This window comes from Schistocerca piceifrons, unplaced genomic scaffold (assembly GCF_021461385.2).
Source record: "Schistocerca piceifrons isolate TAMUIC-IGC-003096 unplaced genomic scaffold, iqSchPice1.1 HiC_scaffold_808, whole genome shotgun sequence".
Taxonomy (NCBI): domain Eukaryota; kingdom Metazoa; phylum Arthropoda; class Insecta; order Orthoptera; family Acrididae; genus Schistocerca; species Schistocerca piceifrons.
The window spans coordinates 121573-186627 of NW_025729067.1; the positions used below are offsets into that span (position 1 = coordinate 121573).

Genomic DNA, 65055 nt, shown 5'->3' on the forward strand with positions numbered 1-65055 from the left:
CCACCTGACTTAATTCCAAAGGATTTTCATCTTTTGGGACATTTAAAATGTTTAGTACATTCAACTGCTGTACCTACTGTCAGTATTCTGAGGAAGTGTTTCGAAAATAGATTTGACCAAATATGACACACTCCAGGAATTTTCAACAGAGCAGTGCAAAAACTGGGACACAGGCTCCAGGCATGCACTGAAACAGGAGGAGGTGACTTTGACCAATTTTTGTAGATGTATGTTGCTACTACATTAGCTAAAAACCCATGCCATAATGAAGGATTTTTGGACCCAAGTACATGTGGACTTTTTGTGGTATTTTGATGTCAGCAGCACATTCCTATATTTCAGGAGATCCATTTATAAACCCTCTATATGTAAATGCAATCAACACTGAAATACTTTATCTATGTGCAAAAAATTAATCATATTTCCAGACTGGACGTCAAATTGAAGGATGAAATTAGCACGATCTAGCACAATATGGAAATCTGCTACGGACCACAAGTGATTTACAGCCTCAGAACAAGTACAATTCAAACATGTTAGTGGTTAATTAATGCTACGACAAGAAAAGAAAATGATTTGCTTTGCAGGCAAACTTAAGTGCATACAATAGCCTAAGTTATTTGTTTGAAGTCAGACAACAGACCATTGAAGGAAGAGAATGGAAAACTATGATGTAGAGACAATCCATGTATAATGTGCCTCATCTACAAAGTAAGGGTGTGTTACTTGTGAGCACTGTGAGATTACAGAAATGTAGCAAAGCAATTCGTAGATGAGGTGCAGATTTGTTCTTATTCAAGACACAAAATTCCAAGTCACTTCAGTGAATCAGGAAGTGTTATTGCACATTTTGCTTTTGTTAAAACACAAAATCATTCTCTTTGCGATTAATAGCTACAGTTCTTAAACGGAATCTTTGTAGCACAGCAGACCCTAAAATTAAGAGTGAACCAATGAGTTTAATTTGAAGTTATCTGCTTACTATTCAGAAAAACATTCCACCAACTGTAAGGCATGGGCAATAAGATATGGATAAGATTTCAAACAGGTGCAAAGAGGGGCAACTTGCTTTAAATTTTTATAAATATAAAAAAGGTGCACTTCACAAATAGCAAAACATAGTGTCCAGTAACTGGATTACAAATGTGTCAGAGTTGGAATCTGTTAACTCTAAGAAATACCTGGATGTAACAGTTTGTTGGAGACATGAAATGGAATGACCCTGCAGAATCAGTACTAGGGCTTGATCCAGCACACAGTTTTGCTTTGCCAAGAAGTTTCATACCAGTGCATATTCTAGTGCAGAGTGAAAATTTCTTTCTGGAAACATCTCCCAGGCTGTGGCTAAGCCATGTCTCCACAATATACTTTTCTCCCAGGAGAGCTAGTCTTGCAAGCTTCACAGAAGACCTTCTGCTAAATTTGGAAGGTAGAAGATGAGGTACTGGTAGAAGTAAAACTGTGAGAATGGATCGCCAACCACATTTGGGTAGTCAGTCGGTAGAACACTTGCCCGTGGAAGGCATAAAAAGCTAGTGATGAAACCACAGAAGTTGTGAAATATGTCTGGATGAAAAAAGAAAGAACAGAACTGAGTTCCCAAAAATACAACTTTTTGGCACCTTTATAAGATGTTTGTGATTTTCTTCTGTCCTTGCCTTAGCAGAATTCTGTCAAAGCCATTGATGTAATCAACCAATACATAGTAGTTGCTGTAGATTCATTCTCCATGACTTGCTTCATTGAAAAAACATTACCAGTAAATAGAGATAAAAAAACAGTGATCCACCCAAATAGTGTTGCGTGTTAGTCACTTCTGGGACAGGGAGGTGCACCAGCCCCCAATCAAATTCATACAGCAGATTAATGACAAGGTCGGTGTGCTAGACAGTATGGATGTGGTTTTTAGGCGGTTTCTCACATCCGATAAGATGAGCACCAGGCTAGTATTCAAGTTCTGCCTGTTACACGAGTAACAGAAAACTTGTGCACACTTTCACACAAATAACACTACATGCAGACAGTTGGGGTACAAGCATTCCATCCCGCTGGGTGACAGGAAGGGCATTTGGCCACACCTTAAATTAATCATGCCAAGTCCATTAATAAACATTCAGGCCCTGCACAGATCTGGGCAAAGCCATAAGAAAAAGAAGAAGAGATACAAAACTGGTGGGAAAAAGTAGTAGTCTCTCCCATATTCAAGTAAGCAAACTCAATAGCAACAGAGGAATCAGATTTCTAAACTCTGAATTTAAGCCATACACATGATACTTCCTAAATGCCTTTGGACCATCACTGAGAATATTTGGTTACACATAGCCTGTCCTTAAAACAGTTCACATCATGCTACACTCTACAGTAACAATAAAAAGGTGACATAGATATTAATGCTGATAACTTCAACTAGATACTCCAGCAGCCTGTTTTATGAGATAGTTTTAAGAGGGATGTGATTTAGGAAGAAAAGTTGACATACTATTTAACTCTTAAGACTTGTTTATATTTGTTTAGTGCTTAATCTTTTTCTTGTATCTAGTGTCCATCCTGTCTAATGTGGGTATCACTTTTTCAGAATTTGACAAATTTTATGTTATTATTTAACTTCGTAGCCAGATGCCCTTCACAACACCACAGTTGTTACGGTAACCTAAGGGAGGGATGCCATTTGTTCCAAATGTCTTTTTGAATTGTCTAAACTTTCTTCTGTGTGTAATTGTATTGTAACTGTTTTCTGAGACAAAATTTGGGGAACAGCTCAGCATTTGCCTAAACGAGTGTGGGAAACCTCCTAAAAGGCATACCAGGCTGGCCAATGTACAAGCCCATGATCATTTATCCATCGCGCAGATTAGATATGGCTCTGGCATGTTAGCGTGCTGCATGTTACGCTAAACGGGCGAGTCATTTATTTAATTCTTAATACTGTACCATTATTCAAGAAGCATAGCAACATGTAATATACCATTACTCTCTTGGTGAAATACTTCGTTTGAACATTATGAAATACCTCACAGACAATGATCTATCAACACACAGCCAGTAGGGGTTCAAAAAAATATTGATCTTGTGACACACAACTGACTCTTTATTCTCGCAAAGTAATGAGTGATGTTGACAGTGGCTCTCAAGTTAATTCCATATTTCCACATTTGTAGAAAGCTTTCGGTATTATTCCTCACATGTATCTTCTAATCAGATTGCGTTCCTATCGAGTATCATCACAGCTATGTGAGTGGATTTGTGTTTTTCTGTCAGAAAGGTCACAGTTCATAGAAACAGAAGTGATATCTAGGGACCCACAGGTCCTCTGCTATTTGTAATCCACACAAATGATTTATGAGACAATCTGAGCAGCCCTCCTACACTGTTTGCAGGTAATGCTGTCATTTACCTTCTAGTTAACTCATCAGAACATCAAAATTAATTACAAAATGATTTAGACAAATAGCTGTATACTGAAAAAAGTGGAAATTGACCCTAAACAATAAAAAGGGCATGTCCTCCTCAATGGAAGAACTGTTATATTTAGATTACTCAGTAAATCACACAAATTTAAAGGCTGTTGATCCAACTAAATATTAGCTCTGTTCAAAAAATTCTGGAACTTTGTCCACAAATTTTTTGTATGCTCAGCTTTTACTTATTGTGCATGGCCTTCTTCGAAATTCTCTCCTCCACAACTGATACACTACTCCTTAAGAGGATGAGGCAGTACAGTGATTTCATTTTTTGTGCAACAGTCACACACAAACCGGGATGAATATGCAGGTGCGTTATCACGACACAAGAGCCATGAATTGTCTTGCCACATTTCAGGCTGTTTCCTTTCCACATTTTCTTGCAAGCATCGCAACGTATTCTGAGAGTACCCCAATTAACAGTTTGTCCCTGTGGCACAAATTCATGATGAACTAATTCTTCAAAGGCAAAGAAAACTATCAGCATGGCTTTGACATTTGACCTGACTTGACAAGCTTTTTCTGGCCTTGGAGAACCTTTCGTGAAGATTTATGAAGATTGAACCTTGGTCTCAACATCTGAACTGCAGACCCACGTCTCAGTACTTGTTATAATTCTCTTAAGGGACATGTCATTCTCATTTGCACCATCCAAAAACTCTTCACATATTGCAAAGCGAAGGACTTTCTTGTGTTGACGCATGAGCCATGGGACAAACTTGGCGGCAACATGATACACTCCAAGACACTGAGCCAAGATTTCATTACATGATCCAACTGAAATGTTACATTCTTCTGCAGTCTATCAGACAGTCAGTCTCCAATTGGCGCACACTGTTTTGTTAACATTCCTGACGTGAGCGTTGTCGGTAGACATTGCAGGGTGTCCTGAACAAGGGTCATCTTTCATTTCTGTCTGGCCATTTTTAAACTGTGTGAACCATTTGTAACACTGAGTACAGTTTATGCACTCATCACCGTAGGCTTCCTGGATTATTTGGTATGTCTCTGTAAAGGTTTTCTTGAGTTTCATGCAAAATTTAATGCAGACATATTGCTCATCTAACTTTGCCATCATGAAATTCGCAAACTCTGTGACACAATGTCCTACTCAATACAGCACTGAACAATAACTAACAGACATACAATAATGAAACTTCCATCAGTTACACATTAAACACAGGTGTGTGACGGGATGCCAACCACATTTTGCTCCAACACACCATTTGCGTGAAGTTACGAATGTTCTGGAACTTTTTGAACAGACCTTGCACATAGGAATTACTGTTATGAACAACTTAAATTGGCACCATCACACAGATAATGTTGTGGGGAAAGTGAACTGAAGACTGCACTTTGTTGGCAGGATATTTAGAAAATGCAACACATCTACTAAATAGACTACCTGCACTTCACTTGACCTTAGCAAACAGGAGTGGCGGTGGATATTGAGGTTTAGAAAAGGGCAGCTTGTTTCAAACTACCCCAAAGTATGGGAGAGAGTGTCAAAGGTAAGTCGAGGTGGCAATTGTTAAAAAAAGTATTTTTCATTGTGGTGAGATCTTTTCATGAAATTTCAAGCACGAACCTTCTCCTTCGAATGTAAAAATATCTTGTTGACTCCCACTTACACAGAGAGAAATGACTATCACCATAAAATAAGCGAGCTCACATGGAAATATTTAGATTTATATTTTTCCCATGTGCCATTCAACAGTGGAACGGTCAAGAAATAGTGTTTCTGACAACTACTTAAATGTGAGTTATAGATTAGTCATGTACATAGGTGTAGACAACCAATATTTCTTTCTTGACCACCTAGTTGTCTTCAGCTGTCTACAATACAAAAACTCAAGTGGTTTCTATGCCTTCACTGCTATTTTCTTCTTAACACCTTCTTTCCAGTATGTTCAGTGTACAGTATTTTAGTTCTCTTGCTCTAGTAAGTGCTTTCATTTGCTCTTTAAGTTTCTCTGACAAATACTACATGTCTTGAGCAAAATAAAGCAGGCTTAGATACATTCCATGATCACACATCAATTTCCTAGTGTAAGGACATGAAAACTTCCAATAAACCTAAGGAGGACCTTTTTTTTCATATTTCAAAAATTTATTACATTTGTATCAACATTTTATAATTGCAAAGGTTTTTTTCAGATTGACAACATTGGAGAACTGAATTTCAAACACCTCAACCTTCATGGTTATCAATTACAAGAATTAACAACAAAATTTGAAGTTGATGGGATGGTGCCTGATATGTAGAAGGGGCATACTAGAAGAGAGAGAGAGATGTTTGACCCGCAGTGAATGTTTTTATGCTGTGATACAGGTGTACACAAAGTCCCCAAAACAGCCTGTTAGGTAATGCTCTCATGAGACTGGGATCATCAAAATCAGTGTTCACAGGAATTTGCAGATGCAGAAATGGAAGCCTTACGCTCTGACATTTCTCCACACTTGGAATGAGGATGATCCCAGTAGAATTGAAATTTGTGAATAGCTCATGAACATGTATAAAGAATGAACATTTCTAAGATCTGATTCACCTGATTCTTTTCTTGAATGAAGTGGCTTTTATACTTAACACAATAACTAATGGCCATAACAGCATGTGCTGAATTATATGTAACTGATTAAAGATGTGTATCAGTCTGGTGTGGTCTGTTGCCTAGAGCAGTGGTTGTCAACCTGCAGTCTGTGGACTGCATGCAGCTTGAATCAAGAATTCATGTGGTCTGGTGTTCTCAATCCTATTTTATAATAAAAACCGAGATGATGTAACTTACCAAACGAAAGTGTTGGTATGCTGATAGACACACAAACAAACACAAACACACACACAAAAATCAAGCTTTCGCAACCCATGGGTGCTTCATCAGGAAAGAGGGAAGGAGGGGGAAATACAAAAGGATGTGGGTTTTAAGGGAGAGGATAAGGAGTCATTCCAATCCCGGGAGCGGAAAGACTTACCTTGGGGGGGAAAAAAAGGACAGAAAGCTTGAATTTTGTATGTGCGTGTTTGTGTTTGTTTGTTGTCTGTCAGCATACCAACACTTTCGTTTGGTAAGTTACATCATCTCTGTTTTTAGATATATTTTTCCCACGTGGAATGTTTCCCTCTATTATATTCTTATCACTATTTTATAATAAAATGTATCTAGCAACTAACAGCCGAGCCCAAAAAAAAGTCAACTTACATTAAGAGCTTCTTAAACTAAACAGTGTAGCTTTCTTGTGCAGTGAAAAACAAAAATAATAACAGAGACAGTAATATTTTATGATTGCTTAATTTTAATTGATTTTGGTGAACTCAGCTGTGAATTAAATAAAGTTGGCCTCCTACCCCAGAGGCAGAGGGATGAGTAGCAAGGGCATTGCAGGGGTTAGAGGATGTGAGAGGGGGAATGTTTTATTGTTAGTCTTCCAATATTGTTAATTCACAGGCTTGTGCAACATGTACCGATCAGCTACTATGGCATAAATTTTGATTCAGAAGTGATGTCTATTGGTGAATGCACATTACAGAGGTGATCATCTTCAAAAGTGGCACTTATTGTGGCAAAAAACATTAATTTGATTAAGGCTATTGTAATACAATGCAGTGAGCAAAAGAAAAACGACATTCAAAATATTTAGCAAATAGTTCTGATTGTGTCTAACTATTTGCGTCTCATATTGCATACAATCAATCAGGGTAACTTTTTACCCGTCAGACTTGTGATTATTTTTTAATTGTGTTGGCTGTGAAGAGAGCTTCTGATGATAGTGATTTAAATATTTATTTATTTAGTGTATGGCATTACAGTGACTGAAACAGAACACTGACTACACAAGTACAGCCATAACGGGATTACTGCGAAGTTCTCACACTGAGATTTCATTTTCACAAGCGAAGCATTTAAACCAAAGCAGGCACAGAAACTATGGTGCATGGGAAGAATAATTGTTTGAATGCCTCAGTGCATGCAGTACTTATTCTAATTGTATCCTCACAATCCCTATGTGAGCGATATGTAGGAGGTTGTAGTATATTCCTAGAATCATCCATAAAAGCCAGTGCATGAAACTTTGTTAATAGACTTTCTCAGGACAGTTTACATCTATCTTCAAGAGTCTTTCAGTTCAGTTCCTTCAGTATCTCTGCAACACTGTCCTATGGATCAAAGACACCTGTGACCACTCACTCTACCTTTCTCTGCATACATTCAATATTCCTCATTAGGCCTATTTGGTATCGATCCCACACACTTGAGCATGAGTGATTTGTAAGCAGTCTCCTTTATAGACTGATTGCACTTTCCCAGTATTCTACCAATAAACTGAAGTCACCAATGGCTGAGCCTAAGTGGTCATCCCATTTCATATCCTTATCAAGTGTTACACCCAGGTATTTGTGTAACTTGGCCAATTCCAACAGTGACTCTTTGATATTATAGTAATAAGATACTATGACTTTTCGTTTTGTGAAGCCCACACTTTTACATTTCTGAACATTTAAAGCAACTTGCAAGTCTCTGCACCACTTTGAAATCTTATCGAGATCTGACTCAACACTTATGAATCTTCTTTCAGACAGTACTTCATCACAGATAAGTGCATCATCTGCAAGAAGTCTGAGGTTATTATTAATATTGTCTGCAAGGTCATTAATATAGATGGCGGCCATTGAGAAGTTTAGTGTATTTGTGCCTCCAGTTATTTCGAATTTTCAAATGTTATCCGGCATCAATAGCAAGAAGATGATCAACAAAAGTGCTTCGCAAAGTTTCAAGTCTAGTGCTACGCAAAAAACCTGCAGTGAAAAATCATCCAAATCAAAATGTAAGTGTGTAACATGTGAAGTCCATCCTGACAAAGCAAAACTAGTTGAAACTATTAATTCGTTGCAAGAAATTGTGCGCAGATCCTTGGCAGAAAACAGAGTGTTAGCTGATAGACTCAAATGTCTTGAAAATGATCATGGAAAACTAAAAACCGCCGGGCAGGGCGTAAGTGAATTCAACAGAAATAAAGTGTACACAGTAACCAATGATTCCGTCGCCATTTCAAGTTTTCCAACACATTCTGGGTGTACCGGTAACGCTAACCATAGCGCAATCATTTCGTCATCTTTAGTAATAAATTCTCCTGCCGTGCTCCAAAAAACGGTAGGCCTATCAACAAAAGATCAAATCGTGCACCATCTGAAAGAAAAGCCTGTTATTAAGAAAAATGTGGAACCTACACAACAGAATCCGTGTAAAATAAAGTGTGCAGATATCGTAAATAGTGTTTCTTCTTCAGTAATAGCTCAAAAAAACAAATTCGATATCCTACTACAAAACGATGGTCATTGTGAAAAACAAACTTCTGCTGCATACAATAAACTTGCTCCCAAGACCGCAAAGTTAACACAGGTTCATAGTTATCAAAAAAGGTTACCGAATGTGCAAAAACAGAATATATCTACACAGCAAAAACACGTTTCAAAACCTTCTAGCCCCAAAACTGTGATGAACAAAAAAATTTGTGTGCTTGGTGACAGTCATGGATGTGGAATTTCAGCACTATTGAAAGATAAATGTAATTTAATGGTAACAGGTTTTGTGAAGCCAGGAGCGCAGTTTTGTGAGGTAAATAAACTAACAAACTCTACTGATGTATCTCACTTAAGTAATTGTGATTTTGTCGTGCTTCTAGGTGGTTCAAACGATATATATAGGAATGAAACAAAAGGGTTTGCAAAAGAAATGAAGGAATGCTTAAACAACCTATTACATACAAATGTACTCGTCGTTAACATTCCTCATCGTTATGATTTGCCTTCCTGGTCCTGTGTCAACCAAGAAATTTGCATTGCAAACAAACTGATATCAGAAATATGTTCTACATTTCATAACGTAGAGATGATTGATACATACAATTTAGGAAGAAGATTTCATACCGCTCATGGACTACATTTAAATATGTTAGGAATAGACCAAATAGTAGAAAAACTCCGAAATCATATCCTGAAGAAATCAGCCCCAAGTATCAAGATCGCCAAACAACCACAAATTACAAAATGGTTTAGGCCAAAAACAGAAGCTTTGATGGAAGCAGAACTGTGTCAACCATTCAAAACCATCTCTGCTACTGAAAATTGCGTGCAAGAAGCCACACACAAAAATAAAATCTCGGCCAATTTTTTAGGGTAAGTGCTGTGTCAGAAATACCTTTAGAAAAGAAATTAATTAAACCCTTAACTGAAAAGTCACAAAGTTCATCATTTCTTGTATTACACCATAATGTCCAGTCATTCAGAAATAAGATTCAAATGCTGGAAGTGTTACTTCAGTCTCAAATAAATCCAGATGTAATATGTATTACCGAACACTGGCTGTCTAAAGAAGAAATTCAGTCAACCTCTATTCCAAGGTACTCATTAACAAGCTTCTATTGTAGGAATTTCTCCACACATGGCGGTACTGCTATATTTGTAAAGGACCAGATAAAATTCAGTGAGGTAGGCCTAAATGAACAGATTGCATTATCTGAAGATAAGGAATTTGAGGTTTCTATGGTTAAGCTGCCTGAACTAAACTAGAGAACCAAGTAGTAATATTCCAAATTTTATGACCAAATTAGAAGTTCTGCTGAATAGTGTCAGCTCATTAAATATGAGAATAATACTTTGTGGCGATTTTAACATTGATTTATCAAAAAACAGTAATGCTAAACTTGATTTGTTAAACATGACCAAATCCTTTAATATGATCCCCACAACACACTCTCCAACAATATCAACAGAGCATACTGATTCAATAATTGATCAAATCTTCATAACTGATACTGGTTACAAATTCACTGGCGAAGTACTGAGCATGGGATACAGTGACCATGATGCTCAGCTACTGAGAGTTGACATGGAAAATAGTAAAATCAGCCCCAAAAAAGTATTTCAAAGAAGAAACTTTTCAGATGGCAATATTAGGATTTTTAACTTCCTATTAGCTAAGGAAAATTGGGACAGTGTTTACATGCAAACAACTGTTGATAGTATGTTCTTAAGCTTCCATAACACCTTCCTTTATTACTTTAATACAGCATTTCCTTTTGAAACAAAAACTTCAAGCAATCAAAATAGAAAGTCGTGTGTAACAAAAGGAATCAAAATTTCTAGTGAGAGAAACAGATTTCTCCAATATTGCTCCAAAAAATACATAGTCACTGAAGAATTTTCTGACTATTGTAAAGCCTACAAAAAAACTTATCTTAGAGTGATTAGACAGGCAAAACTTTTATGGAATGACAATTTCATAAGAAACTCTTCAAACAAAATGAAAGCTATGTGGAAAGTTATTAAAAAAGAAACTTGTAGTTCAACACCTAAAAAGGAAAACATTTCCCTAACACTTAATGACTCTACGGTCACAGATCCATACACAGTTGTAAACAAGTTCAATGAATATTTCACCTCACTAGCAGAAGATCTCATTCAGGCAAACTGCAAGGTATCGTTCTTCAATTCCACCAATACCTCAAACAGCACTAATGCTACAATGTTTGTTTATGAAACAAACCCTGATGAAATTATGAACATAATAAAATTGTTATGCAATAAAATCTCTAGTGGCTATGATGAAGTACCTGACCTCATATTAAAGGTGTGTGCTCCCCATATAGTAAAGCCATTATCAACCATCTACAACCAATCATTAAAAACTGGCATTTTTCCAGATGCTCTCAAAATAGCTAAAGTCTCACCATTACTAAAGAAAGGTTCCCCTGATTTAGTATCCAATTATAGACCATTATCCATATTAAGCATCTTTTCAAAAATCCTGGAAAAACTTTTTTATGAAAGGCTTATAAATTTCATAAAAAACCACGCACCAATCAGCATTCAACAACATGGTTTTAGTAAATCTTTATCCACCCAGACAGCAATTTTTGAACTGTTGGACCACATACTGAAATCAATTGACCAACATAATATAACTGCAGGTATCTTCTTAGATCTCTCTAAGGCCTTTGACGTACTAGATCATAAAATACTGCTTGCTAAATTGGAAAGAAGAGGAATAAGAGGTGGGGCTCACAACTGGCTATGCTCTTACCTACAAAACCGCAGACAGAAGGTATCACTTCAATACGATATTAATGTACAGAATAAAATAAATAACACAGTTTTCCTCTCGGAGGAAAGAACAATAAGATATGGTGTTCCCCAGGGTTCTGTTCTAGGGCCATTACTTTTCCTCATTTACATAGATGATCTTGTTGAACGTATGAGCCCACAAAAAACTATCCTGTTTGCTGATGATACAAGCATAGTGTTGACTGGATCTAGCCCTGAATCCCTTCAGACAATATCTGATAACTCTATGGAAAAACTTTCTGAGTGGTTTAACAAAAATGGCCTAATTGTTAATAGTGGGAAAACTGTATGTATCAACTTCCATCTAATTCCCACATCCAGTCAAAAAACTATCCAAGTAAAGTTAAATAACGATAAAATTGAAAATGTAAATGCAACAAAATTTTTGGGTCTATGGGTCCAACAAAATTTAAAATGGGACACACACATAAACAACTTATCAAAGAAACTCTCATCATTGTGCTATGGACTAAGAATACTAAAATCTACTACAAGTAAACCCACACTAACGCAAGCATACCATGCGCAGTTCCACTCATTGCTCCGCTATGGAATCATCTTTTGGGGAAATTCAACTCACAGCACAAATACACTCCTGGAAATTGAAATAAGAACACCGTGAATTCATTGTCCCAGGAAGCGGAAACTTTATTGACACATTCCTGGGGTCAGATACATCACATGATCACACTGACAGAACCACAGGCACATAGACACAGGCAACAGAGCATGCACAATGTCGGCACTAGTACAGTGTATATCCACCTTTTGCAGCAATGCAGGCTGCTATTCTCCCATGGAGACGATCGTAGAGATGCTGGATGTAGTCCTGTGGAACGGCTTGCCATGCCATTTCCACCTGGCGCCTCAGTTGGACCAGCGTTCGTGCTGGACGTGCAGACCTCGTGAGACGACGCTTCATCCAGTCCCAAACATGCTCAATGGGGGACAGATCCGGAGATCTTGCTGGCCAGGGTAGTTGACTTGCACCTTCTAGAGCACGTTGGGTGGCACGGGATACATGCGGACGTGCATTGTCCTGTTGGAACAGCAAGTTCCCTTGCCGGTCTAGGAATGGTAGAACGATGGGTTCGATGACGGTTTGGATGTACCGTGCACTATTCAGTGTCCCCTCGACGATCACCAGTGGTGTACGGCCAGTGTAGGAGATCGCTCCCCACACCATGATGCCGGGTGTTGGCCCTGTGTGCCTCGGTCGTATGCAGTCCTGATTGTGGCGCTCACCTGCACGAGGCCAAACACGCATACGACCATCATTGGCACCAAGGCAGAAGCGACTCTCATCGCTGAAGACGACACGTCTCCATTCGTCCCTCCATTCACGCCTGTCGCGACACCACTGGATGCGGGCTGCACGATGTTGGGGCGTGAGCGGAAGACGGCCTAACGGTGTGCGGGACCGTAGCCCAGCTTCATGGAGACGGTTGCGAATGGTCCTCGCCGATACCCCAGGAGCAACAGTGTCCCTAATTTGCTGGGAAGTGGCGGTGTGGTCCCCTACGGCACTGCGTAGGATCCTACGGTCTTGGCGTGCATCCGTGCGTCGCTGCAGTCCGGTCCCAGGTCGACGGGCACGTGCACCTTCCGCCGACCACTGGCGACAACATTGATGTACTGTGGAGACCTCACGCCCCACGTGTTGAGCAATTCGGCGGTACGTCCACCCGGCCTCCCGCATGCCCACTATACGCCCTCGCTCAAAGTCCGTCAACTGCACATACGGTTCACGTCCACGCTGTCGCGGCATGCTACCAGTGTTAAAGACTGCGATGGAGCTCCGTATGCCACGGCAAACTGGCTGACACTGACGGCGGCGGTGCACAAATGCTGCGCAGCTAGCGCCATTCGACGGCCAACACCGCGGTTCCTGGTGTGTCCGCTGTGCCGTGCGTGTGATCATTGCTTGTACAGCCCTCTCGCAGTGTCCGGAGCAAGTATGGTGGGTCTGACACACCGGTGTCAATGTGTTCTTTTTTCCATTTCCAGGAGTGTATATTTAAACTACAAAAAAGAGCACTGAGGATAATCTGTGGCCTCAAAAAGCTGGAATCCTGTAAATGTCAATTTATAAAACTTAATGTTCTAAGCATCCCATCCCTATTCATTCAAGAAACAATCCTATTCACCAGGGAATACCTCTCAAGAACAGGCAAATTAATCCGAAACAATGATATACATGCTCATTATACCAGAGGGCAATCTAATATCCATCAAATTTTTTCAAGGACATCATCATACCAAAAATATATAACTCATTTGGGTGTCGTATTACACAATAAAATTCCAGAACAAATAAAAACTGCTCAAGATCCAATATTTAAAAATAAACTAAAGGCATTTCTGACAAAGCACTGTTTCTATTCAGTACAAGAATTCCTGGAAATGAAAAATTATAAAGTTCCTTTGTAAAATACTGTGATTAGAGTAAAACATTCTGTAGGCAAAATAATAACCTAATTTCTACTATACACAACTATGTTTCAGTTTCACTTCCCAAAATTTTTCAACTCGCTTTTGAATGTACAAGTACACATTCTATTAGTATTAAAACTTAATTGTCTGTGAAATCTCAATGTTAATTTCATGTTTAGTGTAGTTTTTAAATGACATTGTCCTTCTGTTGTGTTTCCAGTTGACATTTTCACTATTCTGTAATCTCAGTGATTATTTGTGTAAATTTAAAGTAGCACTACATTGCCTACATGTTTCTTAGTTCCCCATGTAAATTGTTTGTATTCTCTGTATGTGAAGTTACTATATTCATCAACGAACAATTTTGTGTACATTTTTTTAAATGGCAGTCCATTGCCTATTTTTTTTCTCCAAACTACATATTTGTTAAGAAAAATGACTTGTCCTATATCACGTGTACTTTGTACAATATGTGATCCACAGGATAAGTAAATAAACAAATAAATAAATAAAATAAAATATACAGTATGGACAAGAAGGGTTCCAACACACTTCCCTAGGACATACCTGAAGTTACTTCTACATCTGACGATGACTTTCTATCCTAGATAACATGCAGCATTTCCCAACCAAAAAATCCTAGTTCAGTCACAAATTTCAGTTGATACCCCATATGAACAAACTTTTCAAAATAAGTGTAGGTGTATTACTAAGTTAAATGCTTTTCAGAAATCAAGAAATACTGCATCTACCTGACTGACTTGACCCAGAGCTTTCGGTACGTCACATGAGAAAAGTGAGAGTTGGGCGTCATGTGATCCATAGTTTCACGAGTGCAATGAGAACACCAGATATCAGGCATTACCTCTCACCATGGACAACGCAATGGCCAATGGCCTTCACATAACGACTGAGAGCAGTGGCGTTTGTGTGGAGTTGTCAGTGACAAAGACAAGCAACACTGTGTGTAATAACTGAAGAAATCAAAGTGGGATATTAAAAAATGTAACCGTTAGGACAGTGTGGCAAAATTTGGCATTTAAGGGCTACGGCAGCAGACAACCCGACACGAGTGCCTTTGCTATCAGCATGTCACCTGCAGTAACTCTCCTGGGCCCGTGACCTTATTGGATGGACCCTAGACAAATGGAAAACTGTGGCCTGGTCAGATAGGTCCCAATTTCAGTTTGTAAGAGCTGATGGTAGTGTTTGAGTGTGGGCAGAGCCCACAAAGCCATGAACTCAAGTTGTCAACAAGGCACTGTGCAAGCTGCTGGCGGCTCCATAATGGTGTGGGCTGTGTTGACATGGAATGGGCTGGGTCCTCTGGATGTTCAGTTACTTGAAGACAATTTGCAGCCATTCATGAACTTCACGTACCAAAACAACAATGGAATTTTTATGGATAATAGTGTACAACGTCACTGGGCCACAATTGTTTGCGACTGGTTTGAAGGACATTCTGGATAATTTGAGTGGATGATTTGCCACCCACATCACACAACATGAATTCCATTGAACATTTGTGGGACATAATCGACAGGTCAGTTCGTGCACAAAATCCTGCACTCACAACATTTTCGCAATCATGGACGATTATAGAGGCAGCATGGCTCTATATTTCAGCAGGGGGACTTCCAAAGACTAAGTGAGTCCACGACACGTCGAGTTGCTGCAATACGCCAGGCAAAAGGACATGTGACACAATATTAGGTGGAATCCCGTAGCTTGTCATCTTAATGTATAAACCAATGCATGCACGGAAACTTTGATTCCCATTTTTGGGAGATGACTCATTGAAATGTACATTTCCAACTGTGTAGCTGGGTTTGTAATTCCATTTTTCTGAATAACTGCATGTTGCAAGTGGATTTCTTGATTACATTCGGTCTGTAACGTATACTGTAATGAATTTTACACTTGTGATTGAAATCTGGTGGGCTAGCTAGCTCTAAATGTAGCTACCAGCCAGTGTACATGTAGCTGTAGTTACACGAGTTCATTCATTTATTGTTTTCTGTAGATGTCACCGAGAAGGACAAAATTCAAAATGTGGAACAAATGGTATTATACTCTGCAGAGCCGAAACATTACGGTCACTGCCCACCGTAAGTTCAAATGCCACGTGGTGGCTTGTGGACACATCAGACAGTAAGTAATGTACCAGAGGACCCCTGCTAAACCTTCGCACTTCTACAGTTTTAAATAATGACAATATTTGGAATAAGTGTAGTCGTTGGTGGGAATGAAGAGAAAACATCTTTAAAAATGAACACACGTGAAATAATAATCAAGAATTTATGATACATCCTTGTATATACATTTTCATGCACATAATTTTGAACAAAATTCTTTACAGAGCATCGCAATACCTCAGTGCAAACAATATTTGATGTAAGTGTCTACTCCTTGTCTACTTACATACACAAATTATCCAGTTATTAAGTACTTTAAAACGTATACTGAGCATTTGTAATAAGATAATATGAAAAGGGAGAGTTTTATTTGTCATTAATAAGTTAGCTTAGTAAAATATAGATATGAAGCTGGCAATGACGACGCTGTTTTGTTTATGATAGTCTAAAGTATTTTTTATGGTAAAAAGTTTCCATGAATATTAAGTTCTAGCACAAACTCAATAAAGCAATGTAAAAAGCCAGTTAAAATCTTCCTATCCTAACAATATCTCATTTATTTTTGTATTATTAGTACATGTTGAGAAAAAGAGCTGTTATCTGCTGTGGTTCAAGCGATGTAAACCGTGCCTACTTAATATGAGACTAGACTGTACTTCATCTAGACGTACGCAGTGGGAGTCTTATTTTACACCAGAAGAAATTTTGTGTTGTTTATAAAAGGATCAGAAAAGCATTAAAACAATGTTTTAAGAAGTCTAAATTTCAAACACACACACTCAGGTAGGTTGAAGTGCCAGAATCCCATTTTTTACAAATCATGCAAAAGGAACGATGATTGAGTTGAACATCCTATCAACACAGATCATTAAGAGATGGAGCACAAGCTCGGATCGTGTACAAGATGGGGAAGGAAATCAGCCGTGCCCTTTCATGGGAAACAGTCTGCATTTGCCTGGAGATATTTAAGGAAATCTCGGAAAACCTAAATCTGGATGGCGTATGCGGGTTTGAACTGTCATACTCCCAAATGTGAGTGCAGTGGGCTAACCACTGTGCCACCTTGCTTAGTACAAATCAAGCACTGTGGGTCAAAATGTTATGCCCTGGCACCTGGGAATGAGCATCTCAGAGACAGCAAAGCTTGTTGGCTGTTTGCATGCTACTGTCAAGGAGACCTGATGAAAGTGGTCGTAGGATGGTAAAGCCATGAATAGATGACAGGCTATTGGATGTCCACACATTGTCACAGAGTGTGGAGTAGAAGTCAGAGACCTGCTCACTCTGTAAAGGAGGACATAGGCAATGATCCATGGTAGATCTGCAACAGAGGACAATGCTGGTGTAGGCAAAAGTGTTTCAAAGCATACCATTTAGCGAACATTGTTGAATATACCAGTAGGGCTCCACCACAGAGGACCCCTGTATGTTTCCATCTCGATCCAAGTACATCATCAGTCAAAGTGGGATCATCAACTCAGGATCCTATATCAATGGAAGCACATCGTCTGGTTGGATGATTCACATTTCTTTTTACTCTAGGTCGATGGTCATGTCTGGATATGCCACCATAGAGGTGAACAGCTGCTCAGAATGTGCACTGTGAAACGGACAAAGGCTGGAGGGGGCAATATCATGTTTTGGGACACATGCACCTGGGTTTCTACGGGATCTGCTGAAGTAATTGAAGGCACCATGACAGCTGTGGAGTACTTGAACATTGTACATGAAAATTGTTACCACCTGCAGCTCTTCATGCTTGAAATCTTCCCAATGACAATGGCATCTTCCAGATAGACAACTGTCAGTCTCACATGGCCATACTCACACTAACCCGGTTTGAGGTGCATGGGAGTGAATGCGCACTGATGTTTTCACTATTAAATTTGCCTGATTTGAACCCGATGGAAAACACCTCAGATGCTGTTGGGTGCCAGCTCAGTGCATGCAAACCGCTGGCCCAGGACACGTACAAATTTGACACTGCATTCCGCTGGAAAGCTACCAAGGACATGTCAAATCCATGCCATGTGGAATTGTTGCTTTATTACAACCCAAAGGTGGACTGACACTGTTAGGCAGGTGGTCAAAATGTTACCAATAATTTATCTTCCCTCAAAATTTTCACTAAATGGAAGGCGACAAATGGTGCACGGCAGAGGGTACCCTGCACCACTACTAGTTATTTCCTTTCCTGTTCCATTCATTCACAAATTCATTGAGGGAAAACCAACAGCCTATATGCCTCCATATAAGCCCTCATTTCTTGTATCTTATGCCCGTGGTTTTTACATGTGTCAGCAGCAGCATGTCACCTTTTTTTCCAGGGTTTGTCATCTGAGTTCCTGCAGTGTCTCCACAATGCTTGTGTGTTGTTCAAACCTAACAGTGACAAATATAACAAACTGACTCTGAGCTGCTTCGATGTTTTCCATTAATCCAACCTGGCAGGGATCCCTAACATTCTAGCAGTACCTAGAATGAAATTTTCACTCTACAGCGGAGTGTGCACTGATATGAAACTTCCTGGGGACGGTGCATGAGTCGTGCTTGGGTAGCTCAGTTGATAGAGCACTTGCCCGCGAAAGGCAAAGGACCCGAGTTCGAGTCTCGGTCCGGCAAACAGTTTTAATCTGCCAGGAAGTTTCGTATCAACACACACTCCGCTGTAGAGTGAAAATTTCATTCTAGAAACTTCCCCCAGGCTGTGGCTAAGCCATGTCTCCGCAATATCCTTTCTTCCAGGAGTGCTAGTTCTGCAAGGTTCGCAGGAGAGCTTCTGTGGAGTTTGGACGGTAGGGGACGAGGTACTGGCGGAGTTAAATCTGTGGGGATGGTGCGCGAGTCGTGCTTGGGTAGCTCAGTTGGTAGAGCACTTGCCTGCGAAAGGCAAAGGTCCCGAATTCAAGTCTCGGTCTGGCACACAGTTTTAATCTGCCAGGAAGTTTCATTCTAGCAGTACTCAAGAATAGGTTGCACTAGCATCCTATATATGGTCTCCTTTACAGATGAATCACACTTTTCCAAAATTCTCTCAACGAATCAAAGTCAACCATTCACCTTCCCTACTACAACCATCACATGCTTGTTGCATTTCATATCGCTTTGTGACATTATGCCTATATGATTTAAATGAGATGGCTCTGTCAAGCAGGACACTGCTAATACTGTATCCGAACATTATGGCTATGTTTTTCCTATTTATCCACTTTAACTTACATTTTCTTTACAGTTATGGCTATGTGCCATTCATCACACTGGCCAGAAATTTTGTGTAAGTCAGCTTGTATCCTCCTACAGTCAGTCAACTTCTACATCTTTTTGTTGACCACAGCATCAGCACCAAACAACTGCATAGTGCTGCTCACTCTGTCCACCAGATCATTTTTGTATAGTAGCAGTCCTATCATACTTCCCTGGGGTATGCCATACGTTACCCTTGTCCCTGATGAACACTCACTGACAAGGACAACATTCCTGGCTTAGCCGATTGTCAGTACAGCCGAGTCACGCAAAATCAACAATAATAAAAGCTAGGTTTTAGTTATTTTCATCGCTAGGTGTATTGGGCTAAGCTAAGTAACTGACAGCCCATCTGTCTCCCTGTATATTTTTGAAAAGCATGAATACACCTCTAGGACCAGATAAGTCCTCAAAAATGCAGCTTGACACATGAGTACAATTTTATTCAACAATTTGCCAAAGGAAATTAAATGACATGTATATGGCCTGCTGTTGCAGTGTGGCAACTAAATAGAAACTCTTATCACTAATGTTTAAAAATATTTAATAATTAACATTAGTAATCCCGTACAATAGTCTTTTGCAATGATAAGTCATTTCATTGTATTGCACTTAAAATAGAATATACTTCTTTGGTGTCTTCTACACTGCAGGAACTCTTTTTCCATGGGCTCCACGAATAATGCAATGCTGTATTCCCTGGACCACAATTGTAGTCTCTCACTTTGCTATGATGCACTTTCTCAGTGAAAGCTATGGCAGCATGTTAAGTATCAACACAATTACCTTCTTGCATTAATTGTACACTAACATACCAGTGTGCCCTTCTTTAAAATATGGTGGTTTATACTTAGTCAGTATACCCATTCACCAATTCTGATAGGGAGAGCAACAATTTTCTCACAGTAACTGCTTTCCTTTTAATTGGATTAATTAAATATTTTCCCTTTCTAGCCACAAATAGAATGCGGCAGTTAAATGCTAATGATTTTTTAATGTTCTAGCAGTTTGGGACAGGAACTTCTCTCTGTTAATTTACAGATACTTTCATTTCCGTTTTCTGTAAAGGGTTTTGTGGAAAACTATAATTAGTGAAACCAGAAATTTGCAGTAACTATGATGATAGAAAAAATATCAAAACTACAAAAATTAATTACTATAGAGTATGAAAATTTTGGGAATACATTTGTCGAGGTAACATATTTAAGTGATTAACACTGCACGATCATAGGTTAATGTAAATGTGAGATAAGACACAGAAAACTGAAATGCTGGTAGATTAGTAACCAATGGAACAGTCACACTGTTGAATGCAAGCATGCACATATTGTGTGTTGTACAGGTGCCAGATGTGAATTTGTGAGATGGTGTTCCACATCTGTTGCACTTTATGAGTTAATACAGCAACAGTTAATACTAGCTGTGGATGACACTGGAGTTGTCTGATGATGACTCATTGTGCTAAATCAGAGACAGATTTGGTGATCATAAAGGCCAAGGCAACATGTCAACACTTTGTAGAGCATGCTGGGTGACACAGTGGTATGTGGGTGAGCCTTAACCTGTTGGAAAACACCCACTGGAATGCAGGTCATGGATGGCAGCACAACAGTTCTAATCACCAGACTGAGGTACAAATTTGTAGTCAAGGTGCACGGGGTAACCGTGAGAGTGTTACTGCCGTCATACAAAATCACACCCCAGACCATAACATCGGGTGTATGTCTAGCATGCAGACAGGGTGGTTGCAGGCCCTCAGCTGGCTTCCTCTTCACCAACACATGGCCATCACTGGCACTGAAGCAGAACCAGCTTTCACCAGAAAACACAACAGACCTGCACCATGACCTCCAATGAGCTCTCGTCTGATCAGCATTGAAGTCGCAAATGGCGGTGGTTTGGGATCAGTGGAATGCACACTACAGGGCATCTGGCTCGAAGCTGTTCTTTAAATAACCAATTTGTAACAGTTCATTGTGCCACTGTGGTGCCAACTGCTGCTCAAACTGAGCACATGCAGTACGAAGTGCCAGGGCCATATGCTGAACACAATGTCTTCCCTCTCGGTAGTGCCAAGTGGCTGCCCGGAGCCCAGTCTTCTTGCAGCCACACATTCATGTGACCACCACTGCCAGTAACCATGTACAGTGGCTACATTCCTGCCAAGTCTTTCTGCAGTATTGCAGAAGGAACACCCAGCTTCTTGCAGCACTGTTACACAACCTTATTCAAACTCATTTAGGAGTCGATAATGGCAACTGTCGCCTTAAGGGCTTTCTTGACTAACATTAACTCACAACATTGAGTCTCAAAGATAACTAACACCAAGACCGTCATGTGTTTTTGAAGCAAACCTGATTTTCATCCTCATAGTGGTTCTTCTAATGCCACTGTCATACAACTGACGCACAATTTGAATAGACATCATTTTTCAGATGTAGAAACATGGCTACCAACTTTAACACACATCACACAATTCCTTCTTGGTGGTGTGATATTTTTTTCATCAGTAAACTTAAGAGAATAATGGCAGAAGAAATCTTCACATATATTTGAAAATCTACAAAAATGAAAAAATTTTTAACAGTTGTCTTTTTGCAGATAGTTTGAACATAATGACTGTAATACCTGCATCTGACACTACAAATACATTCCATACACTAGTAGGTTACAGAATTATAAGAGTAATTTGTGGCACAACTTGACTAGAAGAAGGGATTGGTTGATAGGACACATTCTGAGGCATCAAGGGATCACCAATTTAGTATTGGAGGGAAGTGTGGAGGGTAAAATCACAGAGAGAGACCAAGGAACAAATACACTGAGCAGATTCAGAAGGTCATAAGTATCAGTATTTACTCGGAGATGAAGAGGCTTGCTCATGATAGAATAGCATAGAGAGCTGCATCAAACCAATCTTTGGACTGAAGACCTTTTAGAATTAATCCTGAGCATGGACAATATTATTAAAGTGTCCATCAATCTTTATGGCCTGTCTAAACTGAATGCTTCTGATGTGTGCTGGCCAAGAATTCCCCGATTTAAAACAAGTGCTGCACAAGTGTTAGATTTCATTTGAGTATTTCCCTGCGACGCCGTTCGAAATCACTGTGTATCTGTCAGTGAGAGTTGTGATATTCTGCAGTGCAAATAAAGCCAATGTGTGTGTTCAGAATGAATTGGTATCAAAACTTTTACAATGCATACATTAAGCAGCATGCCGACAAGTCAAAACAAACACGCCAGCATGAAGTTAATCGTTTGCAGAAGAAAGTTATGTTGAAGTCCACTGACAAGAATTCTCTTAGCAATCACATAAGCCAAGATACTGAAAAGTTACATAATTGTAAGATTTCAAGAAAGGTACAAACAATGTTGCCTTTCATCTGCAAAGTAAGTAAAGGTTCAGTAACATTTTATGTATATAAAAAATCAATAAAAGAATGTCAAAACAGTTAATACTATTTTCGTAGAGCCTTTTTGTGTGTCTGTCCAGCTACCTATTACTCAGCATCGGCAGAATTAAACTGTTTTTGATCATATGTTAAAATCACTGTTTAATACACTTTCTAAATCTAGGTGCTACATTAATAAGAGGACGAGACCTTTATAGGGTTGCTCGGACAGCAATCTGAAGATAAGACTGACATCATATAGAGCGTGGAACGTGGGGGGGGGGGGGGGGGGGCAGTTTTGTCTAATTCTGATGAAGGCCTGTTTGGCCGAAAGTGTTGTTTAACAGGCAGTCCTTTTGTTGTATGTATCTGCTACTCAGCATCATAATACTGTCAAATTTAATTATTTAAAAATTACAGGGTAAACTTCACATGAGGAGCAGGGGGGGGGGGGGTCAAACCACATCTGATAAAATCTTACTCGGGGGGGGGGGGGGGGGGGGGGGGAGGTGAGGTTGAAAATAAATAAATAAAAATAATAATAATAATAATAAATCACTCTCACATTAATAATGTGATGCATTCTTATCGATCTGGTGAATTGAGAGTTCCGACTGTTAAGCTGATCATAAAATTGTGTTTCAACAAATGAGGTATTCAAATGTACACTCCAACCATTCAGAAACAGGAGCTGCTTTCAGGAACAAACGTGACAACCAAAGGCTAATAACTACATCAGTTAAGTTAAAGCAATGAAACAGATCACTGCCTATCCTGTTTTACAGAGAGGTCAAGCCTCTGACCACATTCTGTGATACGGTGTGGATGTCCAACACCTTCCCACTCATGCTGTCACTGTCCTTCAACCACTTTCCACAGATGGTCACGACAGTAGCATGCTAACAGCCAACCAGTTTCGCTGTTTCTGAGGCAACTTTCCCCAGGCAATGCGCCTTAACTTTCCCTTTGTCGGTGCATTATTATTCCTCCTCCTCACTCCCATTTTCAGCCCGTGTCACGACTAGAATGAATCCCTATTTGTCGCCACTCTGTTTACATACTACCTCTTATAGCACCGCGTGTCCACTATGCCGCCAGGTAAGTCTCATGTTGGACAGTAGTCACTGTTTTGTTTCATCAGTGTGTATTGTGAAATGGAAATAACTAGCAGGATATCTGCATGGTGTAAGACTGCTTGTTAATTTGTAATCAGTTTTCCTGGTTAAGCTGATAAAAGGGGGCTTTTTACATTCCCAAATCCAAATAAATTACTTTCATACATTATGTAATGGGTGTTAAAGATAATTCTGGATATTAACAAAATTAAAATAATTTTCTGGTTGCAATAATGTTTATATCAAATTTAAACTTTTTTTTTTATAAATGCTGTATAAGACTCTCTTGAATTTGGAGTGATTTCTAATTTAATGCAAACCCTACATAAGATTGTTGTAGCAGAATACAGAACCACACTAAGAGAAGGAAGGATAACATTTTTGACATTTTGAATATATTGTTTTAAGGTGTCAAAACAGCCAACCTGCAATTTAATTAATTAATAACCACAATACAATCAAGACACATGTATTATAGAATTAACAATGTTACGGTTTTTGAAAACGTGATGTATGAGGCGTGTTTTTTAAGTAAGTAGCGTTTTGAAATTTTAAAAAAATATGTGCTAAGGTATTTCAATTTTATTTTTACATGGAAGCCTGTACCTTAATCTACTTTTCTACATAATTTCAGTCAATATTGAGGCACTTGTCATAACATTGTACCAGTTTTTGAATACCCTCCTCATAGAAGTCTGCCGCCTGACTTGTTAACCATTGTATCGACTTCGACATCGTCTTGAAGACACTGACCACCCAGGTGTTTCTTCAAGTGCAGGAACAGATGGTAGTCACTAGGCGCAAGATCGGGGCCCTTCGGAGGATGATCTAGAGCTTCCCATCAGAAAGATGTGATGAGACCTTTGCTCTGATTCGCCACATGCGGACGGGCACTGTCTTGCAGCAAAACGATGCACTTGCTCAACTTCCATGGACTGTTGCTTTGACTCTGGTGTGACGTAGATCACCCATGTTCCATCGCCCGTAACAATTTGGCTTAAGAAATCATCACTGTCGTCGTGGTACCACTCAAGGAAAGTCAATGCACTGTCTAAACGTTTGGTTTTGTGCACATCAGTCAACATTTTCGGTACCCAATGTGCGCACAATTTTCGGTAATTCAAGTGCTCGGTCACAATGGCATACAAAACACTACGAGAAACATTAGGAATGTCATTCAGCAAGGAGGAAATCGTAAAGCGTCTGTTTTCCCTCACCTTATTGTCCACTTCCTGCACCAAACTTTCATTAACGACCAAAGGACGCCCACTTGTTCACCATGCACATTTGTGCAGCCATCTTTAAATGCTCTCACCCACTTTCTTACCATTCCACCACTCATAATGTTTTCTCTGTAAACTCCACAGATCTCATGAGGAATATCGTTCGCTTTTAGGCCTTTAGCACTAAGAAATCTTATAACAGCCCGTACTTCAGTCGGTGGGACTCATGATTTTTCAGAGGCATCTTAAACACTCAGTACACAATGTAAACAGGGAATAATCAGACTGTAATGGCGTCAGTGCGTAGACAACAGATGTAGGTACCATTGCGCATGCGCAGAACGCTGACCGCAGCGCTGCGGCCGCAGTGTGGCAAAACTGTACTTACTTAAAAAACACGCCTCGTAGGATTGTGGTTATCTGCTTTGAATAGTTTTCTTGTTGCTCACTTTAGCTGAATAACTAAGAGAGAGATTACACATCTTTGGAGAACTTAGGTTTCTTAACGTTAGAATGCTAAAGAAGGAAAATATTACACTGTTACTAAGCCATCATAAATTTTACTACTCCATATTTTATTCAAAGGAAGTCATACTTTATAGTACATGCACTATTAATTACTATTATAAAGTCTCCAATGGTATGTCACATACAAAATAAGTACAAAAGTCCTGATTTTACACCCTGTATTAACAATACCAAATTGGTTGGAACCACAAATCAGTACCAATTGCATTCTTAAATTTCACAAGGATATAGTAGTCAAGGGTTATATTTCATGGATTAATATTTCAAATCAAATTGATGCAGTCAAAATATACATATCAAGTGAGTAGGTGTCAATACATTAATGTACATGAATTCACTGCCACTGAGCAATATAATCAATTATTTTATTTGCAACTCTTTGTTGACACGTTAATTCATCCGGAAACTAAATACTTGGCCTCTCCCTTGATACGTGGTGGTCAAGGATATCCAAGTTTTCACTGACTACTTGGAAGGTGATAATTACATTTACACAGTTACTTATCGGAATGGTAGCAAGGGTGTGGCCTACCTATGATAAAAACATAGTATACTAGTACCAAATATAAGCAAGCACATGTCTCCATCTTAAAATCTGGTCAGCACCAATGGTGAATAAAAAATTCAATGACTTCATGATAAACCACTCTAACAATGTAAAATTTACGCTAAGTTCCAACAATACATGTAACAACTATAAAGGTAACATATTTTTCAATTATTATAATTATAAAAACAATGGGAATATGTTTAATCAAATTTATACACTAACGTTTTATCAAAATTTTTATTGGTTTATTTCATTTATCCTGCCTCCAATAGCAAGTATACGACTTGTTCTCCACAGGTCAAGGGGATTGTTCAATACAAATCATTGGCTTTGGCTGCGAGTTTGTGAAGCCAATTAATCTGACAAAACCTGGTTGTGGCAACAGGCTGATAAGTAGCTCAGCCTGTTTTCAAAATACATAACATCATATTACAGTCGTCATATTGTTTACAGTGTGTAAGGCACGGTTCAATGTCAGGTTTGCTGTTGGAAAAGTTTTGGGGTTGGGTTGCAAAGTGATATTTCCAACAGATATTACATGTGAAAGAAAGAAGGTCCTTCGCCAGACCTGCATGATCAAATGCAGGTTTAGGGCTGAAAATGGGCCCTTAGTTAATACAGAGAGGAGAGTGCTTTAGATGAGAGGATAGGGACACTGTACTGTTGTGACTGGTTCTTGGGATTATGGGTTATTCTTGGTCTGGGAGGCAGCGGTGAAGGCTGTGGGATGTTAACGAGGTTGGCCAAGCTCAGTTTGTAGGAGAGGATTGGTGGCTGATGGTGTGGCTGTATAGGGAGCAGCAGAGGGACAGGAAGGGAAATACCACCGCTCAGGTAGTTTAGAAGAAGGTGGGATAGCTTTCAGAGGTGAAGTCTGGCATGTTGTTGCAGTCTTAAATTGGCTTGGTAGATGATACCATTCAAGGAAACATGAGGGGCAGGATTTTGTAGAAGGAGAGAAGTCTGGTAGAGTGGAAACTGGCTGATGAGGCATGTAGGTCACAGATTAGCCAGGTAAGAGCAAGAGATTGCTGTATCTGACATTTTAAAAGAGCATGGTGTAGGGTTGGATTGAATCAACGTTAGGCTTTTTGAAGTAATTCCAAGGGATAAGCAGGTTTCAAAAACAGAATGTAGGACCTTAGTTCTGATAATGCAAAGGCATGTTTTTGAAAGGAACAGATGTAATATGAGATGGGATTCATCATGGCAAGAGAGGACAGTTTGGAGAGTTAAAAATCGTAAGCGTGGCAAAAAAAAATAAGCAGAGGGTGGAAAAGATAGAAAAATGGAAGAAAAGCAACAAAAAAGTTGGAAAAATCTGTACATAAATCGTTAATACGAGATAATGACTAAAAGGAAAAGATTGATCAGGAAAGTCATGAAAACAGACAAAATTTTAGAAACTGGGTAAACAGAATGCAAAAATCACAGGAGAAAATTTACACAACTTAGCTTGGCAATTACACTGACGTAAGACGCCAATTAAAGTTGATCAGAATGAGATTTTCACTCTGCAGCGGAGTGAACGCTGATATGAAATTTCCTGGCAGATTAAAACTGTGTGCTGGGTTGAGACTCTAACTAGGGACCTTTGCCTTTTGTGGGCAAGTGCTCTACCAACTGAGGTACCCTTTCTTTCAGGAGTGCTAGTCCTGCATGATTTGCATGAGAGCTTCTGTAAAGTTTGGAAGGTAGGAGACGAGATACTGGCAGAAGTAAAGCTGTGAGGCTGGGGCGCCAGTCGTGCTTGGGTAGCTCAGTTGGTAGAGCACTTGCCCGCGAAAGGCAAAGGTCCCAAGTTCGAGTCTCAGTCCGGCACACAGTTTTAATCTCCCAGGAAGTTTCAAAGCTGATCAGAGCAATGTGCCATAAAACAAATGCACAAAAACATGAAAGAATTACGTACAAACAAGATAAGTGGATGGTGGAAAAGAAAATAGTGTCAATTTGCAAGTATTTTTTGCAAATTTAACAGCTATTTTCTTTCCACCTTCCATTTACCATGTTTGTATGTAATTCTTTATCATGTACTATTTACAGTGTTTGTTGCATGTTTCTTATGTCACAGGTCAAAGCCGACAATTCATATCAAACATTTATTTATATCCTGCTCCACTTATTGTATTAATGAAGGTGAGTATTTTATCCAACTGCTTAAGTTTTAAGTAGCTCCTAGGTGTAAATGAAACCAGAAATAAAACTAGAACGATAAGACAATGAATGGACAACTGAATACCATTATAGAAAAACTAGGTCATTAGACAATTACACACAGAGGCATTTCTTTAATACTCAGTTGCTTTTGAATTCAATAATAAAGTACAATAATCCAAAACATTTATATCATTGATGATGCACTTCATTGAGCTACACATGTGTTGCAGTTCCTTGTAACATGTTAATTTTCTGAACATCAGTAAATACCTTTTCACAAAAAGATATTGGTTTGCTTCAGTAGCACAAACTCCCAACTACTTTCTATAAAGAAATTTGAGCTACTGTTCAAAATAATCCACTCTTCAATAATTACACTCCACACTATTTCACAGCTTGCACATATTTGGCGATCTAAGGACAATCTTTATGACATTCTCAGTTAAATGCTTCATTTGTTTTCCCTTCCTTTGTCTTGCTTGTCTGTCTCTTCCAGAATACTTACAATTCTTTTGATATCTTTGATTAATTTTGCAAGAGCTGCTGGATTAGCTCCGTGTTCCATCAGCCGCATGCTGAGCACCAGAGTTTTCGGATCGAGATCCACACCCATCAGCTGTGAAACTTCATGCATCTTCTTGATCAGATACTGAGCCTCAAGAACTTTTTCTAAATTTGGATTCCCTTTTCCTGCCATTTTTTTTTTTTTTTTACCTGGAACAGGAAAATTAGAAAAATTTCACTTGAAATACAAAACTATTGTTTAACATATTTCTCTAGTGGTTTCTGTTTGGAAAAACAAACTTTTAATACTACTACAGAGGCAAGAACATCTTCCTGCACTATCCTATTTTGTTAAAGTTTTATACATGTATGTATTATCTGTAATGCGTGTGACATGTCTGATACTCTTGTACTGCATGGTCTATGGATGAATAAATAATTCCCTCATGATGCACAGCATAATTTGAGAAAAGGTGTCAACCAAGACAGCACTGCAAACATTTGCAACATGCATAAAGCCAGTAAATGAACAGAAAGTTTGTGGGATATACCTAGACGCCTCAATCAAAACAGTCAACTACAAATGTGATGACACATTGCTACAGAAATTGCGTCTTAGTGCGAGGGGAACAGCAGTCGATATTGTTCGACCATTCATGAAATAAAGATACCTGTGTGAATGTTTACTTAACAAGTGAAGTATTGTTCGTCTCCACATCTCTTAATTCTTCACATGAATGAGCTATCTGTGCCAATAACAGAAGTTGATGTTATGTATGCTGATGGTACCTCCTTCATAGCTGTGACCATTGTGAAATAATTTGAAAAATTTCAGTCTCAGCATGTAAAAGCTACGCTGCAAATGAATCCCAGAAGAAAAATACAAAAGTTGACTTCAATCTCACACATGGAAACTTTTCTGCATGATGAAAAAGATTACAATTTTATGGCACCAATGGTTGGTAGATACTTTATACAAAAAAATGTTTGTTGGAAAAATAATTTCAACCACACTTAACAACGAAGGTTTTTACTACAGTAAATAAGAGACATCATTTAATATATACTAAGAACTGATTTAATCAGAAGAAGCGTACTCCGCACTGATCTGTGGCATAGCAGCTAATTTACATTCAAAGGTTGCTAAGGCATCATCAGAACACCACCACTGCCTGTATTGACATAGTATCTCCTCACGGTAATTGTGTAGAAATATATAAATAGAGAATTGTCTGACTATGACACACCACAAATACTGCTTATAACATTACATTTAACTGTGTATGTTTGTACACATTTTTTTCATGTGCAGATCTGGTGAGGAAGCATCACAATACCACCACCCCCGCCCCCCATCCCCCTCCCTTGTACAAAGAAAAGAGTTAGGACAAGCATTTATAATTTACACCCATGAATTTCCAAATTTCATATGTAGTACTTGGATAACACAGCAGCATGCAAATAAAATTCCCAGAAATGTCATGGAATTCTTGAAATTAAAAAACTAAATTTAACACTTTTCACTTGCTTCTGAGAAGCGCTGTCTCAAGGACGGGCCTCGTAGGCTACATTCAGCCAGGCAAATGCACACCTTCATAGGCTGGCTGGCTGTAACTGCTCAACAAATCAGACAGTTTGTGAGTCCTCAGGTGGAGCTGGTAAAGCACAGGGTTACGGTTAAGGGGAAACAAAGGGAAAGACCCACCACTATAGAAAAACTGAACAATAACAGAAAGACTGAGTTCCTAAATAGAGACAGAAATGACAATGTAAACATTCCTGTCATTTACAAACTCACATACGAATAGTTTGCAGATATGTGATCATAATCTAAGTACAAAGCGAAATATGTTGACAGTGCTATTGCGTCAGCAAAACTGAGAGGTTGTTGCTATTATGGTTCTTGAATTAGCTGCAAGGCATGTGGACTCCTTCACATTCGATGTGAATGTTTCGTAAATACTTGAACGTTATATTTAAGCAATATACTAGTACCAATGATTTTCATTTCAAAAGACTTTACGTACTTTATTGTAATCAAACAGTTGATTACTATATTAAAGCATTTTATATATCGTCATCGTCAAAATCTTAATCTTCTGTGGCACACTGCGACGACGCCCAGCTAAATTCAGATGTTTGGCTGAGGCAACAACAAATTAAGTCCACTACTCCTGCTCCTTCCCCTTCAAGAAACAAATTCTGGCTCCGCACCTGTATCTATTGTTTTAATTTAGTGTTTATCACCTACCCATTACTGTAAAATGATCTATGAACACAAACGCCTGAGTTGAGACATTAAAACTTCTGTAACTGATTCCGGGGCCACACTGTGTATGGAGTTTTGAATTGGAGGTTTTGAGAAATGCCTTCGTTTCCAGCGGGATAGTATTACTTAAACGAACGGACAGAATAGAAAATATAGAGTAGTTGGACGCAACTGTGTGTGGCCAACCTGCACGTATATTTCCTACTGCACTGATAAATAAGACACGAATTACCTATCAATCATTGTTTACGCCCTGTATTCGAATTACACAACATTGCCGCCAACAGCTGTTTCGTTTCCAGCGATGCCAACCACGTTAAATTAGCTATTAATGTTCCATCAAAGATAAGATTTATTGTTATTATCAATATTTTTATTTGAGAAGATAAATCATGGAAGTATCCATGGGATAAATACCACAGACACGAATTACCTATCAATCATTGTTTACGCCTTGTATTCGAATTACACAACATTGCCGCCAACAGCTGTTTCGTTTCCAGCGATGCCAACCACAGGGCGATGTACGTATCAAGTACCAATTAATACAAATTTTATCTAACAAATTTACTGTCAAATCATCAGTATGGCTTCAGGCAATCCAGATCCACAACCACAGCAGCCTATGAATATTTGCACTCCATTCTAAAAGCTGTAGCTGAAAAGGAAATAGCTACTGAAATATTCTTGGACCTATCCAAAGCATTTGACATTTTAGATAATGGTATCCTACTAAGCAGGTTGGAAAGAAAGGGAATTAGAGGTATTCCAAATGAATGGATTAGATCATATCTTACTAGCCGGCAACAAAAAGTTGTTCTCAAACAAGACACAATAACTGAAAAAATTTCAAGAACAACAACATTCAAATCAGAAAATACTATCAAATATGGTGTGCCACAAGGATCAACACTAGGTCCTATCCTCTTTCTTTTGTATATCGTTAACCTGAGTGACACTGTCCTTGTTAAACAGAAAACTTTATTTGCAGATGACACCAGTATTTTGATTACAGGGTCAGACCGAAAACAGCTTCAATTAACGACAGATGCATCATTGCTGGAGATAACACACCGGTTTGAAAAAAATGAACTTATAATTAACACTGGGAAAACGATGGCCATGAACTTTCATATATCCCACTATAAACAAAAAAATGAACACGCATTGGAAATAAACAACAAAATTGTAAAATTAGTTTATGATGTTAAATTCCTAGGAATATATCTGCAGAGTGATCTCAAGTGGAATACACGCAATGAAGCTCTTACAATCAAGCTATCATCGATCTGTTACATGCTATGGATACTAAGGACAAGCTGTAATAGGGAAATAATAATACAGGCATATTACACACATTTCCGGTGCGCAATCCGATATGGAATAATATTTTGGGGAAATGCGCCCTGTAGTCAATCTGTTTTCAAAACCCTGAAACGAGCTATCAGAATCATCTGCAACATAAAACGGCAAGGTTCATGTCGCTCTCTTTATCCTACTCTAAAGATACTGAATCTACCACGCACATATATATTTGAAACAATAGTCTTCGTAAGAGACTATTTAAGAACCTCCAATGCCTATCAGCTGAACAGCTCTGTGCACAATTACACAACAAGAAATGGCAATAACATTCATGTCTCATATGCCAGAAGTGAGCCGACCAGAAGAGTGTCCTTCATAGAGGAACACAATTATATAACCACCTTCCTAACAACATCAAGTTGGTAAACCAAGACAGCTTGTTCAAAAAAAAAAGCTGAAGTCTACTCTGTAAATGAATAATCTCATAATGAAACAGAATTTTATAATGTTAAATTAATAAACAATTTATGGCAATTATTTGTTTATTAAAGTGTACTAGTTGTACGTGTAATGCTGAATTAATGTAGATATTTGTAGTCCACAGCATTGTATTGATCTTATTATATTTGTGTGTGTGTAATTTTTATCTTTCTGTATCGTTTAATGACCTGTCCTATATCTGTACAAGACGTCACAGGACCAAACCTAAATAAATAAATAAAAATGAGATATCTCGAACAGAAAGGACCTTCTCCATGCTAAACGGCATGGATTCCAAAAACATCACTCATGCGAAACCCACTTCACAACTTTCTCACATGTTGTTGTTGTTGTGGTCTTCAGTCCTGGGACTGGTTTGGTGCAGCTCTCCATGCTACTCTATCCTGTGCAAGCTTCTTCATCTCCCAGTACCTACTGCAACCTGCATCCTTCTGAATCTGCTTAGTGTATTCATCTCTTGGTCTCCCCCTATGATTTTTACCTTCCACGCTGCCCTCCAATACTAAATTGGTGATCCCTTGATGCCTCAGAACATGTCCTACCAACCGATCCCTTCTTCTGGTCAAGTTGTGCCACAAACTTCTCTTCTCCCCAATCCTGTTCAAAACTTCCTCATTAGTTATGTGATCTACCCATCTAATCTTCAGCATTCTTCTGTAGCACTACATTTCAAAAGCTTCTATTCTCTTCTTGTCCAAACTATTTACCGTCCATGTTTCACTTCCATACATGGCTACACTCCATACAAATACTTTCAGAAATAACTTCCTGACACTTAAATCTATACTCGATGTTAACAAATTTCTCTTCTTCAGAAACGCTTTCCTTGCCATTGCCAGTCTACATTTTATATCCTCTCTACTTCGTCCATCATCAGTTATTTTGCTCCCCAAATAGCAAAACTCCTTTACTACTTTAAGTGTCTCATTTCGTAATCTAATACCCTCAGCATCACCCGACTTAACTCGACTACATTCCATTATCCTCGTTTTGCTTTTGTTGATGTTCATCTTATATCCTCCCTTCAAGACACCGTCCATTCCGTTCAACTGCTCTTCCAAGTCCTTTGCTGTCTCTGACAGAATTACAATGTCATCGGCGAACCTCAAAGTTTTTATTTCTTCTCCATGGATTTTAATACCTACTCCAAATTTTTCTTTTGTTTCCTTTACTGCTTGCTCAATATAGAGATTGAATAACATCGGGGAGAGGCTACAACCCTGTCTTACTCCTTTCCCAACCACTGCTTCCCTTTCATGTCCCTCAACTCTTATAACTGCCATCTGGTTTCTGTACAAGTTGTAAATAGCCTTTCACTCCCTGTATTTTACCCCTGCCACCTTTAGAATTTGAAAGAGACTATTCCAGTCAACATCGTCAAAAGCTTTCTCTAAGTCTACAAATGCTAGAAACGTAGGTTTGCCTTTTCTTAATCTTTCTTCTAAGATAAGTCGTAAGGTCAGTATTGCCTCACGTGTTCCAGTATTTTTACGGCATCCAAACTGATCTTCCCCGAGGTCGGCTTCTATTAGTTTTTCCATTTGTCTGTAAAGAATTCGTCTTAGTACTTTGCAGCTATGGCTTATTAAACTGATTGTCGGTAATTTTCACATCTGTCAACACCTGCTTTCTTTGGGATTGGAATTATTATATTCTTCTTGAAGTCTGAGGGTACTTCGCCTGTTTCATACATGTTGCTCACCAGATGGTAGAGTTTTGTCAGGACTGGCTCTCTTAAGACTGTCAGTAGTTCCAATGGAATGTTGTCTACTCCGGGGGCCTTGTTTCGACTCAGGTCCTTCAGTTCTCTGTCAAACTCTTCACGCAGTATCGTATCTCCCATTTCATCTTCATTTACATCCTCTTCCATTTCCATAATATTGTCCTCAAGTGCATCGCCCTTGTATAGACCCTCTATATACTCCTTCCACCTTTCTGCTTTCCCTTCTTTGCTTAGAACTGGGTTTCCATCTGAGCTCTTGATGTTCATACATGTGGTTCTCTTATCTCCAAAGGTCTCTTTAATTTCCCTGTAGGCAGTATCTATCTTACCCCTAGTGAGATAAGCCTCTACATCCTTACATTTGTCCTCTAGCCATCCCTGCTTAGCCATTTTGCACTTCCTGTCGATCTCATTTTTGAGACGTTTGTATTCCTTTTTGCCTGCTTCATTTACTGCAATTTTATATTTTCTCCTTTCATCAGTTAAATTCAATATTTCTTCTGTTACCAAAGGATTTCTACTAACCCTCTTCTTTTTACCTACTTGATCCTCTGCTGCCTTCACTACTTCATCCCTCAGAGCTACTCATTCTTCTTCTACCGTATTTCTTCCCCCCATTCCTGTCAACTGTTCCCTTATGCTCTCCCTGAAACTCTGTACAACCTCTGGTTCTTTCAGTTTATCCAGGTCCCATCTCCTTAAATTCCCACCTTTTTGCAGTTTCTTCAGTTTTAATCTACAGGTCATAACCAATAGATTGTGGTCAGAGTCCACATCTGCCCCTGGAAATGTCTTACAATTTAAAACCTGGTTCCTAAATCTCTGTCTTACCATTATATAATCTATCTGATAACTTTTAGTATCTCCAGGGTTCTTCCATGTATACAACCTTCTATCATGATTCTTAAACCAAGTGTTAGCTATGATTAAGTTGTGCTCTGTGCAAAATTCTATCAGGTGGCTTCCTCTTTCATTTCTTAGCCCCAATCCATATTCGCCTACTACGTTTCCTTCTCTCCCTTTTCCTACACTCGAATTACAGTCACCCATGACTATTAAATTTTCGTCTCCCTTCACTATCTGAATAATTTCTTTTATTTCATCATAGATTGCTTCAATTTCTTCGTCATCTGCAGAGCTAGTTGGCATATAAACTTGTACCACTGTAGTAGGTGTGGGCTTCGTATCTATCTTGGCCACAATAATGCGTTCACTACGCTGTTTGTAGTAGCTTACCCGCATTCCTATTTTCCTATTCATTATTAAACCTACTCCTGCATTACCTCTATTTGACTTTGTGTTTATAACCCTGTAGTCACCTGACCAGAAGTCTTGTTCCTCCTGCCACCGAACTTCACTAATTCCCACTATATCTAACTTTAACCTATCCATTTCCCTTTTTAAATTTTCTAACCTACCTGCCCGATTAAGGGATCTTACATTCCACGCTCCGATCCGTAGAACGCCAGTTTTCTTTCTCCTGATAACGACATTCTCTTGAGTAGTCCCCGCCCTGAGATCCGAATGGGGGACTATTTTACCTCCAGAATATTTTACCCAAGAGGACGCCATCATCATTTAATCATACAGTAAAGCTGCATGCCCTCGGAAAAATTACGGCCGTAGTTTCCCCTTGCTTTCAGCCGTTCGCAGTACCAGCACAGCAAGGCCGTTTTGGATATTGTTGCAAGGCCAGATCAGTCAATAATCCAGACTGTTGCCCTTGCAACTACTGGAAAGGCTGCTGCCCCTCTTCAGGAACCACACGTTTGTCTGGCCTCTCAACAGATACCCCTCTGTTGTGGTTGTACCTACGGTACGGCTATCTGTATCGCTGAGGCACGCAAGCCTCCCCACCAACGGCAAGATCCATGGTTCATGGGGGGGACTTTCTCACATGATATAGTGAAATCTTTCGATTATGGCAGTCAGGCAGATGCAATATACCTTGATTACCAAAAGGCATTTGACTCTGTGGTACCACATCTACGCTTATTTCGGGAAGTACAGGACTGATTAAATCAGCAATTTGGTACCATATAACCTTACCACAGAATTCGGAAGTATGTACACATGGGACATCAAGGGAAATTTGTGACTGGGTTGAGAATTTCCTGGTAGGGAGCATGTTATGTTGACGAGACAGTCATCAAAAGACGTAGAAATAACTTGTTGTATATTAATTGCTTTGGGGACAATATCAATCACAGTCTAACATAGATAGAGACATGTTAGATTGTGATATCAATAGTAGCTTCACACTTTTTGCAAATGATGCAGTTATCTACAATGAAGTAGACCTACAGTGTGAATGAAGCAGCATAAACATTCAGTCAGATCTTGATAAGATTTCAAAGCAGTGTAAAGATTGCCAATGAGCTTCAAGTATCCAGAAATGTAACATTGTGAACTTCCCAGAAAAAAACTGACCATAAGATCAGTGAGTCACAGTTGCAATTAGGCAACTCATACAATTACCTGTATGTAACACTCTGTAGGGATATGAAATGGAATGACCATATAAGTTGAGTTTTGAGTAAAGTAGGTGGTAGATTTCGTTTTATTGGTATGTCTCGAAAATTAGTACTGTTTTACGAAAAAGATCATAATAACTGTGTTTCAATATTGTGATAAAATTCTAGGAAAGATATGTGTCCAGCATTGGTTCACGAATTAAAGTTTCGGCAACAGTTCGCATACTTAAAGCAAGAACAGGTTCACATAACCTGATTTATCTTCTTATCACCATCATTTTTTCCTTGCAAGAGAGCTGCAATCACTAATACTAGCTCACTTTCGTGCCTTTTGCGGGCACAATGTGGTAATGATGGGACAACCGTCTGGTTTTAACAATCAATTGACTAATGGATTGTTTTCTCGTTCAGTCGGGTTTTTCAGTCGAATTAAACAACAGAATGGTACGAGTCACTGCGACCACATCAACTATATGAATGTTTTCACTCACATTCTGGGTTTGAGTGTTTTCACTTACTGAGAGCCAACTGACTGACTTAAATCTGACAATTACATCAGTTGATGATGTGTGTGAAATCTTGGGACTTAACTGCTAAGGTCATCAGTCCCCAACCTTACACACTACTTAACCTAAATGATCCTAAGGACAAACACACACACTCATGCCTGAGGGAGGACTCGAACCTCTGCCAGGACCAGCCGCACAGGCCATGACTGCAGTGCCTTAAACCATTCAGCTAATCCCGTGCAGCAATTACATCAGTTACATGAATGTTTCCACTCATCTCTGGGTTTGAACGATTTCACTCACTCACATTTTCAGTCTTTTTGGTTATACATGAGCTGACTAGAACTGCAAACTTTTGTAGAATTGTGTATAAAATATATTTATAAAAATAAAGTATTTTCAAAATGTATGTATTTACTTACCTATACATGACTTTTTTCGTACTTCTGCATTATATGTGGGTTACTGCATGGTTTTAAAATATTGATAACTGATGCTGCATTATATATTTATGTATAAATAAATGAATAATTATTTGTTATTTAAATTTATTGAACATCTGTGTCTCTCTTCCTGCTGGTTTGCATCCAACACCAATAAGTGTCTTTTTCAGTAAATGCTGAGGCAAAATACACAGAAAATATGTAATATACAATTGCTTTAATTATTTGGTGCCCTCATCACTGACTTTTCGAGCATGTACTGTCATTTTTCTGAAGCATATTTCTCATGAAAAATATTTGTCAACAATTCTTTAAAATTTTTAAATTTCTTAATTAATATAGTTCATCCTTGAATTTATCTCGAGAATCACTTTTTATCCAGTCATATGATTTTTTTCATTCTCGTGCCACTCAGCATTTCAGCACACTGATCTAGACACAAAGCTCACTATTTACTAAATGTCTATTTACAAATATGGATGGGAAATTGAATGAAAAGCTAGTTACTGGTACTCAATAAAAAGCACATATCGAAATGACAATAACAGTGATGACAATCAACAACAGACTACAGTCAAGAATAATCAATGTCAAAACGATTATACCTGAATGCACTGAAGATCACACGACTCCAGCGGTAGCTTGGAGTGGTCCAGGGGGTTGCAGACTTGATGTAAGAGTGTTTACAGTGGTCATTAACCATATTATTTACACCGAAGCGTCGATAAACTGGTATATGGAGATATGTGAACAGGCAGAATGCGGCGCTATGGTTGGCAACGCCTATATAAGACAACAAGTGTCTGGCGCAGTAGTTAGACTGGTTACTGCTGCTACAATGCCAGGTGATCAAGATTTAAATGAGTTTGAATGTGGTGTTATAGTTGGTGCATGAGCGATGGGACACAATATCTCCGAGTTAGCAATGAAGAGAGGATTTTTAGTACAATCATTTCAGAAGTATATCATGAATTTAAGGGCTCCAGGAAAACAACAAATCTCCGACATCGCTGTGGCCAGAAAAAGATCCTGCAAGAATGGGACCTAGGCAGCTTAAGGGAATCGTTCAACGTGGCAGAAGTGCTACCATTCCGCAAAATGCTGCAGATTTCAATGCTGGGCGATCAACAAGTGTCAGCATGCTAACCATTCAATGAAACATTATCCATATGGGCTTTTGGAGACGAAGGCCCTCTCATGTACCCTTGATGACTGCGCAGCACAAAGCCTTACGCCTCGCCTAGGCTCATCAACCGTGACATTGGACTATTGATGACTGGAAACATGTTGCCTTGTTTCAAATTGTATCGAGCCAATGGATGTGTTCAGGTATGGAAACAGCCTCAAGAACCATGGACCCTGCATGTCAGCAGGGGACTGTTCAAGCTGCTGGAGGCTCTGTAACGGTGTGGGACAAGTACAGTTGGAGTGATATGGGACCCCTGATACGTCTAGATACGACTCTGACAGGTGACACATACGTAAGCAACTTGTCTGATCACCTCCATCCATTCATGTCCATTGTGAATTCCGACACACTCGGGCTATTCCGGCAGGACAGTGACACACCACAAACGTCCAGGAACACTCTTCTGAGTTTAAACACTTCTGCTGGCCACTAAACTCCCCAGACATGCACATTATTGAGCATATCTGGGATGCATTGCAACGTGTTGTTCAGAAGAGATCTCCACCCCCCTCGTATGCTTACGGATTTATATACAACCCTGCTGGATTCATGGTGTCAGTTCCCTCCAGCACAATTAGTCGAGTCCATGCCACATTGTGTTGCGCCGTTTCTGCTTGTGAGGGCCCTACACGATACTGCGCAGGTGTACCAGTTTCTTTGACTCTTCACTGTACATATAACTGAATAATGGCGACATTTACTGAGCTGGTAGTTTTTTGTTACTTTCTATGAGTTTTTGAAAATACGATTTGATGCTGTACAACTTTTCTCCTGTAAAATTTTGCGTCAAATTGGCCAGTTGTGAAATATTGCTTGTTTTATACCGATGAAATGAGGGTTTTTTGAGGAATGTGAAATATTCCTGTGTTCTGTTACAGCTTTTCTACAGGAAAATTTCATCAAATAGCAAAGTTTTGGCACTCAGTCGCTATGGAATTTAATGTTTTTTTGGCTTTGTCCATTAAACACCTAGTTTCAGAGGAATTTGAAAGAAAAAATAGAAAACGTCCGAATTTTTCTTTTTAGCACGGCTGAAGCTTTATTCAGAAATCAGGGACAACTCAGATTATTCGTATCAGAGGCCTACTTGACCGATTAAAACAGTTTCCAGAATTCCGTTAATATGTGAAAGTGAACTACCTTCTTGAAAGTAATTTCACTACCTGACCAGGGAACCACCAAATTCGTGTCACTGATATCAGGACGTTGTAGATTTGTCTGTAAAGCGCCTTGTATGTTTAGAATGTCATTCCATGGCTAGTTCAAACAGATTCTCGTCATAGGTGCATGCATTTCGTAGACATCACAACAATTTGCATTTGATTCCAGGAATAAACCGGACTCTTTATGTTTGCTTATTTGCAACAAGTGTCACAGCCCAGATGCACTCATTTCTTGACATGTGGGTCAGCTACCACTACCTTTGGGTTCTGTATGTAACTTTATCATATTGCCGAGTCTGTTGTGGTAAACTTTTGCTATGACAGCATTGCAAAACGGCTTAATAGCAAGCCAGTGCCTGTGAAAGTAGACCCAAAAAGTACCGAATTTGCCACACATTATCGATTACACCACGTGTTTGTTTGTCCTTTTTTCTCCAGTTTTCGTATATTTATTTTCCTCTTTACTTCAGGTTGGAGCACAATTTTGCTTAGTGGTAACACTTGACATATTTATTTAGTGCATGTAATGCACATACTCCCACTATGTTACAAACTAAGGAAAACTGAAAAAAGTCCAATTTCTGGTTAAATGTACTACAAAGTCAAATGTATGCCAAATATTAGAAATATGTATGAGACAATTTCCCCTACTCTCACCCCCCACCCACAACACAATGAAGACTGCATGAACTTACAATACAGTTGCCTTCCATAAGATTTTTGTAGCTCCTTAGTGTCACCTGCTGTTATGCAGACCGCTGGCCCTGTGGCCGAGCAGTTCTAGGCGCTTCAGTCCGGAACCGCACTGCTGCTTCAGTTGCAGATTCGAATCCTGCCTTGGACGTTCATGTGTGTGATGTCCTTAAGTAAGTTTGGTTTAAGTAGTTCTAAGTCCAGGGGACTGATGACCTCAGATGTTAAGTTCCATAGTGCTTAGAGCCATTTGAACCATTTGTCACATAGACCATGTAGTAGTGTGAAGGGTAATGGACAATGACATACAGAAAGGAGTTTGATGGCATCTTAGATACTAATAATTTATGTCTGTTAATCCAATGCTAAAGATAATAACTTGAGGGAGATTCCAAAATGTCAACTGAGTTTTTACTTTGTTTAAAGTGTGTGTGTGTGTGTGTGTGTGTGTGTGTGTCATTGTGTTCCCCATTATTATCTTTCACATTCACTCTGTTGATTTCTTAGTGACTTATACAACCGAGGTGTGAGGAGGTCAGTTTTATGATAAAAATAAATGAAGGAAGTGTTCTGTACCAGACCTGTGCAGAAAAAGTATTTTAGAGAGATCATAGCATTTCACTCTGTACAGCATGTCACATTTTCTGGCTTTCATATATTTCATTGATCTTGATTTCACATTGCTATTAGTATATATTTAACTTCCTGTTTACTTTCAGTTCTCTCTCTCTCTGTCACACACACACACACACACACACACACACACACACACTCTAGTACATACGTGGGCCTTCGTCTCCAAAAGCCAATATCGATGATGTTTCGTTGAATGGTTCACACGTTGACATTTACTGATTACTCAGCATTAAAATCTGCAGCAGTTTGTGGAAGGGTGGCACCTGTCATGTTTTAACGATTCTCTTCAGTCGTCATCGGCCCCATTTTTACAGGATCCTTTTCCGGCTGCTGCGATGTCGGAGATTTGATGTTTCCTGATATTAATGGTAGACTCGTGAAATGGTCATACAGGAAAATACCCACTTCATCACAACCTTGGAGATGCTGAGTCCCAACGCTCGTCGTGCGCCGACTAAAAAGAAAACGCCATTCTTTGAGGTGGGGTTTCTAGCCATTTTTGCTTATGAACACCAAGAAATGACTGCTGCAGATGACCGAAGACTTTGCTCAACAATCCTTACACATTTTGCACACATAATAACAAATACACAAAATTTATTCAAAATGGCACCAAAGCAGCACAGTATGGTATCGATACGTCAAAATATTCATACAACATCAACTTTTCTTCTTTTGTGTATTCTTCTTCGTACATGTAGCAAGTAAAATAATTCTCCATTGGTGTTACGAATAAACAAATAGTGAAAACAGATCAAATATGTGTAATATTAGATGTTTCGAACAGCATCATCCCGAGATCACATGACACTCACCGTTTAATGTTGACAACTTGTGGAGAATACAATGCTCACGCCAAAGAGATTACTGTTCTTTGTTTAGAGCCATAGCTGTTACACATAGTGAGACCAATACTGAGATCACTGATTATACCATATGGACATAACTTTTGATTGATGTAGCAGGTGCCCAGTGAGCTAGTATTGAGTTCACTGCATGTGCCATATTCATTTCGGTATACTTATATGTTTTGTACAAAGAGATTAAATTTTGTAGAGTGGCAATACACCCACCATATGTGAGGCAAATTGAACTGCCATTAAATTAAGCTCACCATGTTTAAGAGCTTGTGACTGTTTCTTCAATATAAATACGTAAAACTGCAACCACACACTTACTGTCGCAATAAGTACAGAACTGAATTTTGAATCCAAATCGTCAGATAAACAGTACTCAAGGCGATGCATTAAAGCATGTTCCATCTTCTTGTCACAGAGCCAGCAGCCAGCACAACATTTGTAATAGCTATGTAGCTTCTTGTACACCATCGGTAGATGAGCCTAAAAAGGTTCGAAAATCGGTTCAAGGAATGAGTAAATAACTTTCAAAAACGTGGCTGGTTTTATGTATTTGCATTAAACTGTCATTTTTTCTGGGGTAAAATGTATCATATAGTATCCCACAACTCCTAGAAAATTATACATTTTTGCCTTTTGAAAACAGTTTCGTGAATTAAATAGCGACTGACTGTTGAATGTCAGTTTGCATCAGAATCTGTCAGTGTGGCATACTAGCTGATACTTTTTGCTCTGGCGAGGCATTACAGTTCAAGTAGCCTTAAAACGGCGGACGTTTAGTGACCTATAGCCACTGTATGAAATTTAAAATGTTTGCTTTTGTATTATAACTTGTTATATGCTGTTGCAAAGCAACAGCGTTTCTAAAATTTATCAGAAACGTGTCACCCTTGTTTTTGAATTCAGATGTTAATATATTAGTGATAAAACCTTTAAGAGGTACTATGATAACCAGGACTGGGGATGAAAATGAAATGAGCTATGCCCAGCGTAACAGATTATGTCGTGGACAACAGAGTTGAAGAATGTAGATCGACATTCTACTACGTACTATTTTTTTTATGTTAGCATTGTTAACACATTATGGGGACTTCTTATAAATGTACTACAAGTAGGTTTGCAATATGCGATGTTATTTACATTTCTGTCTGATTAGAGAAGAAAGGATTGTTTAAATATTTGACCATTGATTTCCGAATTCCGATTTCCGAGTGTTTGGTTAGGCAGCAATCTAAGACAACAGCTGCAATTGCTGCAAGTGATATGAGGAGTGTTAAAATTGTTGTTCTTCCTTCTCACGAGTATTTGGTTCTTTATTTCCAAATATGAGGCGAATTCCGAGTCTGTTGTTAGGCAGGAACTTAAGAGGACAGCTTACATTGCTGGGAGTGAAATGTGGAGCAATAACATTCATCTTCTTCCTGGTCACAAATTTTGGGTGATTATATCAAAGACCTAGTAAAAATAAGGTTTATATCCTAGTATCCACAGACAGACACTTCGTATGTTACAACCAATGGTACTTGCTGCTAACATCCCTAAGATTTTCGGGCTCACATGCAGTTCCTCTTTGTCGAAATCTCTTGACTCAAACTCGTCTAGTGGTTGAACCACACATGTCACATTACACGCCCTAAATTAGATACTTGTGTTCCTTTGGTTAAATTGTCTGGCTGATGGCAAGTTTTGCGAAACGCAAAGTTAATATAATATATAATAACAGTAATAATAATCTCGGGGACTAAATTAACGACCCATAAATGACGTAGGTCACACAGTTGCGATTTAGTTAGAGTAATATTTATTCAGAAAGCAAACTAATAGCGAAAGTGATCGTATTTACAGTTACTGTTACACTAGAGTGCATATCCATTTGACACAGGTCGAACATTCACAATCTCATCGTGAAACACAATACTCCACCGCGATATTTACACGAAAAGTTAGTTCCCTCCAGGCACGGGGCTGATCACTGCTCAGAGACTAAGTCCTGCGATATCACACAATGCGAAATTTTCTAAGTCGTTTCACTTCCTAGCTGCCTAAAGACCGACTGTCCGCTTTCGCGTCTCAATCCGAACTATACCCTTTGGTGTCTCCAGCCGAACTATACTCTTTGGTGTCTAAGACCAGAACTGTTCCTCTCTGCCCATCTCCGCCCGTTTTTTCCCGCTCGCCGAACATCGTCACTCAACTGACTAGGACAGTTCCCTTTCCTGAAGCCGTCCATCTGTTTGGCTACAGCTTATTCTACATTATTTTACATTTTAACATGTTAAATAATCAAAGCTTGATCACTTTCATGTTCTAAATAAAGTAACAATAATATCCATTAATAATAAATCAATACAATTTCCATCTTAAGTTTGAATGCCACAGCCAATAGCCTTGCACCAATGTGCTTTTTGATAAATAAATAAAGAACAAAAGTAACTATTATGCACTAAACTTTACAACAAATATACTATTACCTATTGATTCAATAAGGTGTCATGCTGTCATCGTTCAATGTGTTTTGTGTGGAGGAAATGATGATCTGATGCTTAAATGAAAACACTGATAATTTAAATTTCTATATCTTTTAAATAAATGAAGTTACAGACTTGGTATTTGCAACGTTTGTCATTTTAATGATGCGCTTCTATATGAAATGACAATCGTTAAGATCGATCAAACCGTTTAGATTTTAACATTCAGGTCTTTGTTATAAAACTTGTTAATTTCACTTTAACAATAAATCCTAAACTATTATAGATACGATCAATATTTAAGTTTTATTGGGGTCACCATGAAAATTTATGGAGGATGGCAGATTAAAATTACTGTGGCTTGACTCCGTGCATTACTACAGAATTAAATGGTTTTTATAAATGTTTCTGTTTATGGCCAATCTTAGGTCCGCCATATTTAACACTGCTACATCTTCTCAGCCACAAAGGGGTTATACTGGGTTTCCCTGTGATGTAGGTTCCCATCTGTCTAACTCGCACACTACAGCGCTTAGGCCTCAACAGACAATAGACAATAACTGAAGAGATGTGATAATAAAACATCAAAAGCAATACAGCTGTGTCCCAGCACAAAAGAAACCAGCTCCACTATTGTAACTACATCTGAGACACATATGGCAAGAATCTTCAACACAACTTCTGAAGTAGAAGTAATTATATTTACAAAAATATTCATCTATTAGATTTAGAGTGAAGTGTAAGAATGTGCAAATTATTAGACTTTATACAAAATAGTTATGTATCATGGAAGGTGCCTATCATAATAAGAATTGGCAACAAAAATGTGTGCTTCTTATATGTGAAATAAACATTTATATTCTTTTGCTTTCAGCAGAGTAGGTGTAATTATGCTCATGTTTGGAAGAATTTATTCTTGAATAAACTGCAGCTTAGGGCACTGAATCAGAGCGATTTGACTATTTTTACATTTATTTCGTAACTGTTCTTGTCTCTTGGACATATTATATTGCTTTGAACATAAAAATATATTAACTAGTTCGTTAAATAAATAGAAAAATAGTCAAAAACACACATTAACCTTAGGGCTGGCTTTGTCGCAGCTATGGGTTCCAGTGTCTTCGCAATTGTCAGCCAGTAACAGCTTAGACAGCAGTGAGTGTCACTACTGTGTATCTTAGGATGTGATAATAATGTGTCAGCTACTGAGAACTTTAATCAGTTTCTAATAACTTTTCTGGAGATATTTAATGAATCATTCTCACCTACGATCTGGCACCAAAAAGTAAAAAATAAAATAAATTATATTGCTCCAGTGCTTAAAAATCTAGTGTGAGAAAACGAAGGCTACACAAAGAATTGAAACATAATAAAAATCCTGACTTTAATAAATAAGTGAGACATTATAAAGTTGTATTTAAAAGTATTGTTAAAACTGCCAAAGAATGTCAAATGATAAGTTTATATCATTATCAGACATAAGAACTAGTCAAAGGCAGTATGGTCTGCTGTTAAATACGAATTATATACACTAGTTAAGCACCAGGATATTTCAAAAATCAAACACAGATTATTTAGCTATTAAATCAAATAGCGTTGCTTCTGTAATGGACATACTTCTGGTATAACAGACATAAACAGCAGTAAAGTGGTTTACCACAGTTACTTTGATCCATTACTAAATATGGTTAATTTTCTGGGGGAACCCTGCTCTTCCAAAAACGGATTGTTAGTGCTATTCCTTCATTGTATATATTTGGAATTACCTTCTTTGTACATAGTAATTCTAAGTTAATTGCATTTATTTGAACAGTGTGACCATTTAATATCATAGTGTGGCACGTAATACTGTATGTATAAAATAAATACTGGGAAATTTAGACACTAATTACTGGTGGAGAATAAGAACAGATAAATTCTTGTGTCTGATTCCATGCATCGGCTTGTGCAATGGCGTCATACCTAAGGCAAAGACACTACGTATAGACAATCTATGAAAACAGTGCATCATGCTCGTAAACAACCGAATATAGCATGCAATAAAATAACAAAAACATGTCAGTTAGCTATTTAGTCATGAATTATATAAAAAAGAACTGACGATAACGAAAACAATTAAGAACAAGAATTGAAAACAAATTTTCATGTCTGAAAAGAATTACTCTCGTAATTTATGCTAGTAGGAAAGCACAGAGAGCCTTTAAATTGCATTACAAGAAAATGTTTCAAATGGCTCTGAGCATTATGGGACTTAACTTCTGAGGTCATCAGTCCCCTAGAACTTAGAACTACTTAGATTAGAGATTGTATTAGATTAGATTAATACTAGTTCCATGGATCATGAATACGATATTTCGTAATGATGTGGAACGAGTCGAATTTTCCAATACATGACATAATTAGGTTAATTTAACAACATACTTAAGTTAATATAACAACTTTATTTTTTTGTGTTTTTTTTCTTTATTTTTATTTTTATTTTTTTATATTTTTGTTTTGTTTTTTTTCTTTTTTTCTTAATTTATATCTAAAAATTCCTCTATGGAGTAGAAGGAGTTGTCATTCAGAAATTCTTTTAATTTCTTCTTAAATACTTGTTGGTTATCTGTCAGACTTTTGATACTATTTGGTAAGTGACCAAAGACTTTAGTGCCAGTATAATTCACCCCTTTCTGTGCCAAAGTTAGATTTAATCTTGAATAGTGAAGATCGTCCTTTCTCCTAGTATTGTAGTTATGCACACTGCTATTACTTTTGAATTGGGTTCGGTTGTTAATAACAAATTTCATAAGAGAGTATATATACTGAGAAGCTACTGTGAATATCCCTAGATCCTTAAATAAATGTCTGCAGGATGATCTTGGGTGGACTCCAGCTATTATTCTGATTACACGCTTTTGTGCAATAAATACTTTATTCCTCAGTGATGAATTACCCCAAAATATGATGCCATATGAAAGCAATGAGTGAAAATAGGCGTAGTAAGCTAATTTACTAAGATGTTTATCACCAAAATTTGCAATGACCCTTATTGCATAAGTAGCTGAACTCAAACGTTTCAGCAGATCATCAATGTGTTTCTTCCAATTTAATCTCTCATCAATGGACATACCTAAAAATTTGGAATATTCTACCTTAGCTATATGCTTCTGATTAAGGTCTATATTTATTAATGGCGTCATACCATTCGCTGTACGGAACTGTATGTACTGTGTCTTATCAAAATTCAGTGAGAGTCCGTTTACAAGGAACCACTTAGTAATTTTCTGAAAGAGAGTATTGACAATTTCATCAGTTAATTCTTGTTTCTCAGGTGTGATTACTATACTTGTATCATCAGCAAAGAGAACTAACTTTGCCTCTTCATGAATATAGAATGGCAAGTCATTAATATATAATAAGAACAACAAAGGACCCAAGACTGACCCTTGTGGAACCCCATTCTTGATAGTTCCCCAGTTTGAGGAATGTGCTGATCTTTGCATGTTACGAGAACTACTTATTTCAACTTTCTGCACTCTTCCAGTTAGGTACGAATTAAACCATTTGTGCACTGTCCCACTCATGCCACAATACTTGAGCTTGTCTAGCAGAATTTCATGATTTACACAATCAAAAGCCTTTGAGAGATCACAAAAAATCCCAATGGGTGGTGTTCGGTTATTCAGATCATTCAAAATTTGACTGGTGAAAGCATATATGGCATTTTCTGTTGAAAAACCTTTCTGGAAACCAAACTGACATTTTGTTAGTACTTCATTTTTACAGATATGTGAAGCTACTCTTGAATACATTACTTTCTCAAAAATTTTGGATAAAGCTGTTAGAAGGGAGATTGGACGGTAATTGTTGACATCAGATCTATCCCCCTTTTTATGTAAAGGTATACCAATAGCATATTTCAGTCTATCAGGGAAAATGCCCTGTTCCAGAGAGCTATTACACACGTGGCTGAGAATCTTACTTATCTGTTGAGAACAAGCTTTTAGTATTTTGCTGGAAATGCCATCAATTCCATGTGAGTTTTTGCTTTTAAGCAAGTTTATTATTTTCCTAATTTCAGAGGGAGAAGTGGGTGAGATTTCAATTGTATCAAATTGCATAGGTATGGCCTCTTCCATTAACCGCCTAGCATCTTCTAATGAACACCTGGATCCTACTATATCCACAACATTTAGAAAATGATTATTAAACATATTTTCAACTTCTGACTTTTTGTTCGTAAAGCTTTCATTCAATTTGATGGTAATACTGTCTTCCTCTGCTCTTGGTTGACCTGTTTCTCTTTTAATAATATTCCAAATTGTTTTAATTTTATTATCAGAGTTGCTGATTTCAGACATGATACACATACTCCTGGATTTTTTAATAACTTTTCTTAATATAACACAGTAGTTTTTATAATTTTTGATAGTTTCTGGGTCACTACTCTTTCTTGCTGTCAGATACATTTCCCTTTTCCGGTTACAAGATATTTTTATACCCTTAGTAAGCCATGGTTTGTTACAAGGTTTCTTACGAGTATATTTAACTATTTTCTTGGGGAAGCAGTTTTCAAATGCATTTACAAAAATGTCATGAAATAAATTATATTTTAAATTGGCATCAGGTTCACGGTACACCTCATGCCAGTCTAACTGCTGTAGGCTTTCCCTGAAATTTGCAATTGTTAAATCGTTGACTGAACGTACTACTTTGGAGGACTGTTTAGTATTGCTGAATGGAGCTATGTCATATATTGTAACTAGCTGTGCACCATGATCAGAAAGACCATTCTCAACAGGCTGAGCATTTATCTGGTTAAACTTATCTTGGTCTATAAAGAAGTTATCTATCAGTGAGCTGCTATCCTTTACCACCCCAGTAGGAAAATCAATAACGGGTGTCAAATTGAAAGAACCGAATAATACTTCAAGGTCATTTTTCCTATTACCCTCTTTCAGAGAATCTACATTGAAGTCCCCACAAATAATAATTTGCTTCCCCCTGTCTGACAGATAGCACAACAAGGAGTCCAAATTTTTCAGAAATAGATGAAAATTTCCTGATGGGGACCTATATACAGTTACAATTATAAATGTGCCTTTATTTAATTTAAGCTCACAGGCACATGCTTCTATATGTTTCTCTACACAAAACTTTTTTGTTTCTGTACTTTTTGCACAATGATAACTTTTGACATATATGGCAACTCCTCCTTTCTCCATATTTTCTCTCATTACATGTGCAGAGAGCTTAAACCTAACTAACCGAAGGACATCTCACACATCCATACCAGAGGCACGCTGACCATAGCGGTCGCGCGATTCCAGACTGTAGCACCTAGAACCGCACGGCCGGTAATTGCATTATAGTAGATTGCATAGTGAAGTCATTCTATCATAAAATAGAGCTAATTTTATTATTAAATCTAATGGCATTAGTTGGGGTATGGGTGGAGATAAATTAAAATGAAACAGAAAAACGGGAAAATGAAATGAATGACAACAAATAAGAAACAGTAGCACGAAATTTGGAGAAAACGACACGCTAAATTCTAAAAAAAAATGTACTGAAATGTAGTAGTATTTCTGCATTTGTGATTGCTCTTAAGACTACTATGCTGAAATAACAATAACTGGTATCGGTAACTAGAACTGGCCTTCTATGTATGTCAATTCTAGTTAACAATTACAATATTAGCAACTTTTTTGCAATAATTCAGCGAGCAATTACAAGTGTAGAAATCCTACTAGCCTACATTTTATTGCGCACACTTGCTAGAAAAACGATCTAATTAATGAACCATCGAATGGTTGGAATTCGGAACTAGAACTGACCTATATAGTAGGTCAATTCTAGTTTTCGCTTTCAGCTATTTGGTGGTTCATAATTGTTAAAATTTTTGCAGTAAATCTGTGAACTATGTTTTTGTACGATTTCTAGATTTCTCATCGCTCTCAAAACTACTAAGAAAAAGCAATAAATATTGTAGGTACAGCTTCCAAGTTTTTCTCTTTTTAATAGTAGTTAAGAGAGTAATTTGAAATGTAGAAATCCTGTGACACTGTAGTACGCACGATTTTTGTTAAAATGGTCTAAATAACGAACCGTGGAATGGTTGGAATCGGTTACTAGAATTCACCTATATGAATCATTTCTGGTTATTGATTCCAGTATTTGTCATTCAGAGAGCAGTTACGGATCGAGAAATCTTACTACTTTTGATTGCGCACACTTAAATTACGTAGCAAAGAATGGTTGGAATCGGTAACTAGAATTGACCTATATATCTTAATTCTCGTTATTGATTCCTCTATTTATTAGACCGTAATTTTTGTGAATTTTTGTTACTTGTGTACTAGTCTCGTTAGATTTTATTATTATTATTAAAAATTAACGCTGTTTCATAATATTGTGACTTTATCATGCACTACACTCTAATAGATTTAAAGGTTCCCTGTGCTTTCCTTACTCGCATAAATTACGATTTTAATTTACTTCTGGTGTGTATACTTCTCATTCTGTGTTCTTATTTATTTTCGTTACCTTCAGTTCTTTTCGGTATAATATGTGGCTAAGTAATTAAGCATGTGGACTATGATGGTAATTTTATTGTATGCTGCATTCGTTTGCTCTATGCTGGTGAAAATAGTGTTAGAGAATTATGTAACTATGGATAACATACGGCAAAAATAGACATGTTTACTGTACAACTCTATCAGATGATCTGTAAAATGGATGTTATGAGACGTGTAAAATATAAACACAAATCCTTCGCAACGCTTTCGTAAATTTGGCACTCAAGGTGAAGATTACACCACAAAAAGAGCGAGGGACGCCATGAAACCGATTTCTGCCGAACGCCATCTGTAATCGTACTCATTTTGCCACAGACTGAGCTTTAAGCCCGGTCCACACACAACGATCTGTCTGCGCAGCATCGTCGCAGATGTCTGTACATGCAAAAGATCGGTGCAAATGTGATGTGTTCACACGGCACAAACCCCAATCTACTACTCGCCCGCCATGTGTCGGTGTAGAAAGAAATATCAGTGGCAAGCGATTACGCTCTCCGTAAACGTTAAAAATTTAATTCAGTTATTTTGAAATATAGAAGTGGAGGAAGTTCTGTTGGGGTCTGTGTTCGCAACTTGTGTTGCAAAAAACATTCAGACCATCCGTAGGAAACAGAGAAAGCGGTCGAAATGGTGTAGACAGTGGCTGCTAAAACGAAAGCAATTTTTTCACGTAAATTTACTGCGAGAGTTTCAGGGCGAACCTAACGACTGTCGAAATTATTTGCGGATGGATGTCGAAACTTATAATTATCTCTTAAAGCTTGTAACCCCTCATATTATGAGAAAAAATACTTCATGAGAATGGCAATTTCTCCTCATGAACGGCTGGCAGTAACGTTAAGATTTCTAGCAACAGGAAGGAGCTACAAGGATTTGGAATTTTCAACTGCAATATCGAAACAAGCGTTGAGTGAAATAATATCCACCACATGTGAAGCTATTTACGCTGTCCTGTAGGATGAGTTCATGAAGGCAAGTCAAGTAAATTCAGTCTGCCAAGTTACAGATAATATTTTTCATGTTGTAGACGTGTTTGAAATACAGTAGGCCTCTATTATTAGAGATTATATACCTACAAGACCAATGAGCTATGGTTTACTTTGTTTCTGAGTAGGCATTTTCAGTTCGCTACTGTATAGAAGCAACCTGTTACAAACTTTTGTTACAGGATGCAAAACTCCACTCTGAATTCTAGACAGAGTTCGCAACGATTTTTCTTATTTTTTTATTACTGTTTCTCTGTTTGCCGAGGCGTCAACTGCCGGCAATTTTTCAATTACAGCATTGTATGCTGCTGTCTTTTTGTCTCTGTCACTATATTCTTTACTTTTAATCTTCCACAAACATGGGTGGTTTCTATATATTTCAATGAATTCACTTACAAACTCTCGAGAACACTGACGAGTATCAGCCATTTTAATGCCCTGTGCGCACAAATACAAACACTAGACTGAGCAAACTGCTGTTTCGCGCCAGATTTGCGGCGATCTGCTGTCCACACGCTCCAACTTGTCTGCGCAGATGTGGTTTGAACACACAGATTTGAGAGGTTTCGCTCAAACCTCCAACTCCAACTTCCAGGTTTGCACACACCTCAGGTTGGTGCAAAACTCCTGTCCACGCGCAACGATCTGTCTGTGCAGATGTGATGTGCGCAGACATTTGCGCAGACCGATCGTTGCGTGTGGACGGGCATTTAGATTCTCGTCATAGAAGAAACACCCGTGCAGAGATCAATGCATGGAGGTACCTCCATGGACAATGAATACATGTCTGTGTTTCATTAACTTTGACCTTCTTTGTCATATCTTTTACAGTAATCTCTTGGATCTTCAAAAATATAAACACATGTGGCAGTGGCACCGTGACGTTGAGATAAGGTGGTTAATGTTGTGAAGGTGTGGGTGTGAAGTATGGGTAAAATTGTTGTATTGCACCCTGATTTGGGCATCGGAGGAGCTGAAAGATTGGTCGTTGATGTTGCCTTGGCATTGCAGAAGGAAGGTCACGACGTTCAATTCGTGACTGCACACCATGATTCGAATCATTGCTTTGCTGAAACGAAGGATGGAAGCTTTCAAGTTACAGTAGTAGGCGACTGGTTGCCCCGTAGTATTTATGGCCGCTTTCACGCTGTATTCGCCTATCTACGTATGATGTACGCAGCGATGTATCTTGTCTTCTTCAGTGGAATCAAGCCAGATCTTGTGTTCTGTGACCAGGTGTCAGCCTGTATTCCGATCCTGCGCTACCGGGGTCTGAAAGTTGTGTTTTACTGCCACTTTCCAGATCAGCTACTCAGTTACAGAGACAGCCGCCTGAAGCAGATGTACAGAGCGCCTTTGGACTGGTTGGAAGAGGTGACTACGGGAATGGCCGACAAAGTACTTGTCAACAGTAAGTTTACTGCCAGTGTCTTCAAAGCAACTTTCAAAAGACTGGCAAAAGTCACACCCGACGTCCTGTATCCTTCTGTGAACACAGACTTATTCGAAGGTTCTGCGACGCGTCGGCTTAATGAAGTCATAGAAGATCCCGCATTTCTTGTCGATGATGCCTTTTTATTTTTGTCTATCAATCGTTACGAACGTAAGAAGAACCTGTCTCTAGTACTAAGAGCCTTTGCAGATTTGAGGACGATTCTTGATGAAGATAAGTGGTCTAATGTCTTCTTGATTATGGCGGGAGGATATGACAATAGAGTGAAAGAGAATGTAGAACACTTCACAGAACTAGTGTGTCTTGCAGTTAGGCTTGGAGTGTCGGAAAAAGTAAAATTTTTTAAGTCACCTTCGGATTCCGTTAAGCTATCTTTGTTGTATCATAGTCACTGTTTGGTGTACACTCCAGCCAATGAGCATTTTGGAATTGTGCCACTGGAAGCCATGCATGCCAAGAAGCCTGTAATAGCCGTTAACAGCGGAGGCCCCACAGAAACAGTAGTTGATGGAGTTACTGGCTTTCTTTGTGAACCTGAACCAGATAAATTCGCCGAAGCAATGAGCAAATTCGTATCTAGTAAGCCTCTTGTCAAGAGAATGGGTTTGCAGGGCAGGGATTGGGTTATGGAAAAGTTTTCATTCTTATCATTCAGCAAGCAATTGCAGAAAATTGTCATGGAATTTCTGAAAAGTGATGACAGTAATGACTGAATGGTGTACTTGAGGAAGAGTTACTCACAGTACCTGATATTTTGAGGTAGACTGCATTTAAAATAGCCATTCCACAGTTACTGGTAATCTCAGAAGACTGAAAGGTAAATTATACTAAACATTTTTCACTGAAATCGAGCTGATCTAGACATTTTTACATGTGATTTCAAACTACATGAAAATTTCATTTTTTTTTTGTATAGGTAGGCTACTGTGAAAGTGACAGGATATGAAATAGTGCCTTGTCTTGTTGGAAGATCAAAAAGTTAATGTGTGTGTAAATAGTCATACACACTGAAAAATTGTTTATTTAGTGTTGGGGTGATTTTTTTTTTTTAGATGTAAATATGAAATCAATTTTTGACAAAATAAGGTAACTGGGGGTAGATAGTCCACTCTCAAAATGGCGGTAGAACACACACATAAGATTGTAGTTGGCCGAGCTCAAAAATAAAGGCTAAAACCTTAATTGCCGACAGATACCTGCAAATTGACATTACCCATACTGTTTTCAGAATATTTGTACTATGAAGCAAATCATTGGTTAAAATGTTGTTGGTTTGTGAACTACACTTCCAAAGAAAATGTATGCTAGTGGAAGATGTATGTATGTGATACTATGCACACCATTTGTTGTTTCTGTGTAATTTTATTTTGTTCATCAAATATGGTGTAGTTTTGTTGTAAGTTATATTGCAGGTAACATCTGAGATGCTAAAAAAGATTTCTATGGTTCACATTACACAAGTGTACACTCTAATTCATTGTATTTTGTACATTAAGTGATAAATCCTCTTTGTATTTATGTCAAATTGGAATTTATATCTGATTGATGCTGAAATTATGTTAAGCAAACTGATTGTTCCGCTGGACCATTGTTGAAAACTTGTGTACAGCAGACTTTTTTGTAGTGTATGGCACACTGGTTTTGTATGGCTGTTTTTAAATTATATGCACTCTTAATTATCATTGTATTTCAATTTGTGGTACATCCCTGTGTGTGTGTGTGTGTGTGTGTGTGTGTGTGTGTGTGTGTGTTTTTATTGTTTTAAAAATCAGTATTCCCTATTGCCTGCTACATTTGCTGAATTTTTATATTTTCTCCTTTCAATATCTTGTGTGTTATCCAATGATTACTACTGGGCTTTGACTTTTTGCCTACATGATCCTGTGCTGACATAACTATTCCATCTCTGGAATACACATTTCTTTTCTGTTCTGTTCCTTACCACTGTTTGTCCATCATTGCCTAATGGTAGTGATGAAACTCTTAAACAATTTGCCCCCCTCCCCACCATGTGCACGTCTAACCTCCTTATTTCCCTAGCCTTCTGTGATTTCTCACTTATAGTGGTCAGAGTCCACATCTGCATATGGAAATGTTTTGCCATATAGAATGTGGTTTCCAAATTTCTGTTTTACTATCATGCTACTTATCTGAAACCTTCCTGTGTCTACAGGTCGCTTTTAAGTGTACAACCTTCTCTCATGGTTTCTCAACAAAGTATTAGCAATAATTAAATTATGCTTTGTGCAAAATTCTACCAGGCTCTTTCATTCCTTTCCCTGGTCCATGTTCTTTTCCTTTCTCATCCTGCGTTCTTTCAATCTCTTAGTCACATGTGGAGGTAGTTAGCATATAACTTGGTCTACTGTGGTGGGCTGTAGCTTTGTAACTGTCTTGGCTACAAGAATGCATTCACTATGCTGTTCATAGAAGCTTACCCGCATTCCTTTTATCTGCTGACAGACTGATCCATAGTGAAGCCAGAGGCTGGGGTAGGATGGAATGTGAGTTTGGTTGGGAGTTGGTGACACCAGTCTCAACATGAAAATATGATTGCCATAATATTGATGTGTAGTGTAGCTGGAGAGATACATTTGTATTGCACTGATCTACTTGTATGCTTTGTTTCTGATTTTGTCACATTCCAATAATTTGTTTCTTTTGTAACCTAATATAACAAAATATCAGCTGTCTTTATTTGCAAAACATGGGAATTACAAATGAGCGTCCCAATGGGTTACCAACAGCCTACTCGTGATTTGTTGTGCTTACCTTCCATCATTCATCCCTTCAAGTTACCAACTGCTGCATGCCATGTGTGAGTCAGGTGTACTGTAAGTACACTTTTACCCAAGTTTACATTAGTGTGGTAAGCAATTCCCATTCTGTTTTCAGTGTGGAATGAGTACAGTGAAAAAGAAGTAAAAGTATCTTTGATGAAATAGCAAATCCATCAAGCATAAAATTTATATATATATATATATATATATATATATATATATATATATATATATATAATAGAGGGAAACATTCCACGTGGGAAAAATATATCTAAAAAGAAAGATGATGAAACTTACCAAACAAAAGCGCTGGCAGGTCGATAGACACACAAACATACACACAAAATTCTAGCTTTCGCAACCAATGGTTGCCTCGTCAGGAAAGAGGGAAGGAGAAGGAAAGACAAAAGGATATGGGTTTTAAGGGAGAGGGTAAGGAGTCATTCCAATCCCGGGAGCGGAAAGACTTACCTTAGGGGGAAAAAAGGACAGGTATACACTCGCGCACACACACATATCCATCCACACTCGCGAGTGTGTACCTGTCCTTTTTTCCCCCTAAGGTGAGTCTTTCCGCTCCCGGGATTGGAGTGACTCCTTGCCCTCTCCCTTAAGACCCATATCCTTTTGTCTTTCCTTCTCCTTCCCTCTTTCCTGACGAGGCAACCATTGGTTGCGAAAGCTAGAATTTTGTGTGTATGTTTGTGTTTGCTTGTGTGTCTATCGACCTGCCAGCGCTTTTGTTTGGTAAGTTTCATCATCTTTCTTTTTAGATATATTTTTCCCACGTGGAATGTTTCCCTCTATTATATTCATATATATATATATATATATATATATATATATATATATATATATATATATATATATATATATAATGGAAGGAAACATTCCACGTGGGAAAAATTATATATAAAAAAACAAAGATGAGGTGACTTACCGAACAAAAGCGCTGGCAGGTCGATAGACACAAACATACACACAAAATTCAAGCTTTCGCAACAAACTGTTGCCTCATCAGGAAAGAGGGAAGGAGAGGGGAAGACGAAAGGAAGTGGGTTTTAAGGGAGAGGGTAAGGAGTCATTCCATTCCCGGGAGCGGAAAGACTTACCTTAGGGGGAAAAAAGGACAGGTATACACTCGCACACACGCACATATCCATCCACACATACAGACACAAGCAGACATATTTCTTTAAATATGTCTGCTTGTGTCTGTATGTGTGGATGGATGTGTGCGAGTGTATACCTGTCCTTTTTTCCCCCTAAGGTAAGTCTTTCCGCTCCCGAGAATGGAATGACTCCTTACCCTCTCCCTTAAAACCCACTTCCTTTCGTCTTCCCCTCTCCTTCCCTCTTTCCTGATGAGGCAACAGTTTGTTGCGAAAGCTTGAATTTTGTGTGTATGTTTGTGTTTGTTTGTGTGTCTGTCGACCTGCCAGCGCTTTTGTTCGGTAAGTCACCTCATCTTTGTTTTTTTTTTTATATATATATAGCATTAAAATACTATTTAAAGATACAAATTATGGGAATATAACTGTTATACACATTTGGAACTTTGCAGCAAACAGAAAAATAGAAAACTAAATGTATTGCAAAGTAGAACATGTTAATTTGACTTTTTCGTTGGTGAAATGAAACAAAACTATGCTGACAGACTGACCCGTAGCCAAGCTCAAGGCTTAAGTTAAGTTGGAATGTGGCAGTTTGGTTGAGAGTTGGTGAAGCCAACAAATCTCAGCACAGCTGCAATTTTTGTGATGGCCGGGAAGGAGGCTGTAGCTGTGGCTAGTTGTTCTGTTGGTTTTTTCCAAAATTGATCATATCTCCACTTTGGACTGACACAAGTCTGTTCTTTGCTCAGAGCAAGCTGTTCCTGATTTCAGCCGTTGGGTAGCTGGCGTGCAGTGGGTGCAGAGGACTATTTGTGGGCCGTTACTTCCAACTGAATTTTCAGGTGAACGATTACATCCAGGTGCTGGATCTTATCTGTCGGAATAGGTTTCATCAATCCAATGAAGTATCCACACACATTGTAGAGTGCAACACCTGCCAGGTGTGGTTAGATCTCTACCAGACAGGACCTGAAGCCCTCGGGATGTATGTCTGTTTAGGTATGAAGAGTTTGATTTTCTGTGCATTTAGGCAACAAGTCTGATCTGGATTTTGTATTGTTTCAGCCTCTCCAAGGCTTTAGTGAGCCTTACTTTGATCTCGTCAGACACACTGCCCTGGATAACCGCATCCCAGTCATTGGCTGTGTGAAGTATATGGTGTTATTCGGTACTGGTTTTTCAATGGTCTAAATATTAACGTGTGTTGGGGCCAGTATGATGAGATAGACCATTTTTCTATCCGTGTCACCCCCTCCTTCCATTTTGGAATTCTATAATTAACATTTGATGTTACAGATGGTCTGTGATAGCCCTGGCCAGTGTGTAAATTTTTTGCTCTAGAGAGTCGGATCAATTGCATTATAGATGACAGAGAGAACAATTATTCAGTGTTAGGGACTTGAAAGGAGCTTCCCAGAAGAATGTGTCCTAGCTTGATACAATATGTACAGGCATCTTGTGGGCAGTGGTGTATATCAGCTAAACCTTTTATCCCAGGAGCATTCCATAAAAATGATATGGTGAGTAACAAAGCACTCTTCAGATCAAAAATGGCAATTAAGTAGATAAGAGGATGTAAATAATGACCTGCATTGTTGGTGAAACTTGAGGTAAAAGAGACATAGTAAACACAGCAATACAAAGATTCAGGTAGGTATGACTAGTTGATCACTGGCTAAAGAGAGGTGAACAAGCCATTCGTGTGAATGCTGAATTATCCTATGGAAGAATTTGTGCAGATGTGTGAATAATGTGACATGTCAAAACTTTTAATTTTTCCCAAACTCATTTTGTTGTCATCTAAAATAGTGAGCAAATTGATATCAAGGCCAGCAATTCCCATCATATTTCAGAATAAAAATGAAGTTAAGACATTGACTGCAATGTGGCTGCTGCCGGTCACAGCTTAGCCACATCCTATGTGACTGGCCTGGCAGTCAAACATCCATCACTAAGTATGTGGCAGTCAGTGTGTTAAAATAAGGCAAACCAAAACTTTTTATACCACAGACATTATAAACTGGAAGTCCCTTTGCACAAGATGCTACATTTATTTAGGACGACTTGTGGCTCATTGTACCACATGCTATGCAGGGATAAAGTTTAGACAGAAGTCATAGTGTGTTACAGTAAAACTTTTTGATGACACGTTGTTAGTTAAATGCTTGAAAACAGTAAGATAAAGTAGTTTCAGTTGCAATAGTATGAATAGAAAGAGTTCATGTTGCAAGTGAACAAGGTAAAGCGTATCATTGGTATCTTGTTAAAATACTTCACTCAGCTATTATGTGGGGGGGAATATATTACAGATCATAACAGTAGTAGCCGACAATATAGTGTATGTTACTGTACATGAAAGTAGCAACCTGTAAAGTGATATATTGAATATTTTAGGATTGCGAATAGAAAGTAAATATGACCCATGCTTTTGCTGACTAACTTTCTTGAGAAGACAGTAAATGCGTGTGTGATGCAATGTTTCAAGTACATGTTTTACTGAAAGTGGCTAAGTCTTGGTATCATGACTATTATCTGTTTTGTTCTGCTACCAATCACATTGCTTACACTATGTGATCAAAAGTATCCGGACACCCCCAAAAACATACATTTTCCATATTAGGGGCATTGTGCTGCCTCCTACTGCCAGATGCTCCATATCAGCAACCTCAGTAGTCAGACATTGTGAGAGAGCAGAATGGGGCACCTGCAGAACTCACGGACTTTGTGTGGTCAGGCGATTGAGTGTCACTTGTGTCATACATCTGCACACAAAATTTTCGCACTCCTAAACATTCCTAGGTTACTGTTTCTGGTGTGATAGTGAAGTGGAAATTTGAAGGGGCACATTTAGCACAAAAGTGTACAGGCCGACTTTGTCTGTTGACTGACAGAGACTGCCGACAGTTGAAGAGTATCGTAATGTGTAATAGGCAGACATCTACCCAGACCGTCAAATATGAATTCCAAACTGCATCAGGGTCCACTGCAAGTACTGTGACAGTTAGGCGGAAGGTGAGAAAACTTAGATTTCATGGTCGACCGGCTGCTCATGAGCCACACACCTGGTAAATGCCAAATGACACATTGCTTGGTGTAAGGAGTGTTAACATTGGACAATTGAACAATGGAAAAGCATTGTGTGGAGTGATGAATCACGGTACACAATGTGGTGATCAGATGGCAGGGTGTGGGTATGGCCCGGTGAACGTCATCTGCCAGCGTGTATAGTGCCAACAGTAAAATTTGGAGGTGGTGGTGTTATGGTGTGGTCATGTTTTTCATGGAGGGGGCTTGAACCCCATGTTGTTTCCCATGCCACTATCACAGTACAGGCCTACATTGGTGTTTTAAGCACCTTCTTGCTGCCCACTGTTGAAGAGCAATTCAGGGATGGCGATTGTATCTTTCAACACGATCGAGCACCTGTTCATAAAGTACAGCCTGTGGCGGAGTGGTTACACAACAAAAACATCCCTGTAATGAACTGGTCTGCACAGAGTCTTGATCTGAATCTTATAGAACACCTTTGGGATGTTTTGGAACGCCGACATCGTGCCAGGCCTCACCGACTGACATCGGTATCTCCCCTCGATGCAGCACTCCGTGAAGAATGAGCTGCCATTCCCCAGAAACCTTCCAGCACCTGACTGCACATATGCCTACGAGAGTGGAAGCTGTCATCAAGGATAAAGGTGGGCCAACACCATATTGAATTCCAGCATTACCGATAGAGGCCGCCACGAACTTGTAAGTCATTCTCAGCCAGGTGTGCGGATACTTTTAATCACATAGTGTATGTATGTTTTAATTTAACATGTTGGTCCACACTACAACCATATTTTACAAAGCTGTGACTGCACCAATCTGGTTAGCAGTTCACTGCAGGAGCTCCAAAAAAGATTTACAGTAAAATTAATGAAGTTTCTGAACACAGTGAAATGGAAAATAATATCTGTAGGCTGAAGTTTGACTACATGCAAAATTTACAGTTACCAAATATTCCTCTTCAAGATATCTTTCGTTTAAAAAAGCTGCAGGTTAATGTTTTTTTAACATATATTAAGTACTCACACTATTATGGGTACCATGAAGGTGAAACCTAGAAAGTGGAAATGAAGTTTGCACATTTCTGTGTTGTTATATCCAGAAACATATCCTAATAGATGTGAATGAACTCCACCTTTTCTCCAATGGGTATGCTGGTCAAAATAAGAATAAACAATGGTTCACTTTTGTTTAACATTTGTATCAACTGGGAGATTTAAGAAGAATGAAATATTACTTACCTAAATTTAGGCATAGTTTTCTCACAGATGTTAGAGATCGGACTACAGAAATGGTGGCGAGCCATCATGACAGGACCTATATAGCTGAAGAATATTTGATAATGATAAAAAAGGCGTGAAGTAAATTTTCAGTGGAAACTGGTGCTGATGTTGCTATATTAGGATTTAAAACTTGGTGGCCTCTCTATTTTAAAAAGTCTTGCCTCTCTGAATCAAGCATGGGGAAATTTCATAAGGAACATGAATTTTCATTTTCCTCTTCTAAATGGATGAGATTTGAGTCTCATGCACATTATCCTGGGCAAGTGAAAATAGAGAAATTCAGTTAAGGTGCTGTCACAGAGATATTTCTGCTCCTTTACAGCTTCACTAAGAATTCGTATTTCCAAATCACCTAGCATACCCTGAAAAATGGGTCCCCATCAATGTCATGTTCCAACTGAGTATATGGAATTTTATGAGCAGTTGCAGGAATGGTCAATAGCAGGAGGAACAAACAGTGACAATGGTGATCAAGAAGATTAACTTCTTTTATTGTGTTTTGATTCACAGTTGTTGTAGGAAGTGCAGCTATAGGTCAAAATGTGAATAAAATAGTAAAAGCCTCATTTGAGTTTGCAGTTCATCATATTTACTGCTTTTGTAACAAAATTAACATTTTTTTTTTTTCAAGTATAGCTTTCATTTATTGTAAAAAAAAAAAAAAAAGTTGTTCATTGCATAAAGATCGAGTCTGCAGTTTTAAACTTTCCTTTTATGCAATGCTATAAATGACAAAACAAAATTACACAACAACACAATCTTTGAAGACTCAGTAACCATTTACATCACAATAAAATACATACAGAGACAGTTTGTGCTGTAGGAAGTTTTGGCCTTCTGTAAAATTGTACTTTTGTGATTCATGACCTTTTTGAAATGACCGATTCTTAAATTGGTGAGTCCGGCACCTGTTCAGATGATGCTGACTTACCACCACCTGAGAAGGACTTTAAGCTGTGGCCACCTTCCAGTTAGTCAGGAGAAGTAGGTTGTATTTACGTAGACTGGACATATGGTCCAAATATGTAGCTGGTTTGAAGCAGAAGCAGCTGAGTTTGAGAAAAAAACGAAAGGAAAATACTTACACTTAACACTGTCATTGTGGTACAAACATTTAGTGTTATTGTCGTCAACTGTAAGGTTGATCTGTTGCAGTTCTCCATCCCTTTTTTCTGACATCTAGGGTATTTGTTTCAGCATAACTGCTGTATCCCACATGGTGGGCGATCTGGAGTATGTAATCATATCTTGGCCAGAACTTATGGTTCTTTCCTTTCACCATCCCTTTATCTAAAGTTTTAGGACCAACCCATATTGTAATACGTATCCAATTTTTATCTTTTCAGTTCACTATATACTTTGTTACAATTTTTTTTGCATTGACCTCTTTATTTATTAGGTTTGCACAAGTTCATAGTATTTTTCCATAAGTTTAATAAACACAAAAGATGCATGTAACAGAGACTTTAATCAACAATAATATAGTCTCCATCACTATTTACAAAGTCTGCCAATGCAGAGGTATCTTTTTAATTCTTTGACTGTAGAAATGACATTGTTTTGAGGGTAAGGACTCTGAGCCATTTTCGGGGTGCATTTTCGTCTGGAAAGGCAGTTCCTCGAAGATCATTTGATGGAGAACAGAAAAGGTGAAAACCTGAGGGAGCAAGATCAGTTGAGTAACATGGGTGCAGAATGACTTCCCAACCCAACTCCTGTATGGTGTTTTTTTGTCAGTTTAGCAGAATGCGGGTGGGTTTTATCATAGTGTAGTAGCACTTCACGCTGTCTTCCTAGGTGTTGTTCTTGTCCTGCACCTCTAAGATATCTCAGTTGTTGACAATACATGCCAAAAAATGATGGTTGCACCTCAGGGAATCAATTCATAGTACACCACACTATCACCGTTCTAGCACACATGTAACATAACCTTTCCTGGATGCATACAGGTATTTTTACAGAGAGTTGTTGCTTTTTTTTGGCTCAACCATTCCTTTCTTTTCCTTATTTTAGCATAAAGACACCATTTCTTGTCACCAGTAACAATAGAGGATAGGATAGTCAGTGTTGTTCACAATTCAGCCAGTGACGAGCAAGCAGAAAGGCGTGTATGACTACTGATTTTTGTGACTTTGGCTTAGAACATGCGGTACCCGTACACCTGATTTTTGAACCTTCTCCACGATGATGAAATAATCACAGTTCATAACATATGCCAGTTCTCATGTACACCAATGTGGGTCACTGTGGATTAATGCATTTAAATGATCATCAAACCCTGAAGGTCTTCCTGAATGTGGAGAGTCACTAATGTCATGCTCTGTCCAACAGCGTTATCCTTATACATGGCACAAATGTTCCTGGCTGCTGTCATCCCTCTACTGAACTCAAACAGAAGAATACAATGGACATGTTCTATTTCTTTACTTGGCACTCCATTTTGTAGTCTGCGCAACTCCACTCACTATCTCCACGTGATAATATATAAACCCAAATAGCAACCAGACACCAACATGCAAAACAAAAACACTACGAACTTATACACAAACCTAATACATTATGCTCCACACCTTTCACAGTTACACTAGTGTCATATGCTATGAGAAATTTTTTTGTCATATTTTCATTGGCAGGTCATTGATAAACATCAAGAAAAGCAATGGGTTCAGAACAGAGACCTGTGCTGCCCCCTCCCCCATCACTTTATGTGGCCTCAGTCATGTTAAAACCTTTTCGC

At 38.5% G+C, this 65055-nt stretch overlaps 2 protein-coding genes across 4 annotated transcripts; one reads left to right on the forward strand and one right to left on the reverse strand.

Moving 5' to 3' along the window:
- Positions 1-27932: 27932 nt before the first annotated feature.
- LOC124770380 (mitotic-spindle organizing protein 1-like) lies at positions 27933-31415 on the reverse strand. Of its 3 annotated transcripts, none has more exons than XM_047249209.1 (2): positions 31118-31136; positions 27933-29076 (listed from the first exon to the last, which is right to left on the reverse strand). In XM_047249209.1, the coding sequence occupies exons 1-2, from the start codon at positions 31119-31121 to the stop codon at positions 28814-28816; spliced, it is 267 nt and encodes an 88-aa protein (XP_047105165.1). In that variant the 5' UTR covers positions 31122-31136; the 3' UTR covers positions 27933-28813. The 3 variants fall into 3 exon arrangements, 1 of the variants encoding a protein (XP_047105165.1); XR_007013197.1 differs by lacking the exon at positions 31118-31136 and adding an exon at positions 31368-31415 and having other exon boundaries at positions 29005-29076; XR_007013196.1 differs by lacking the exon at positions 31118-31136 and adding an exon at positions 31322-31415 and having other exon boundaries at positions 29005-29076.
- Positions 31416-53478: 22063 nt separating this feature from the next.
- On the forward strand, positions 53479-55777 carry LOC124770379 (alpha-1,3/1,6-mannosyltransferase ALG2-like). Its single transcript, XM_047249208.1, has one exon. It carries the CDS (start codon positions 53570-53572, stop codon positions 54806-54808), a length of 1239 nt encoding a protein of 412 aa, XP_047105164.1. The 5' UTR covers positions 53479-53569; the 3' UTR covers positions 54809-55777.
- The last annotated feature ends 9278 nt before the right edge of the window (positions 55778-65055 follow it).

Bases quoted from the DNA above. Each gene is read 5' to 3' on its own strand.
- LOC124770379 (XM_047249208.1), top strand. From the start codon at position 53,570: ATGGGTAAAATTGTTGTATTGCACCCTGATTTGGGCATCGGAGGAGCT.